This window comes from Glycine max, chromosome 4 (assembly GCF_000004515.6).
Source record: "Glycine max cultivar Williams 82 chromosome 4, Glycine_max_v4.0, whole genome shotgun sequence".
Lineage (NCBI taxonomy): Eukaryota > Viridiplantae > Streptophyta > Magnoliopsida > Fabales > Fabaceae > Glycine > Glycine max.
This window is the reverse complement of record NC_016091.4, coordinates 50,070,482-50,142,570: the sequence shown is the minus strand read 5'-3', so window position 1 is coordinate 50,142,570 and position 72,089 is coordinate 50,070,482. Positions and strand designations below refer to the sequence as shown.

General features: G+C 31.9%; 5 protein-coding genes and 1 pseudogene across 8 annotated transcripts in view; all 6 read left to right on the top strand.

Moving 5' to 3' along the window:
- The window catches only part of LOC100795861 (agamous-like MADS-box protein MADS9), a 3,199-nt gene extending 470 nt beyond the window's left edge, over positions 1 to 2,729 (top strand). The window contains exons 2-7 of the mRNA XM_003523374.5: positions 64 to 130; positions 689 to 750; positions 867 to 966; positions 1,073 to 1,102; positions 1,393 to 1,437; positions 2,444 to 2,729. Of these exons, the coding sequence (XP_003523422.2) occupies positions 64 to 130; positions 689 to 750; positions 867 to 966; positions 1,073 to 1,102; positions 1,393 to 1,437; positions 2,444 to 2,497 (358 nt within the window). The 3' untranslated portion in view covers positions 2,498 to 2,729. The remainder of the gene's footprint in view (positions 1 to 63; positions 131 to 688; positions 751 to 866; positions 967 to 1,072; positions 1,103 to 1,392; positions 1,438 to 2,443) is intronic.
- A 9,255-nt stretch (positions 2,730 to 11,984) lies between these two features.
- Positions 11,985 to 29,472, top strand: LOC100778307 (histone-lysine N-methyltransferase ASHH2). 4 transcript variants are annotated; one of them, XM_041015065.1, is made up of 20 exons: positions 11,985 to 12,339; positions 12,546 to 12,607; positions 12,742 to 13,271; positions 13,341 to 15,861; positions 16,028 to 16,250; positions 16,560 to 16,726; positions 16,860 to 16,939; positions 18,198 to 18,329; positions 18,425 to 18,541; positions 19,387 to 19,479; positions 20,683 to 20,760; positions 21,043 to 21,099; positions 21,633 to 22,410; positions 22,487 to 22,542; positions 22,925 to 23,004; positions 23,122 to 23,204; positions 23,319 to 23,398; positions 27,139 to 27,218; positions 28,071 to 28,116; positions 28,270 to 29,472. In XM_041015065.1, the coding sequence occupies exons 3-20, from the start codon at positions 12,801 to 12,803 to the stop codon at positions 29,311 to 29,313; spliced, it is 6,186 nt and encodes a 2,061-aa protein (XP_040870999.1). In that variant the 5' UTR covers positions 11,985 to 12,339; positions 12,546 to 12,607; positions 12,742 to 12,800; the 3' UTR covers positions 29,314 to 29,472. The 4 variants fall into 4 exon arrangements, with proteins under 4 accessions (XP_040870999.1, XP_014630462.1, XP_006578955.1 ...); XM_014774976.3 differs by having other exon boundaries at positions 12,742 to 14,265; positions 14,377 to 15,861; XM_006578892.4 differs by having other exon boundaries at positions 11,986 to 12,339; positions 12,750 to 15,861.
- A 16,009-nt stretch (positions 29,473 to 45,481) lies between these two features.
- Positions 45,482 to 49,617, top strand: LOC100777772 (probable receptor-like serine/threonine-protein kinase At5g57670; annotated as a pseudogene).
- Positions 49,618 to 51,465: 1,848 nt separating this feature from the next.
- LOC100794966 (NAD(P)H-quinone oxidoreductase subunit M, chloroplastic) lies at positions 51,466 to 53,219 on the top strand. Its single transcript, XM_003523372.5, has 2 exons — positions 51,466 to 52,087; positions 52,655 to 53,219. The coding sequence occupies exons 1-2, from the start codon at positions 51,623 to 51,625 to the stop codon at positions 52,841 to 52,843; spliced, it is 654 nt and encodes a 217-aa protein (XP_003523420.1). The 5' UTR covers positions 51,466 to 51,622; the 3' UTR covers positions 52,844 to 53,219.
- A 2,800-nt stretch (positions 53,220 to 56,019) lies between these two features.
- On the top strand, positions 56,020 to 63,773 carry USP1 (UDP-sugar pyrophosphorylase). The gene is made up of 17 exons (NM_001250505.1): positions 56,020 to 56,186; positions 56,295 to 56,399; positions 56,509 to 56,625; positions 56,791 to 56,931; positions 57,613 to 57,703; positions 58,164 to 58,291; positions 58,707 to 58,778; positions 58,936 to 59,000; positions 59,313 to 59,373; positions 59,471 to 59,588; positions 60,455 to 60,579; positions 60,876 to 60,952; positions 61,420 to 61,525; positions 61,714 to 61,773; positions 62,065 to 62,145; positions 62,616 to 62,855; positions 63,422 to 63,773. Exons 1-17 carry the CDS (start codon positions 56,040 to 56,042, stop codon positions 63,587 to 63,589), a joined length of 1,902 nt encoding a protein of 633 aa, NP_001237434.2. The 5' UTR covers positions 56,020 to 56,039; the 3' UTR covers positions 63,590 to 63,773.
- A 4,319-nt stretch (positions 63,774 to 68,092) lies between these two features.
- LOC100527117 (putative calcium-binding protein) lies at positions 68,093 to 68,803 on the top strand. The gene has a single exon (NM_001248228.2). The coding sequence runs from the start codon at positions 68,134 to 68,136 to the stop codon at positions 68,602 to 68,604; it is 471 nt and encodes a 156-aa protein (NP_001235157.2). The 5' UTR covers positions 68,093 to 68,133; the 3' UTR covers positions 68,605 to 68,803.
- Positions 68,804 to 72,089: the final 3,286 nt, after the last annotated feature.

Genomic DNA, 72,089 nt, shown 5'->3' with positions numbered 1-72,089 from the left:
TATCTATCTGCAAAAGTACTCATCACTTCTTTTAATTTTTCTTTGGATCTTTTGTTTGTTAAGGTTGATTGACGTCCTGGACAGATACCAAAGAGCCTCTGGGAAGACCCTGTGGGATGCTAAGCATGAGGTAGGGTTTTTTTTATCTTTGTAAAGAAAAAAAAATGAAAAACTAAAAGCATATCTAGTAGTTTTGCTTGATTTGCCTTGCTAAAAATATGTTCAGGCTCAAGAACCGATGTTTCTATGAGTAGATCTACATTTGAAACATGTACTCTACTCCCTCTCTATATATATCTGAGTGTTATGACTTACACATATTATATATGTATTATTATCATAACATCTTGTTGACAAAGAAAGGCAAGAGCAGCAGTATATGCCTATATATGAACGGATCTGACTATAAAACAATATCCACTTTTCTTTGCAAATGTTTCAAAAGCTGAATGGCGTAGGAATGAGCAACAAAGATGTGATAAATTTTCTCCCTTGACTACACTTTTCTTCCCTGACATTGGAACCAGCTTTAAGCTATAGACTATAGAGCCAGATCTAGTACAAATATAATGTTAATTTATATGAAAATTTTTGCTTTCTCGTCTATTTTTGTCTTTTTTTGGGGGGTGAGGACACAGAATGTATGTTCGGATTTACAACAATAATAATGTTGTTGAACTCGCTGCAGAACCTCAGCAATGAAATTGATAGAATCAAGAAAGAGAATGACAGCATGCAAATTGAGCTCAGGTATATATGTAAATATAAACATTGATGCACCTTGTTCTAGCTATATATATATATATATATATATCCAACAGCATGATCTCTTATTTTTCTGATCAAGTCAAGTGTATACGTTTCAGGCACTTGAAAGGAGAGGACATCACGTCACTGAATTACAAGGAACTGATGGCTCTAGAGGATGCCCTTGAAAATGGCCTCAGTGGAGTCCGTGAGAAAAAGGCAATTATTTTTAATATACTTATCATCATATATAGCTTTATTATTGGGTTAGCAAAACTTAAACAAGAGTTTAACCTCAGACCTTAATTTCTTGTTTGTGCCACAGATGGAAGTGCACAGGATGTTCAAGAGAAATGTACGTGGCTCTTTTTTCCACTGTGTGTGTATATATTATTAACGATAAAGATTAACAGTTAATTAGTGTTTAAATATAAAACATGATATGTATTTATAACCATAAAGTTATTGGTTGTTACTTATGATTCCTATTTTTTTTTACAATAATCAATTATAATTCTCATTTGATTATTCTATAATGTAAATAATAATGATGATGATGTCTTTTGGAGTAAAAGTTTTTGATATATATATGATAAAAAAAAAGAATACTGACTCTTGTTTAATTCCTTTGATAATACTGCTCAGGACAAGATTTTGGAGGAGCAAAATAAGGAACTCAATTTCCTTCTGGTACGTGGCAATCTATTTGTATATATATATACACATTAATGTGTGTCCCCAACTTCTACCATTCATGTTTCTAATTTGGATCGATATCCTTCTTGTTCCACACATAGTTGATACAACACATATACTTACAGTGATGCATTTGTTATCATAGTCACAAATGCCCAAGTGTGTGTTTGATATTTAGTTGACACACATTTCAAAACACGTTCAACTCAAACCATGAATCTAGTATCATTGGATTTAACATCTATTTCAAGCTTTCTAAAGGAAAATCAAACAAACATTCAATTCTTATTTGCTGCAGCGTATTCAGCTGTTCCATATACAATTGCAGGTTTTATTAATTGAGATAGCTGGGAACGAATATGGCTGAACTTTTTTATTTTAACAGAAAAATATGGTTGAACTTAATTAGTACGTACACACACACATATATATATGCAGCATATTATATTATATTAAGAATAATAATTCTCACGTGTACAAGCCAATGGGTTTAGTGACGGAGTTTTAAATAATTGCCATAAATTTTATTGTCGTCATGGGATATAAAAATAAGTCAAATCTCTCATCTACCTAGGTGAGCCATGACCATGAAACAAGTGTGATGATAATGAAAGAAATAAAACTAAAAGAATAGGAAAGTGAGAGATGTGATATATATATGATACTAGCTTGCTAGGGTTAAAGAAAACATAATTCTATTATTAAAGTTTTAGTCGCTTTTAACCTAAGTTTATCTATGTTATTAGGTTTAGGATATTTATTTATTATGAAACATTTATGAATACCAATTTAAACCAATTTTGGTATTGATAAATATTTGAAGGACACCCAAATCCAATTTACCATTCAGCAACTGGTTTTCATCCATTCAAAAAGGATTTTTCTTTTTTTTGCTTTAGTTAAAAAGAGAAATTTATACTATAATCCTCACGGGAAAATTTATGAACCATCTAATGTAACTAAGTGTATTTTAATTGTTCTCTTTCTCTTTCTCTTACAGCAACAACATTTGGCACTAGAAGGTGTGGGAAACATGCATGGACAATGGATTTAACGAGATTAAAAGGGTATTCAATTCGCATATGCAACGCGCAGCTAGCCTAAAACAGCCAAATCTAAAAGAAAGAATATAGATTAATGGCTGGTCTTGTCAAATTAGTTCTGCTCAAAGCCTTAAGTTATATGAACTTCTATCATTTCTGATTTCGGCCGTATTTGTTAAAGCTCGGTAGTGTATCTCTAAAACTTGTTATACGATTATTGAATTCTGATTACGAAACTATCAATTAATGTGCATGTATGCTGCCAATTTGAGTTATATATACATGCATGGAGAAATGCTAATTACTTGCATGAATTTAATTTTTATGTAGTATAAAAAAATTACATTCCTAAAATCAATTAGAAATTATTGTTAATATAACTTTTATGGTGATTATAATAAATCAACAAATTAACTTATTATAAAAATGATTTATAATTAAATGATATTATAAAAATATCTATTAGTATTAATAGTACATATACTATTTACTCTTAATTACTTGCACACCAATTCTTTATTTTTGGGTTAATAGGCACTCAATTAATAAAATTAGATGCAGAAAACTGATCCACCCCCACAAAGGTCAGCATTGCAAAAGTAAAATAGCACTAAATGCATCAAATTCTCATTCTTAATATATTAGGACCACAACGATATTATATACTTGGAGATTTTTTTAAAGTAAACTTGGCGATTCAAGTGAGTATCACTTTACTGATTATTTAACTATGTAACTTACTGATCAATGTTAAGAATAAACTACAGTTTACTTTCTTGTAGCTTGGCTCGAAATCCTTTACCCCCTCCAAATTGTTAATTCTACAAAAAACTGCTAGGTTAAATTGTGTAATAAGTTGTTAGTTTAGTTGAGAAGTTGAGAGGGCTTGTGCAAGACCTAGTTAGAAGACGTGAGTTGCCTTGTGAAGGTTGGGAGTTGGTCTTTCCTGGAGGCAAAAGTGAAGGTGCTTGTTCTAAATTTGCCTCTGCGCGCGATTAGGCTGAAGCTCAAAATTCTAGCTAGCACATGGGCTCTAATATTGTTTATGTTGGCTGTGTTGCGAGAGAAAATAAGTTTTGTTTCTTGAATGCTAACCTTCCTGCATTTGTTTTCTGCACTTCTAGCTACTATTATCTCCTGCACTTCTCCTTGCATTTCAGAAAGCTCGTTCTGAAATGCAATGAGAGGTTTAAGATACAATAATACTGAGAGTGCATGATGCAATATTAGCCTAACCTCCCACCAAGGCTTTGCAAAACAGGTGTGAAATGAGAGGCCCTCTTTGGGAGAGTTTAATGGACTTCTAATTGTTGTTAACTCAGGACCTCATGCATGGTGAATGAGTTGGCCCAATCTTTACATGGCAAACCCAAACAAGAATGAGGACAATGGATCTCTTGGCGAATGGCGCCTTTAGAAGGTATAAACGACTCTGTCTTTTGGCCATTGAATAAAATCAGCATGGAATATGATGAAATTAAGGTTGTGAAATATAATATTGCAAAAATAGATGGAAATGGCAATGTCCTTGATAGTGTTGAGGATGAAGCTCCACTCCAGGCTATCAAAAGCTTTCTTTAGTTGATAACCATGAATCCGTCTTTTTTTCCTTTGAGATGCCTTATGAAATGAAAGATTTCATGCGCTATAATGATGTGACTTTCCCTTTGTCTTCTAGGAATGAAGCTACATTGGTTCCGAGCGATTGGCTAGGATGGAAATGACTTGCTTGAGGTGGGTCACGATGATCTTGATAATAATCTTGTTGTTACATTGCACAAGCTTATGGATCAGTATTACTTCAGGATTTCTAGGTTGTCTATCTTAGGAATGAGCACTAGTGAGATTATAGAAGGAAGCATTGGATAATCATTGTCGAGGTTCCACTAATATAAGGAAGATCTTGTTGTTTAAATAGATTTGAAGAAATTCATGGTTAATATTTCAAGGTTAACTATGTCATTGATTAATTTCCTAGAGTCATCGAGCAAATCTTTGATAACATTACACTTCTTTCTAATGATAGTGGATATGTGAAAAAATATGGTATTTCTATTGCAAAACTTTCACCAATCTTTAAATGTGTGCCCTTTGATATCAAAAAATGTCTTCCTGGTATAGGAAGTGATTCATCTTGATTTTTTTGCGAAAATAATGTCAATATTAACAAAATGCTTGCTAGATAAATTACAAATAAGGTTAGGAAAGCAGCATGAGCCCACTCCTTTAATATTCCATGATAAAATGTTAAATATGAGAAATGATTAGAGGATGGACCACACACCAACCTTAGTTCAAGGGGATAACCTCCAACGTGCGTCAACGTAGTATAACGAGATCTCATACAATAATTGTCTTTCTTACCTTATTTGTCACCTTTTCTCCATTTAATGGACTCGTCACTTTGCTTGCAACCTACTTGTCACCTTCTATGTGTGTCCTTGACAAATTACTTAGTAGGAAGAATACAAGACTTGTACATACCATTTGGTGGCATAAAAAACATCAAATCTCACTTGAATGCCCACGAGTTTATTGAAGGCAACCATTCATCCCAAATCTTCTATATCTCATGAGCTTCACGGGTGTTCATGCGTCGGGGGTCGGGTTTAACTAAACTTATTATTCAACCTTATCAAAATTTTACGGGTTAGATTGGGTGAAATTTGTATAATTTTTTTTACAAACTCAATCTAACTCAACTCAATCATAAACGGATTGGATCGAGTTATGTTAATTGCATTTGAATATTTAAAAATATTTTTTATTTAAAAAATATTTGTTTAAAATAATAATTTATTTTTGTCTAAAACTTTATAAGTATATAATGACTAAATATATTTTAAAGAAACTAAATTATGAAAATATTTCACTAATGTAATTAGTGATTTTAATGCTAATATAATATTTTTATTTTAGATAGAAATAAAGTATGATTTAATTTAATAAATTGAGTTAAAAATTATTAATTTGTTTTATATTTAATAATTAATTTATATATGTTATAAATTAAATTATATGATATGAGTTGTGTTGATTAGGTTCAAGAAAATAAAACTAATTACCCAACTTGCTCATGATTGGATTTTGATTGGGTTAGGTTTGATTCGATCCAGACATTTAAAAAACCCAATCCAATATAATTGGATCAGGTTGTGTCACGGGTAGACCCAACCCCATGAATATCCATGAACACCCGTAAGGAGCCCTTCTTCATTCAAATAAGTATAGAGTATGAGAAATATATATATATATATATATATATATATATATATATATATATATATATATATATATATATATATTTGCAAATCATTTCTTTAATAAGACCAACAAAGCCTCAGCTCCCAAAACAACATGACAATTCCAAAGTAACATGTTTGGTCTCAGTCCTAATATCTTCTATATGAGTGACTAGTCCATTAAAAGTCTTCACATCAGTTGCTTTAGCTTGTTCAACTTGCATTACCTCTAAAGGCCTAGTGGATCAACCCTTATGGTTTGGATGAATGCTTTTTCATGGGAAACACTAGATCTTGTTTCTCCATAATCAATTTTTCCTCCAAACTTGAATTAAAGGCCTTACATTGTTTCTTCTTCAACACTTTCATTTGATAGAGAAATTGGAATTCCTCCTTGGTGCATATACTTCTCTTGTCATTATTAGTTCCAAAATCATGTATGTTTATTGTCCCCACTTGTACAACCATGCACGTGCCTTTTATGAATAACCCCCCGTAACCATCGGTGTTATTTTATTTATTATTCCTTTTTGGTTGGTTCTACCATCAACCAAATTCTTTATTGACCCATGCTTGACATTATTTGAAGTAGAATCCAATTGAGATTTCCCTCACGTTAATTATTTCCTACACAAACCTCTTTGTCGTTTCCATGAATTTGCAAATTTCTCTTTGAGCATTTTGTGCACAAATCACCATTTTATCTTGTCCATTAATAGTTATAGGACTTACCACTAGTACTATTCTCATCAACAAGACTACTTTTTTTATTCCATTTAATGATTGGGATTGTGATCCAGTCTTGGCTGTTATGGTGTTTTCCATCACATAAATAAATCCTATTTTTTTGTCATTTCCATATCAAATACAACATAATAAGTTGGTAAAAAGTAATATCTCTTGAATGGAGACAAATATTTGTATGATTTAGGAGTCCATGAGTGATTCCCTTTTCCATAACATTTTCATTATTGTATTGCTTTTCCTTAAATCCAATTTAAAAGCCTTGCGGTTGTTTATTCTTCAACACTTTAATTTGATAAAGGACTTGTAATTCCTCCTTTGTTCATCTAATTCTCTTATCATTGTTTGCTAAAGAATCATGTACTTTTGTTGTTCCTACTTGCAGAGTCATGCACGTGTTTGCCATAACCCCTTATCTCCATTGGTGTTATTCATTTTTGGTTGGTTCCCACCTTTAATGAGATTATTTCTTAATGCATGCTCGACATTATTTGAAGTAGAATTCAATAGATATTTTCCCACTTTATTGCCTGAATGAACCTTTTTGCCACATCCCTAAACGTATAGATTTCCCCTCTTAGCGTTTTGAACATGTATCACCATTTTATCTTGTCCATTAATAGTTGTAGGATTCATCCTTGATATTATTTCCATCAACAAGACCTTTATTTATTCCATTTAATGATTGGAATTAGGATTTTGTCTTGACTGTTATGGTATTTCCATCACATAAATCTTATTTTTTTGGCATTTCCACATCAAGTGAAAACACCAATGAGTTGGTAGAAAAATTGTATCTCTTCAATGGAGAAGCAAATATTTGTATGATTTAGGAGCCTAGAGGGCATCCCCTTTTCCACAACATTTTCATTACTATATCTCTTAGACTCCAACCTTGATTTACAAGTCTCATGTTGTTTCTTCTTCATAATTTTCACTTGACATAGGATTTGCAATCCCCTCCTTGGTGCATCTACTTCTCCTGTCATTATTTGCTCCAAAATCATGTACTTTCGTTGTTTTCACCTGTATAGTCATGCACGTGTTTGTCACAAATAACCCATTTATCACCATTGGTGCTATCCCTTTTTGGTTGGTCCCCACCTTTAATCAAATTCTTTCTTAACCCATGCTTGACATTATTTAAAGTAGAGATTTCTCCTTTTTTTTTACCATGTGAATCTCTTTGCCACATCCTTGGATTTGCAGATTTACTTGGCATTTTGCACACATATCACCATTTTTTATTTTATCCATTAATATATGTAGGACCCACTTTTAGTATTGTTTTCATTAACTAAGACCTTCCTTATTATTCCACTTTATAATTTGAATCGTGATCTAGTATCTTGGCCATTAAAATATTTCGACTAAAATATGTTTTTCATCCCTATAAATATCGAAAAGTTTAGAATCCGTCCCTGCAAAAATTTTGATACGTTTTTCGTCCTCTGAAATTGAAAATTGTTATATTTTGGTCTGGAGCCAGACTTGGATGAACTCGAGCCTAGGTGGCATTTTTAAAAAATGAAATTATAGTCTAAAATATGTTTTCGGTCCCCATAAATTTTGAAATGTTCAAAATTCGTCCTAGCAAAATTTTGAGTCTTTTTTTCATCCTCCAGACATTGAAATCTGTTACTTTTTGACCGAGACGTTGGTTTGTGTATCTGAACCTAGGTGTTACTCTTTCATTGGTTCCATTGATAACCATGGGAATGAGTGATTTTTGGGGGCTAGAAACCACCATAAAATGGTGGAAAAAAAACCCACAAATTTGTAAATCTCTCTTCCCTAACCTCCTTCTTCCCTACCTTTTTTCATCTTCTCCGTCCACCAGGCTAATCCGAGAGAGAGGTGAATTCAAAAGCCAAGTTGTTGAGTTTGTCGGCAATGTTTGATTCCGATAGAATATTGGAATTGATATTCATAACATTGAGTTTGAGAGGGATGTTGTTAGGTTTTTAGAAGAAAGGGAAATTCAAAGAAAAAGAAGATGACATGGTCAATAAGCTGGTGCTAACCATTGCAGTTGAACAAAACATTTAAAAAAGAAAAAATAAAAAAATTGTTTATTTAAATTCAAAGAAGATGAAGAAAGTTAGGAAAGAAGGAGGTTAGAAAATAGAGATTTACAAATTTATTGGTTTTTTTTTTCTGTATTTTGTGACAATTTTTAATCTCAGAAATCACCCACTCCATAGTCATTAATGAAATCAATGAAAGAGTGACACATAAGTTCAAATATCCGAACCCCGAACAAAAAAATAATAAATTTTAATTTTTTAGGACGAATAAAAGATTCAAAATTTTATAGAGATAAATTTTGAACATTTCAATATTTATAGAAACGAAAAACATATTTTAACTTATAATTTATTTTTTTAAAAAGCCAAGTAGGCTTAGATCCGTCTAAGGTTGATTCTGGATTAAAATACAATACATTTTAATTTTATGAAGACGAAAAATATACCAAAAATTAAAAAAAAAACAAATTCTAAATTTTTTTATATTGATATGAAAAAATATATTTTAATAAATTATTTCGATAGCATAAATCCTATTTTTGCGCATTTATACATCAAGTGGAACATCATAGATAAGTCTGTCAGAAACAATATCTCTTGAATGGAGTCAGGTATTTGTATGATTTCGGAGCTAACAGACGATCCACGGCCCCCTTCTACATCCACACTCATCATCATTACTTACACATTCTCCTCTCTCTTATTTTCACTTTCTTCGTGCTTTATTTCAGTAAATCATCACACTCTTGAGTGGTAGAGTCACCTCATAAACTCTAGTAGAGTTTTCCATCATCTTTTCCCAAAGACATGTCATTAATAAAAATAGTTTAGTAAGTTTATGAATATCCCTAAGCTAAATGGTTTGTCTATAAAAAAACCAAAATTAAAGGTGTGCCATATATGTATGAGTTAGTATACCTATTGGAAATATTAATGGTAAAATATATATAGTTATAAATAAAAATAAATAAAAGACAATGAATATAAAATAAAAATACGCACATTATCTCAATAAAAAAACAAAATTGTATGGTAATTACTTTTTAAATTTATTTTAATATTTCCCCCTTCAAATGAGAATAATTTTCAAAATAAATTTGTGTTTGAATTTTACTTATTATTATATTTTCAATGTTTTCATATTATTTTTTTAATATATTTATTTAATTTGTTTTTATATAATAAGATAATGTAACTTACTTTATTTGATATTAAATATTTTATAAATTGCACAACGTTTATGGTTTTTATTGTTAATTTAATTATATTTAGAAAACAAAATGTAACTTGCTATATTATATATACACATGAAATTAAACTACAATATATTAAATTTGATTAGTTGAAATTGATTATTAACCTAAAATAAAAATTCAAATAATTTTAACATTATATTAATATGTATCTTTTTAAATTTGCCAAAATAATATGTATTTTAATTGAGCCACTTTAAAACATGTTTTATAAAAAAAGTTATAACTAAAAACACGTACTTTTTAAATATATATTTTTGGAAACAATTCATCATAATTTACTTAAAATAATAATTAAGCATAGAAATTAAGAGATAAATTATTATTATATATATTTATCAATTTCTATATATTACATATATATATATATATATATATATATATATATATATATATATTAAAAATCACGATCAATTAACAAAATCGTGTCATTCTATATAAGAAAAATCAATTTATTCATATATTTAGATAAATATTACATTAATAGCATAAAATATTACATTAATACTTCTTCTCAAATTTAATTTACTTTTACATATATATTTATCAAAATTCTGTATATTATATACACATTTGAATTTTTTGAAAATCTCAATTGAATAACAAAACTATGTCATACTATATATAAAATTCTATTTATGTATACACTTTCTTAGATATTATATTAATGAAATTAAATGTTATATTCATATTTACTTTCAAATACAATCTACCTATATATATATATCAATTTTTTTTATATATTACATTAATGTACATTTAAATTTTTTTTTAAAAAAAAAATTCATAAATTGATTTAGGTTTTCTAAAAAACAATTTATTTTAAAAAAAAAACCTAAATCAATAAGAAAAACTGTATCAGACTATATAAAAATTATTAGATAATTTAAGTGTGACCACTTGTACTTAGTTTAAGAATTTTATATTTATTTGACTCTCTTGTTTTTGAGCGAATATTTAGATTACTTGAGGCCTGTGTAAGGTAGCCATTGAACGGACTTAAAAGAAAAGTATTTTATAATTCCAACTGTGGGCAACCAGGCATATTGGAGAGATACAAATGTGAAGGCAATAAGAAAAAAAAAGTCCAACAACTATATAATTTTGATATTGGATAAAAGTTATATAATTAAGTACTTGATGAATTTCAATACTTTTTTTATGTAAACATTATTTTGAGGAATTATTTATGTAAACATTAATCCTGATAATACGCTGTAAAAAGCCCGTTCCTTTTTCTTTTTTTTGAAAAAAGCCTGTTCCTTAATCTTATCATCTTTCGCATACGTTTGGACTTCAAATTCAACCGTAATTTTAATAATTATTTTTCGTAGTATTTAATAGAAAGGTAAACAAGAGGATTTTTTTTTTAGTTTTTAAGTAAATAAATAAAAATCCTTTTACCTTTTGATACTGTAATGAACATTCCAAAATTTTTAAAAAATGTTATGTCAAGAATGTTTATTTGGAAGCATTTTTTTTGAGCTGGAACACAATTTTTTTTTCTTAAAATGCATTGATTTTTAAAGAAAAAATAATCTAGCTATTAAAATTATTCCAAAACTTAGAGGATTTATTTGTCAAAAACCAAAAGTCACTAGGTAGTCATTTATTAAAATTATTAATAATCATTAAGCTTTTCCCATTCCAAACAATGCAGTGAATGTTATCCTAGTTCCTCTTCACCGAGTGTATATTTGATTTGGTGGAGAATTAATTATTTGTTTTGTGATAGGAAGAAACTAATAATAAGTAGTAGCCAATAATCCCTCTGCCAATAATAATAATAATAATAAGTAGCCAATAACATTAAAAAAATTACAAAAAAAGTTATCAACAAGAAGATATGCACAGACTACAAACAAACCGATAAAAAACATATTAATACGAAAATGAACAAAGCGAGGATTCAGGTATCCCAAATCTGAAATCTCCTTCAAAAGGATGCTTTCTTTTTCTTTTTTCTTTTTACCATATTTAATTACATAATTTTCACTATTTTTTTTTTCTATAATCTAATCCCCTCCAAAACATAAACGGAAAAATTTGATGGAAAAAAAAAACTATGGGTGGCAAGGTTTTAGGGACGTGTCATAGGAGGGACAAAAAGAGAGAAAAACATTGATGAATGATTTGAGAGGCGCGTGGGGCAAAACGGTCTAATCAACATCGAATTTAGGTCCTCGCAGAGTATTACTAATTACTATAAATAATAATTAATAAAAAAGAAAACAAATAGTTGAAAAAAAATAAAAAAATCTTGCTTGGGTCGGAAAGAAACGAAGGAAGCAGTGTCTCTCGTTCGCTTTGGTTTTGTTTTTCTTTTGTTTGTGCTGTTTTTCTCAAACCGTTTTGGTTTTGGTTTTTATTTTTGTTTTCGTTGACAATTTCACCAACCATCTCTTTCTTTCTCTCTTTCCTCTGCGCGCGACGCAGACCCAACTCTCTCTCTCTCTTCAACCCAGTGGGAAAAGAAGAAAAGAATATTTCTCATTTTATTATCTTTTATTTTCTGGAAAACAACCATTCTTGAAAAAGGCCTAAGCCTAACCTCCTTATCCTCAATCTCGCACATCCTGAGAACAAGGTAATATCTTCTTTTCTCAATTTCTTCTTTTTTCTTTTGTTTTTTTTTTTTTTTAATTTTTCGTTTTTGGTTTTATATTATTATTATTATTATTATTATTATTATTATTATCGTAGCGTATTTGCACCTAGGAACTCGTGACAGCGTCTGCATTTTTCTGCAAGTAGGGTTTTCTTTAGCTAATTTTTCCCTCACTTTCCGTGCAGAGGGTATCAGGATAATGCCGCTTTCTAGGGTTTTCTTTGCAGGCAATGGTTTTCACGTGGAGGTAGTGTTCTTCTCTACTTTGCTTTAATTCGAGTTGCCGTTTCGTTTGGTTGTTGTGTGGTTAGGTATTTGGTGATGCATTGTGGTGATTCATTTACCTTTCTTCGTTTTCTCGTTTTGTTTTTTTTGTTGAAGTTAATCAGAGAGTGACGGCGGGTTAGTGGTTGTGTGTTTCTATCGTTGATGGTTTTTGAATGATTGAAATGGGGTCGTGTGGGAGATCTGCTGCCATTGATGATCCCTCAGAAAAGTTTGTAATTGAGCAGCAGCATTTGTGCTCAGAGGTTCAAGAGCAGGTTGTTTCTGTGCAGGAGTCTTGTTTAGAAGAAGAGGCTTACAATGTGGTGGACTCTAATGTTGAGCTCTCCACTGTGACTGATGGTTGTCTGCGAGGGGACCGTGTCAGTTCTGAAGGACGTGTTGATGTTACCGAGGGGTCCGGAGAGGGTTTGGGTTTGGCGAGTGAATGCAAAAATGCTGATTTGTTGCCACTGGAGAAATCTACTCAGGATGATTGTCAGAATTGTTTGGGTGTTTCTTGTGGGAGCATTGAAGTTCTCTGTGTAAACAGTGGCTCAGAGGGAAATTTTCAGGATGAGGGTATCTTTGATCAGCTGTCGGGGTCCTTAACTGCAGATGATTCACAGAGGCGTTGTGCTCAACAGGATGAGCAGAAGGATGATGAGTCAGGGTCCTTAATTACAGAGGATTCACAGAGGCATTGTGCTCAACAGGATGAGCAGAAGGATAATAAGAGTGACGTATTGCCTGCTGCAGGAGATGATTTGGATGTCGTGGAAGGCAAAAATGATGAGACTGGTGTTCTTGCTGATGCTTTCAGTCATGCACTTGATTTCAGGGATTGCGAAGTGTCTTTGGAGTCAGAATCCATGGCTGACTTGCTAGTTGATTGCAACCAGCAAAGTGAGCAGGAGAAAATTATGAGAAATCCAGATCCCTTGTTGAATGTAGTTGAAAAATGTGACGCTCTAATTGGGGAGGAAACTGATGCTTGCAGGAAGATATCTCCTACTCCGGCTATGGAAGTGCCATCAGGTGCATTATGTACAGATACAGAAGTAGAGAGCATAAATGATCACCCATGTGATCAGAAAGATGGTGAGGAAACTGATGCTTGCAGGCAGATATCTCCTACTCCGACTATGGAAGTGCCATCAGATGCATTATTTACAGATACAGAAGTAGAGAGCATAAGTGATCAGCCATGTGATCAGAAAGATGGTGAGGAAACTGATGCTTGCAGGAAGATATCTCCTACTCTGGCTATGGAAGTGCCATCAGGGCCACCATCAGGTGCATTATGTACAGATGCAAAAGTAGAGAGCACAAATGATCAGCCATGTGATCAGAAAGATATTGAGGATCAGAATAGTACTTGTGAAGAAAAGTTTAAAGCTTTTGTTGATGAAGAAGTCATCAACATTAATTCATGTATAAAAATATCATCCTCTCTAGATTGCCAGGAGACTGTTGCGAGCTCACCTGTAGTTGGTTTTCCTTGTGAGCCTGCCCTGTTGGATCCAGGGTGTGAAATGAAGAATGACATGCTGCAAATAGATGATTTCTGTAAATTGAAGGACTGTTCCTCAGAGGAAACTACCAACTCTACCTTTAGAAAACCATTTTCTCCTGAATCAGGTCTGCCCTCTGTTGCTTTAATTACCAACTGCTCTGCAAAGGATGTTCTTGATCTCCATTCTAAGGGTGATGATGTTTCCATTAATAATAATAATGCTGTTAACAATCCAGGGCAGATGGATAATGATGGAACAAAAGCTGTTGAAGTTGATTGTATCACTGAAAGCATACCGTTACCTTCTCTAAGGGATAGTCGAAGAACTAAATTTGGCCGTAAGACACAAACCAAAAAGGCTTCAAGAAATTGCAAGAACAAAACCAAGGTGACACATTCAAATGGGGGTATGAAGCTAAACTTAGAGGCTGCTAGAAAGAAAAGAAGTTGTTTCTCCAAACCAGCTCGTTCTTCTGTCTGGGGATTGATTGGGAATATTGAACAGTTTTTTGAGCAAGATAATGAGCTTGGAGTTGGTGAAGCTGTGTGCCAAGAATTGGGGAAGGCTAGAAGCAAGCGTCAAAGTGGGAAAGCGGTTAAGAATGGTGCAAGTACTACCTCATTGAGTTCAGTACAGAAGTGTTCTGTTTCAACTACTCGTGTTCGTCTGAAGATTAAATTTGGGAAAGAAGTTGATTTAAGTTGCTCAAATGTCTTGATTCCAGAGTCAGTTGATGGTTTGGCTTCTGCTTCTTACTTGGTGTCTGATTCAGGTTCTCAGAAAGTAGCCGGCAATGCTGATGATAAAATTTCTGATGCGGTGGCTTTGGGAAATTCAGAATCTTTCAGTAATGACCTGGGCAAGGATGGTCTTGTTCTAAATGAACAAGTTGCAAATAACCCCTTAGAAACTACTGAAATAACAGAGAAGTCATATGGGGATGCAGAGGAACCTTGTCTTGCTGTTCCTCCTGAGAAGGTGGTTGAAGCATTGATTGAACCTATGAGTAATAAGGGTATGGATCCTGGAACCTCACCTGATTCTGAAGTTATCAATTCAATTCCCGAAGTCCAGATTGGAGAAAGACATCAAGAAGATGTACATCATGCTGTTTTAGGTTCTTCTAAAGAATTAAATTCTAAATTGAATGTTACCATCAGTAAGAGAGGGAAGAAGAAAGAGAAACTTATTTGTTCTGGTAATTGTATCACTGAAGATGGATCACAAGGTCCACGTGGGAATAGTAGAGCTAAGCATTCAAAGAATCACAGACGTAAGAAAAATTGCAGGGATGCATTTAGCTCTTTGGAGTTGCCCACTGAGATAAGCAAATCTGTGACCAGTAAAGAATTGTCCCCAGAATTATTGCCCCATTCTGGAGAGACCGAACTTGGAGGCTCCGTCGAGGCTTTGAAAGTTAAAAATCATATGGACGCTAAGACAAGTAATAAACCATCTGTTGACCATGGATTTTCAGATTCCCTGGTTTCTGAGAAAATGCTGTCATCTGCAAGACCTTTGGGGCGTAAACTACCTAAAAGTCTTAGACCTAGTAAAGTTAGCAAGACCAAATCTAAAGCTTCTGACTCATCTGGCAGGAAAAAGACTACTGCTGGTACATGCAAGGAGAAACAGAAAAATCCAATTAATAAGAGCAAAGTCAAGGGAAAAGGTGCCTCTCTTAAAGTTACATGTGAAGTGGAAGATTGCCCACATCCAGGTAGCTTTTTGTGTCAAATAAACAGCATCATATGTGATATTATTTTTTGCATTTTGGATTCATCTGAGAATGACCTTGTGTCCTTCATGAATATCTAAGTCTTTATTTTATCATTTCATTATCTTATGTGTTAGTTATATAAATAGGATGTTTTTTTGTCTCTTAGAAGCAAATGCTGGAAATCATAAGCTGGATGCTATTGGAAAAATTATTGCTGATGACAACAGAGTATCGGTCAATGTATCTAATTTGGACATGCTGTCTGGTGTTGGTTTTGGGGAGCAAATTCTATCACCCCGTAATGCATGGGTGCGTTGTGATGATTGTCACAAGTGGCGGCGAATTCCAGCTGTGCTTGCAGACCGAATTGATGAAACTAACTGCACCTGGTATACCATGTTTCATGCATATTATTCATTATTATTTTTCTATAATTTTTTATTAGAAGCTGAAGAGGCAGAATATGATATAATCATGTATTTGTTTGTAATATATTTTTTCACAATTGACTTCACTTGTAACTAATTGACCATGCACATCAGTCATTATCTGGGTTTTAGTTGTAAAACTAGTCATGATTTATATTTCTACAATCCTCTTATGTCTTTGCATACAGAGGTACATAAAGCAAATGCCTTATTCATAATATTCCCAGTTTAAATAACTTGCACCTTGTCATGGGTGATATTCTTTTGAAGGACATGTAAGGACAGCAGTGATAAAGCCTTTGCTGATTGTGCTATCCCTCAAGAAAAGTCTAATGCAGAGATTAATGCGGAGTTGGGATTATCAGATGCCTCGGGTGAAGAAGATGCATATGAAGGTTCCAAAAATTTTAAGGAATTAGAATATTGGCCACCTATAGGTATGTTACATTTGTTAGCAAGTTCCCCAGGAGTTTTTTATTTTTAAAATGAAATTTAAGCTTGAAGCTAGACTGTTTTAGGAATGTGATTTTATCGTATTGTCTGATGTTTAATTTCCTTTATGCATTGCAGTTTCCCAGGAGTCAACTTTTACCAATATTTTGACCAATGAATTTCTGCATCGTAGCCATAAAACTCAGACTATTGACGAGGTCCTGGATTGTTCTGGTTTTTAATTTATTACAAATGATTATTATCATATTACATAATTTGATAGTTATGTATATGTTTTAGTGTACTAGTGACCATGTTGGATTAGTGTGTACGTACTTAAATGTGAAACTGGTCATGATGGTTTCCTTCTATGACTTAGACCTTAATGTGCTGATATGCATATGTTCTTTCTTTCTTAAGTACATATGCGTTATTGTTTTCCCCCCTTAAATATTGTGAAATAGGTAACTGCTCCTTTTACAATACTCTCTCACAAGATCATGAAAGCCCATCTGAATCAGAGTTGATCGACATGTAGAGCATATACCTAAACACAATGGTGAAGCTAGACTGTTTTAGTTGGGGTGGCTATATACATAAAATATTAATTAGAAAGAAACTTTTATATCTTTTATTGTAAAATTTCATATGTTGGGCAATAATCACTTTATAAATTTAGAATTCCGATTATTACATAGGGTCACATATATAGTAATTTTATGTAAGATTACTTCAAAATTTCATAGATGCCTACACACAAGTTACATATAGCAAGTTTACTAAATTTGGAAGAATAATTATGATGGGACTTATATCAGCACAACTAGAAAATGTCTTCAAGTCACTGTATAATGCATGTATATGTACAAAAATAATTCCCTTATAAACCAAGAGATTTGAGTCATAAAATTACTATTTGAAGTAAAAAATTATGTATTGTAATAATATTGGTTAAGTTTTCCTATTGATATAAATTTATTTATATTATTATCATATTGTAAATTTTTGCATAACGAAGACATAATCTATATGCTGTGTGAGATTTTTCAAATTAAATTGTAAAATTGAGTGAATTTTGATAAAACTCTTTCATCCACCTTCAAAAATTTTGATTTTTTTTTCTTTATATAAAAAAATTCATATAAAAGACAGCGAATTAGAAAATTTGGTGGGGCCATGACCCCCTGCTAAATATTAATTGAACTTTTTTGTAGTTGCAGAGGATGGATGAATTGTTGACCTTATATTATTTTCTCATGTATGATGAGGAACTGTATACTTTGATGCCTTGCTTCCAATTGCTACATATAGGCCTTTCTTTTGCTTTTACATCAGTCACTAATAGTTTTATTTTGCATTTTGATTGAGATTTATATGGTGGATAGCGCTTAGGTTTCTATTAAGTTTGTTTGGAATTTGCAACTTTGTGCATCAGATTTATATTCCTGATTCATGGCTCCTCTGAACTTGTATCAGATAATGGTATGTCATTGCAAGCCATCTCAAGGAGGAAAGTTAGGCTGTGGGGATGAATGTCTAAATCGGATTCTTAATATCGAATGTGTGCAAGGAACCTGCCCATGTGGGGACCGTTGTTCCAACCAGCAGGTTTATAAACTTGATTTTTTTTATTTATTGAAAATATACTAGTATTTGGTCTTTTTGTCAAATGGCATGATTGCCGAACAAATGTTTGATTTCAGTTCCAAAAACACAAGTATGCTAGCCTGAAGTGGTTTAAATGTGGGAAAAAGGGTTACGGACTGAAGGCAATTGAGGATGTAGCTCAAGGCCAGTTTCTTATTGAATACGTTGGAGAGGTAACACATACAATGCTTCTCTTTTTTTTTTTATTATCCCTATACTAATTTAACAATTATTTTGTTATGATACATGAAATATTGACCGTTGAGACTGAATATCAAAATTGTGATCATATTATGCTTTGGTTCCATATTTTAGCTGAATTTTTTGGGAAAGGATGAACGAATATTACCTTCTATGGAGTTATAGGTGCAGTTATGTTAGATTTGTCTCACTCAACTCTATTCTTCTCATTTGTTTCTTTTCCCCCGATATATTGTTTGTGTCCTCATCCTCCTTTCTCTTCTTTTCGCTGCAGAAAAAAAATATTATATGATGTAATGCTGCTAATTGATGTATTGGCATTGCACTCAGTGGGGAGGGGGCTGATTTAGTTTTTAATAAATCACTACCATGTGTATCATCAAGATGGACATAGTTTGTCTCGCTTCTTTTTGTATGATTTGAATTGCTCTAATGCTCTTTAAATAGCGGTTAAGAGCCATGGAAAACTATTAACATTTTGCTTAGTAGTAAACAAAGAATGTTATATTAATCTAATGCAGTAGCAGTGTAGCACATGTGAAAAAGCCATTGGGCTTCATGGACAAAGGACATGGTTTTTCTTTATGGGTTTGATCCACTCAACCTGATAGCCTATGCATGTAGGCTGGGGCTAAATAATAGCTTATGTCTAACAATCTACTTTTCTTGTTAAGGGAGGAGAAGGATTATTCTAAGCAGATTGGATTCTGTAATTAATGGATTAATTTATATCTTATAGAGTTAGAATTTGCAATGCTATTCTATGTAGGGGCATTGATGTGATTTGTGTTGTATATCCAATTTATGGTCCAAACAGGTGCTTGATATGCAAACGTATGAGGCACGGCAAAGAGAGTACGCTTTGAAGGGCCATCGGCATTTCTATTTTATGACCTTGAATGGTAGTGAGGTATGAGTTTAACCTGTATCTGCATACTTGAGTGGAAACAACTTGTTTCTTTTTTGCCAAGTAAAAATTTAATTGGTTGGCTAAAAACATACAGATTTGTTCATGATAGCATGCTACGCAACATAATTATTTACAAAATTAGATAGCAGTTGTAGTTTAACTTTTCATATAATGCATTCCATATGCATATGCTGTGGAAATTCTCTTCTCTTCCCTTCCTTCAAAGAAAAACAAAAGTGGAGAAAGTTATATTCTGGGAATAGAATTCTTTTGCATTATATCTCCTGACTTCTAGGTGCTACAGTAATTTATAAGAACCCAACATGTAACCCATACTGCCTTCCCCCTAGAAATGTCCCTGTACAAATTAGGGAACCCAGAAACCACCTCAATATGAAAACCATGCCTTTGAAGCGTCACTTACTCTGCCATGCTATAATTGATTGTGAACTGTATCTTGTTAGCAATATAATTGTCTTGGTAATTTACTGTTAGTGGCAAGTTAAATGGAATGTTCTGGTTTACTTCTGCCAATAACTTGGTGGGAATCCACAATGGAAATAGAGAAAACAAATTAATAAAATAATGATTATATTGCTTGATTGAAAATGAAACAGAGCAAGGAGAAAGATCTCTCCTCAAAGGGTCTCCCCTTTCATTGCTCAGCACTTGCTCAATTCTCAAATGCCAACAAATGGCAATTTAGAATGATCCTCTTGCCCTTCCATCCCCCTATTTATTTATCTAAGTAATTCCTGCTAATTGTTCTTAACATGAACCGTTCTTTATTTTTCCAAGCAAATGTCCTTTTACCCGTCTGTCCTAACATAGCTTGTGTGAATGAATATGTTGGAATTGATGAAGTAATACCAAGAACCAACAAAATATAGTTTGTCTTGATGATAGCTTTTTTAGTTATTCATGCCTTCTAGTGTTGATTAATCCGGGATGTCTGTTTATTTTGAGCTCATTTCATGACATGCCTGTATCTGGATTCTGGACAACTTATCAACTCATCTGGATAGTTATCACATTAAATTTTCCACTTTTTTTGCTATTTGCATCATAATTATTCCGAGAATTCAGTTGAGACATGGGAATGGTGTCCTGTGGTTCTTTCAGCATGATTTGTTATTGTATCCCTATTATTATTAGGTTTTTCAGTTGTTTTCTACTTTGCCATTCACATTTCTTTATTTTCAGGTGATAGATGCAAGTGCAAAAGGAAACTTGGGGCGTTTCATTAATCATAGTTGTGATCCTAATTGTCGGACAGAAAAGGTGAGTATTATACTATTATTACCTGCTTTTTTTGTGGTTTACTAAAGAAAGGTTATGATACTAGAGAAGCTTTTTTTTGAAAATAATAATATTGGGAACTATATTTTTGCTAGCTTTACATTTTGCATTCTGCTTATCTTATACTAGGAAATGTGGATTTAGGCTTTTCCAGAACATTTTCTTAATGCCATTTTGCACTTATTAGTTCCCGGAGTATGAAATTCATAATTATTCTGTTGTTTTCTATCACTTGACCTTGTGTTTGATCCTTTTTTGCAACAGTGGATGGTGAATGGGGAAATCTGTATTGGACTGTTTGCATTGAGGAATGTTAAGAAGGTGTGCCTTCAGCCTTCACTTACTACTTTCATGTGTGTGTGTGTGTGTATTGTTAATTCCACTAGATCTTGCAGTTTTTGATGTGGATCATTGTTGCTTCTACTTTTCAAATTGTGACTTTGGAAGTTTGAAATAGTTACTTCAATTTATTTTCTTGAGTCCATGTCTGTTGTGTATTATGATTTGTGATTATCAAATATGTGAGAAAATGTGAATCTACTTAATTTTGTACTTCAAGTATTAAAATTGTTAGTTATGCCACCTTTCCACTACTGATGAAATATAAAAATATTTGGCCATTTGAGTCAGAAATGCTTAATTGAACAGAAGGTTGGATGATTAATGGTTATAGCTCTTTTTTTCTGTTAGTAGATTTGTGTTGATAGTTTGGAGGACTTGGAGGTCCTATTTTCATACCTTTTAGTATTGAAATATGAAACTAATTGCTAACCTTAATTGTTTCCTTTAGGCTTTAAGCATGTTTAAGTATTATTCTGTGCTAAGCTGAATTTGTTTACCTCCACCTTCCCCAGGATGAAGAATTGACATTCGATTACAACTATGTAAGGGTTTTTGGTGCTGCTGCCAAAAAATGTTATTGTGGTTCGTCTAACTGTCGAGGTTATATAGGTGGTGGTGATCCACTTAATGCTGAATTGATAGTTCAAAGTGATTCAGAAGAAGAATTTCCAGAACCTGTTATGCTTACCAAAGATGGTGAAATTGAAGATGCTGTACCTACACCCAAGTATTTTAATAATGTTGATACAGAATCTGCTAAACATATGTTGAAAGACAGGGATATATTGGAAAATCCTACAACTGCTATAGATTCAGATGGTTCTCCAGAGAAAGAGAGTTCTATGAACCCTGCCTCTGCCGTTTCTCTGTTGCACAGCTCAGCAGAAATGGAGGATTCAAAGGGCAAATTACCATCTTCTGTTAGAGATGAAGAAATTTCTCAACAAATGGAGGATGTAACAAGCAAACCCATGCCTTCTGTACACCAAGGATATGAAAAGGAATCAGAGTTTGCAGACAAAACTTCTTCCATTCAAAGATTAGAGACTACTTCTCCCCCTACAACTGTCAGCAAAATGTTACCGAATTCTGCTGGTAGTAATAGGGAGTCCAAGTCTGAAATAATTGGAGGCAAGAAGACTCCTAAGTTAAATGGTTCTGTTAAAAAGGGGAAGGTTCATGCTAATCCTCCAAATGGCCTTAAAACTGAGGTGACAGCCAATCGATTACAGGTGTCATCTATAAAACACAAAAAAGTAGAAGGTTCTTCCAATGGACGGTTTGAAGCAGGTTGGTCATCCTCATTTGTTTGGTAACATTATTACTAAAATAAATTATAATGGATAAAGCTTTTTGTTACCTGCAGTTCAGGAGAAACTTAATGAGTTGCTGGATGGAGATGGTGGAATAAGCAAAAGAAAAGTACGTACTTTCCCACATTTATAGTAGCTTAGTGAACATAATATTTTAAATAGGCACATTTATAGTAGCTAGTGCATGCATGTGTGCTACAGTGTGCTTTCCCACAGTTAATATTGGTTATGCAACAAAGCAAGGGACATCAGCCTCTACTGCTGTAATATCTTAAATTTATGTTACAGACAAAAAAAAATCTTAAATTTATGTTTGTCTTGTAATCGGTTATGAGAAATAGTTTGTGTCTCCTGTTATCTTTTCTTTTTTCAATTTTATTACTTGCTCTTGAATGCCTTTATATTGGAGGTATTACAGGGATAGCTACCTGGGTAGTTTTATGTTTGAATTTTCACCATTTGACTGCCCTCACCCTTTTTTTTTGTAACAGGATGCCACCAAAGGGTACTTGAAGCTTTTGTTTCTCACTGTGGCATCAGGTGATAGAATTAATGGTGAAGCTATTCAAAGGTCCTCTCTTCTCTGCCTTTTCTGTTTCTCCATCAAGCACACATTATACACTCATATTTTATCATGGTTCATGGTCATGAAATACTTTCTAAAGTAAATTTTAAACTTTGGTTACAGCAATCGAGATCTTTCCATGATCCTTGATGCCCTTCTGAAAACAAAATCTAGAGCAGTGCTGAATGATATAATTAACAAAAATGGTAATACATATTTTCTTTCTATGTAATGTAGTTTCCCCCCCTATATATCTGAAATGTGTAAAACTCATCGCACATTTGGTTGTGTTGAAAAGTAATTATAGTGTTGCCTTCCAGGTTTACAGATGTTACATAACATTATGAAGCAGTACAGGCATGACTTCAAAAAAATTCCAATACTACGAAAGCTTCTTAAGGTGCTTGGGAAATTACTCATAATTTAGTTGTTTGTTATATTCCTTTTGTCTGGAGAGGTTATATATATATATATATATATATATATATATATATATATATATATATATATATTTTAAATTACTGCATATCATTGAATCATAAGATGTGTATTTTTACATCTAAAGGAGTATGTGTGCTTTCCTTATGATACTAAAATGGGGAAGGTTTGTTGAGCACAATGTTGTTAATGGCGGATGGCGGTTCATGGCGGAAAGTAAAAAATCCGCCATAAAAATATGGCGGATGGCGTAGCGGAAAATGGCGGATGTCATGGCGGACCAAAAAAAAAAAAAACATATATATAAACTCATTGAAATTGAAAAAAACAAAGGATTGCATTCAAATAAACTAAAAAAGTTTCATGAGTTCATACAATAATCAAGTACCAACACCAAATAAACTCATTAAAGAGTTCAAATAAACTCAGCCATTTAAAAGAGGACTGAACAGAAAAAAAAAATTGTGGTGTCAAATACGAAAAAAAAATGGGACTGTTAAAAGTAAAAAGGGGTGTCAAATAGCAAAAGGAAAAAAAAAGCTGCAGACAGAAAACAGGGGGTGTCAAACAGCAAAAATAAAACTAAGAAAACCTACGTCTTCTTCTTCTTCGCGACAGCTTCGTCTTCTCCGCGAGAACCTCTCGCTGCAGGCCGCCGTTCGTGACAGGTGCGTCGCTGTCGAAGCTCGTCGCAGCCGGAGCTCGTCGCCGCCGTTTGTGCCGGTGCGTCGCTACCGGAGCTCGTCGCGGCTGCGTGCGCGTGCGGCTGCGGGTGTCGCGGCTGGGTGCGTGTGTGGGGTGCGGGAGGGACGCGGCTGGGTGCGTGTGTGGGGTGCGGGAGGGACGCCATTTTCCGCCACGACCGCCATGGCTATGGCGGCCGCCATGGCGCCGCCATCCCAAACCCGTCACGCCACCGCTATTCGGTGGCGTTTTTTTGAAAAACCGCCATGAAAATCCGCCATGGCGCCGCCATGGCCGCCATTTAACAACACTGGTTGAGCAGTTGGAAACTTATTTATCATGACATGCTATTATTGTTCTTGCTGAACAATAGAAATCCTTAGGTAGTGTTTGGATAGAGAATTTCAGTTCAGAATTCTTAAGGAATTTAAATAAAATGCATGCAAAAGAAAGGGAGAGGAAGAGATAGAGGCGCAGAAGGGAGAGAGGGGCTGCAAAGATATAGCACACACCGAAGTTTCTGAGTGAGACTGTGGAAGCATGAAGGAATTTTTAAATTCTTTTTTTAGGTGTTATTTGAATTCTTTCCATTTTACTTGAAAAATACCCTGTAAAATTTCAATCATTTTAAAATTTCTTTGGTTTTGATATCCAAAATGTCATTTTGATATATGGTATTTTAAATACAACAACAACAACAATAACGCCTTATCCCACTAGGTGGGGTCGGCTACATGGATCAACTTCCGCCATAATGTTCTATCAAGTACCATACTTCTATCCAAACCATTAATTTCGAGATCCTTTTTTATAACCTCTCTTATAGTCTTTTTGGGTCTTCCTCTGCCTCGAATTGTTTGTCTTCTCTCCATCTGGTCTACTCTCCTCACTACAGAGTCTACCGGTCTTCTCTCTACATGCCCAAACCACCTAAGTCTATTTTCCACCATCTTCTCTACAATAGGCGCTACTCCAACCATCTCTCTAATAGCTTCGTTTCTAATTTTATCCTGTCGAGTCTTACCACACATCCACCGCAACATCCTCATCTCCGCTACACCTACTTTATTCTCATGTTGGCTCTTGACCGCCCAACATTCTGTTCCGTACAAAATTGCCGGTCTTACCCGCAGTCCGATAAAACTTTCCCTTTAGCTTGATCGGTACCTTTGCATCACATAACACCCCCGATGCTTTTCTCCATTTCATCCATCCTGCTTGAATGCGATGATTCACATCCCCTTCAATTTCCCCATCATCCTGTATTACAGACCCAAGATATTTAAACCGTGTGACTTGAGGGATAATATGGTCTCCTATTTTCACCTCTGAGTTAAAAACCCTCCTTCTTTTGTTGAACTTACATTCCATATACTCCGATTTGCTTCTGCTTAGGCGAAAGCCATGTGTTTCTAGAGCTCGTCTCCAAGTTTCCAACCTCTCATTCAACTCCTCCCTCGACTCTCCAAGGAGGACTATGTCATCTGCAAAAAGCATGCATCTCGGCGCTATCTCTTGGATTTGTTCCGTGAGGACATCCAGAATTAAGGTAAAAAGGTAGGGGCTAAGGGTTGACCCTTGATGTAAACCAATTGTGATGGGAAAATCGTCTGACTCTCCACCCTGTGTCCTAACACTAGTCGATACCCTATCATACATATCTTGGATAGCTCGAATATATGCAACCCTAACCCCTTTCTTCTCTAGAGCTTTCCACAAAATCTCTCTAGGCACTCTATCATACGCTTTCTCCAAGTCAATAAAAATCAAGTGCAAGTCTTGTTGGGCCATGCGATATTGCTCCATCACCCGCCGTAATAAATAAATCGCTTCCATGGTCGACCTTCCCGGCATGAAACCAAATTGATTCTCAGTAACTTGAGTCTCCTTTCTTAATCTCCGTTCGATCACTCTTTCCCATAATTTCATGGTATGACTCATGAGCTTGATTCCCCTATAATTTGCACAATTTTGTATATCCCCCTTGTTCTTATAGATTGGCACTAACGTGCTTCTCCTCCATTCCTCCGGCATGCATTTTGACCTCATAATTTCGTTAAAGAGTTCGGTGAGCCACTCAAGACCTCTATCTCCAAGAGTTTTCCACACTTCAATAGGTATGTTGTCTGGCCCCACCGCCTTACCATTACTCATTCTTTTCAACGCTTCCTTTACTTCTTGTTTCTGAATCCGACGATAGTACTTATAGTTCCGGTCCTCTTCTCTTGTGTTTAGACTGCTAGAGTCATATCCATATCCATCATTAAATAAGTTGTGGAAATACACCTTCCACCTTTCCTTGATATCTTTTTCATGCACTAAGACTTTGCCTTCTTCATCCTTAACACACTTTACTTGATCCAAATCTCTAGTCTTCCTCTCTCTACCCTTAGCAAGCCTATATATAGATCTTTCTCCGTCCCTGGTTCCTAGAGCTTGGTATAGTCCGTCAAAAGCTTGGGCTCTTGCCTCACTCACCGCCTTTTTGGTTTCATTTCTAGCTATCTTATACTTATCCCAAGTTTCAGAATTTCTACACCTAGACCACTCCTTGAAACACTCCTTTTTTACTCTAACTTTGCTCTGAACATTTTCATTCCACCAGATATATGGTATTTTAAATCCACTTCAAAATTGAATTCCTCTTAAAAATTCCCATCAAAAGACTTAAATTTGTGTTGAATTCTGTATGTTATATGATTGTTATGATGCTATTTGTTCTATTCACCTGAAACGTAAAAATATATTTTGCAACTTTTGTTCAATGACCATATTTTGACATTTGCATGATGATAAAATATTTTATTCCCCCTTCTTGATTTTGGTCATTTTCTCTAATCATTGAGTTTCAATATTAGAATGTAGGGAAGGTTCAATCCTGTAATTATTGATCATATTATTCAATAAGTTGATGGATGGTAGATCCCAATCTTTTCTTTGTTGTCCTCCTTTCTGCATTCTCTCATTCTGAGTATCAAGAAAATATCTGGCCCTTGCCTGATCAACTTTCTTTTGCAGGTCTTGGAGTTCCTAGAAGCAAGCAAGATTTTGACATCTGAACATATTAATGGTGGTCCTCCTTGTCATGGAATGGAGAGGTCAGAAAATTTCAAATTATATCATTCTCCCCAAATTAACTGAAGCAATTGTAATATTTGTTAAATTTTGTTTGTTTGTTGTATGCTGACACTAAATTTAGTAGCAGTTTTCATTTGACTTTTTCTTCATCACCCTTTTTTGTGTGGCTTGTATGAATATGATTGACATAAGCTACAAAAAACGTTATTGTTGAGTGCTTGGAAGCATGAAATATGTTAACATCAACATTTCCTATTCCATATTTTGGGAGGGAATTGAATCAATTAATGATTTATAATATTCCTGATTCCGAAATGATTAAAATGGTTGGGCTTTTACTTACCCTTAATATCTTAGTATCTCAAGCTTATTTTAAGTATAATGACAAAAAAATATTGTAGGGATTACAAGGAGATGTATAATCTTAGATTTTATTTATTTTTTATTTTTGCATTTATTCATAAGCATTACATTAACATGACATATTTTTAGTAGTCATCAATAAGTATTGATATTCCTGTTGTGCTTGAAATATTAAAGAATGTCAGTCTTGTAGATATATTCTTCCGATTAGGATGGAATTGATTGTTAATTCATTGGTACTCATGTCTCATTTACATAGGCTTTTGTTTCATTCTAATTCTATTGATACCATCTTCACTTGTTTATTGTTGGAAACAACTTGAAATTTTCTGCCCTTCTTTAGTTTGTTAGTTGTTGTTACTTGCAATTTTGTTTTGACTTGAAGAGATGTTGTAATTATTTATCCTTGCAAATGAATTACCTTATTTTCTTCCTTATAACTTAGATGAAATTGTTCTGCTGCTCTCTAAGCTTCTATTCTTTTACTAATAATTTGTTTTTGTTTTCAGCTTTAGAGAGTCAATGCTTTCTCTGACAGAGCATGAAGACAAACAGGTATCTGTTATGTTAACTTGTTCATTTCTATAGTGTACATGAGTGCCAAGAAATATACTTTGAGGATTTTTCTTATAACCATGTGCATAAATCTGTTTTGGGAGGAAGGAATTGAATCTTTGAGTCTTCTCATTGTTTTGTTTGCACATGTAGGTCCATCAAATTGCTCGAAACTTCCGAGACAGATGGTTTCCCAGACACGCCAGAAAACATGGCTATATGGACAGGGATGATAACAGAGTGGAATCTCACAGAAGTTTCAAGTGCAACAGATTTTCAGCATCACACAGTCAGAGGCATGAACAGGATTTAAGGACTACAGAAGCAATTGATTGTAGTCAGCAGGCGATGCTTATGACAACTCCAGTAGATGCTGAAACCTGGGAAGGCTGTCCTGTGCAGTCTCTAGATGGGGTTGAAATCAAAAGAGCTAAAAAACGCAAGCGCAAAAGCCGATGGGATCAACCAGCCGATACAAACTCGCATTCTGATGCTGTTATGAGCTCTATCGGTGAAAGCCAGAACATTCCCGAGGATGGTCCACCAGGGTTTTCATGTCCAGTAGGTTCATTAAATGCTTCCCTAAACTCTGGTAATCTTGCCTTGCAAAATGCAAGCCGTTCTGGATGCCCCTCTGATATAGTTATTGGTCATCCAAAAGAGAAATTTAACTCTCACTTGCCTGTCTCATATGGAATGCCATGGTCTGCCCAGCAATATGGAACACCTCATGCTGAATTTCCTGAGTGTTGGGTCACTGCACCTGGCATGCCTTTCAACCCATTTCCTCCACTACCCCCGTATCCACGGGACAACAAAGACTGTCAACCTTCTAATACAACTAATGCTATGATAATTGATCAGCCTGCTGAAGTTAAGCAGGGGGATACCAGTGGTATGGTTAATTGTTGCTCAGATGATATGATTCCCAGCACAACTGGTGTTAACTCTGAAGACTCCAACCTACTGTTTGAGGACGATAAACACATAAGTAAACGATTGAAGGGTGATTCCAATGATTTGGGAACGAGGTACTTTAGACAGCAGAAAATACACCGACCATGGTTCAAGAGGAATGCATGGAAATGTGATGAGAACAACTCTTGTGGTGATATGTGCAGTATAGATGTAGGAGATGTACCAAAAGAGTCAAAAGTTACTTGTGACGCGGAGGATGCAATCTGTAGAGAGGAGTAAGGTGGCGATATTATTTATTAGCATGCACAGCAGCAATATCAATATTGTTCACAGGAAAAAGAAATATTTTTGTTTTCTTTTTTCTTCCTTATACATTAATGTACTGTCAATTCATTTGTTCCTGAATCTATTATTCAATGAAAATATCATTCAATTTCAGCATTCTTCTCCTTCACTTTCTACACTACCTGGGGCAATTCCGCCGTTCTTAATACTAATCCGCCCAAACCTTCAAGAGGTAGGTGTTTCTCTTGACTTATAATCCTCTACAAAAATGGAAAACCTCATATGGTAATGCACAGCATTGATGAGACAAGTATTGTTTGTTTCAACATTTTCTTAACATTTAATGAGTGGGCTGAAGTCTGAAGCTAATGGCTGTTATCTTTATTTACAAATAAGTAAAAAAATGATTAGTTCCCTTTCTATCATGACTTCTGTATGGTTTATTGTTTGAACCGGAAAGATCATGTGTGTGTGTCATTGATTTTAGATTCGTTTTTAAAGTTGGTTCTTTTTGTGGTTCAAAAGCTTCAAAGTTATACCTGTGAATGTCTGGAGAATTCGGGAAGAAATGTTTCTAGTTTTTGATAGGGCCCATTTTCTTCTAGATTAGAAATTGTTAATGGTTGCCAATGTTATTTTTGGTATAGAGCAGGGTATTCTGTTTTTATTCTTCCACAGCAAACATACGCAGAGTTTATTGATTTTCCAGAAGTATAAGAGAAAGAATTGTCTCGAAGTAGATCTAAAGAGTTTTGACTATCAACAAGGTAACACCCTAGGTATGTCTTTTAAAATAATAATCATACAAGTTGATGATTTTCGATCGTATGCAATCAAGGTTCTAGGGTTTGTTGACAGTACAATATATTCTAAATGCTTGGATTCTAATATATATGTTTAAGCAAAAGCGATTGGCGTTGAAACATAGGCAATGTGCGTATGCACTTAACTCTAATTTTTTTTTTCTTTTTATGTTAAAGTTGAGAGTGGTAAGGATTGAACTTCAGATTACTAAGGCATAAAGATTCTGATTTTATATCAAAATTAATCTGCTAAAGTTTTATGCTTTTAGGTTAATGTTAATGATTTTATATCTAACAAATTGGAAGAGAATATATTTAATATTTTTTCATGTTGGTTATTTCCATATCTTTCCATCATAGTTGATGCGTGCACTTTTTGTTATTAAACTAAAGAAGAAAAGACAACTTGGTAAAGTTGAATGTGCCATAATCAAGCTGCTTTTTGACATGCTTAAGAAATTTTTTGCTGTCCTTTTCTGCTCGTTAAACCTGACCCCACCGTGACATTCCCGTTGTTTGAAACTGAGAGTGAGATCTCTTTCACTTGGTTTGATGGCGAGAAAAGTAATCGAATGAATGAAAATGGGAAATAAAGTGAGTTTTTTGTGTTTGGTCTGAGAGAAATTGACAGTGAAATTGAAAGGAAATAATATTGAGGTTGTTTGGTTTGGATAGGAGAGGAGAGTAGAAAAATTAGATTAGAAATAAAACTGCTATTTACTTGCATACAACTGTTGATCCAACAATGTTATACAATTGATTATGAAATAAAAACAACAACGTTACAAACTAATGATCCATATATATGAAATGACTGGCCCATTGTATAATGAATCACTTATTTTTTCTATAAAAAAAATGAAATGGAACAACCCTAGTTCTGTCTTAATCCTTAATTGAGTAAGCTAGTAACAGGGTTACGATTGCGGAAAATAAAGAACTGAACCATGTCATTAATGCAAAGTTCGTACCAAAGAGGAGAACAAAAGAGAGGTTGTAATGAAATTGAAATGAAATGGTGCTAGTTCTAGGTTGGGCTTATTCATTCGCATGCCAAATATCTATGCCCGACAATGTGCCCCAGTTTTCTCTATAGTCTAATCTTATGTCCTCTTATCCAAAGATTCATATACCATAAAAACCATAAAATTTGTGTGCTTCAAGGGAATTGGTTTGGAGAGTAATGGTACATAGAGAATAGATCCTCTCATGAACTTCCACGCGACCACTTCATGTGAAAATTGTGTCTATCTTTCTTTCAGGAAAATTAAATAGGTGCATATTAAAATTTGCGTACTTTTAAGAAGATAGACACAATTTTCACATGTGATCATGTGAAAATTCAACATGAGAGGATTCCTTCCCTGATAAATATGTAGAGAGCAGCTTTGCCAGCAATCATTTGGGTGGGGGAGGGAGGCTAATTTATAGTGCCATGTCAATCTTCAAAGTGAAATTTCTTTTATACACATGTATTTGAGGCAATAATAACAGGATGGTGAATGAATACGTTGTGAAGAGAGCATACTGGATTATATCAATAGTCTTGCAAAGGATGTGAGAGCCATTTTGAAAAACTGGGAGTCTTCCACCGGGTTTCATGTTAAAGAATGAAGAATCCAAGTTCTTGCCAGTTATGGGATTGGCATGGTGAGATGTATAATCAATGCCTTTCTCTTCCACCGCAAGTCTCACCTTCTGGGAGTCCAAGATGATGGTACAATTGCATTTTCTTATGCTCTTGGAAGTATCAGGTTGTGCTAGAAGTGAACTATAGTTTGTTCCAATCAACACCAGAAATCATTCAGATCACTGACGTCTGCAAAAGAATGATATCCAAATTGTCACTAACCAACATCTATTATTATTAAAATTCTTGTATAAAAAGCTTATAAATTACAAAAACCAAATATATTATGTGAAAGGCTAGCAATCAATATGAGACAATGTGAGATAGGGTCAAGAAAAGGATAAAGCATCTTTTACTAGCCACTCTAACTAAATAGCCAACCTGTGACAGAAGCCTCCAAATAAGAACTAATGCCACATGTCACAATTCAAAATTGATGGATAATACAGAAAAATCAAAGCCACAGATTAAAATATGTATTGCTATCATTCCAAATACCAGAAAATTGACATGCAACCTTGATTGGCAGTTGTTACATCTGATTTACAGCTATGATTTATTATTACTCAGTAAAATTTCAGTATATATATGACCCCATTAAAAGAGTAAAGTGTAACAAGAGGTCTACATTCAGAAGTATACGAAAAATATGGGAACATCCAAGAAGAAACCATGACCAACCCCAGAAAATGGATAACTAAGAGTTGATCAAATGAAATGTATCACCCCAATTCACATAACTTCAATAATCAGACAATAAAACAAATATTAGATGGGGGTTCAGAAGATTCACAAAGAAAACAAAAACAATCAATTCAATTATTACGATGAGTGTAGAAAAGAAAACTCTATAAAATAGTTGGACAAACCCAGATAAAAGAAGTGAAATATACCCAGAAGCAGAAGAAGAGTCAGGAGACTGGAGTGAAGAAGAAAAGAAGTCAGCGTTGGGGATCGTGTGAAGAGTGAAATAAGCACAAACAAAAAACGAGTCTTTTTGGTTTTGCAGAAATCAATGACAGCTAAAAAAGTGGAAACCACAAACGGATTTGAGATCAGAATTTTACAGCAAATAATAATAAAGTTACACTTTAAGGTTGATGTTGAAACACAAAGGCATGAATGCCTACTCGGTCAACTGAATGGCTACATGTCACGTAATAATTTTTCACTTTTTCTATATATGGACCATCTTACATCATCCTTTGACTCCCAAAACCTTTCTTTTCTTAAGAATCATAAATATTAAGAAAAAAAATACCAGCTCCTCTAAACTGTATCTATTTAATAAATAAATGTTTTTAATTTTAATTTTATGTAATTGATCTTAAATATTCCTAGCATTTGATGTCGTATTATTTCCTGAATTTGACATTAATTGTCATATTTATCTCTTAAATTTGATTAAATTTAATTTTTAAAAATATTAATATATATTAAATAAATTTAATCTAATGTACGTTATATTTATTAAATATAATTATTTAACTTTGAGTTACTTTAAAAAAAATTGAGTTAACCGGGTTTTCATGAACTATATTAGATTATTTATTTTGAAGAGAAAATCCATATTACCTCATCCATACGACCATACCTCATCTCCTAGGCTAAATACTATTAAATTTCATTTTAAATATTGATTATTGAAAAAGAAATTCCACAGTTTTAGAATCTTACTTATTCCAAAATTCTCATTAATTTTACCTAACATTCAACAGTTATTTATGTTTACTCAAATAGATTAAATAAATTTTCTTCACTCAAATAGTCAAATGTACTTTCCACAAATAAATATATAAGCTGTTTGATAATTTTATAAATATACAAGAAAGTAAATGTTGTAACAGTATCTTGTATATTGCATATATGTTTTTTTATAAAATTTATTCAAACGTAAAAGAAAAATATAAATTAAAAAATAAAACATGAAAAAATATACATAATTAAATTTAATAAAATAATCAGAAAATATAAATAGTTTATGTTTAGGAGAGGAAAAAAAGAAATTTTAGAAAATTCAAAAAGGAATCAACTTAAATAAGTAACTGGAATTTAAGAAAAAAGAAAAGTTGAATATAAAATCAAAATAATTAATTAAAGAAACCTAGGATTTGAGAAACAACGAAAATTACATGTTAATTAAGAATATGGAAATTTGTTTCCACTGTGTAAGAAAAAATTAACAAAACGGGAGCTTTTTTTTGTTGCAGGAGTGTGAATTCAAAATACACAATGGAAATAAGTTTTTAATATGTTAATTTTTTTCCACTTTTTTTTGGAAAAAATAAACACTAGAAACTTTTTTTTATTGTATTAATTTTTATATATAAAAATAACACAACGGTAACAAGCGTTAGTTGTGTTAAATTTTTTCAAAAACATTAACAAAATGAAAACTTATTTATTTATTTTTAATCAACAGAAATATGTTTCTGTCGGGGAATTTTTTGACTAAATATCGAAAGGATATTTTTATCTTTCCACTTTGGTTGGGTAGTTTAAATAGCTATGAGTGGTGCTAATAGCAATGCTCATCCTCTAATGAGAAAAGATCTACAGAAGTTTTAAAGCACATTTGGCCCATAACAAACGGCTAACCTCTCATCGAGACCCCATACATGAAATTTTTAGTTTCTTTTTTTAAAAGGAGAAAACAAAGTAATAACAAAAGCGATAATTTATTAATTTAAGTCAAAAGGGTCATATTGATTTTCTTCAGGCCTTTCAGGTTGTTTGGGATTTTAGAAAAACATTATATACTAAACGCCATTAGTTCATTTTTCAAATTTTAATTTAAATCTAAGTATAAAATAACTAGAATTTATATTATTAGTGTATTTTAACTGATTCAAGGAATTCTACTTCTTTTTATATCCAAATACATTCTGCAATATATTTCACATCAGGGAAACTAGTTTTTATGGTATAAAAAATTATATTGCAAAACTTAATTTCCTAAAAAATTATAAAATAAAATCCAATCTTTCGTGGGCCCTCGTCTCAATAAGAAAAACCCAATCGTTAAACTCAAATCAACGTAGCAGCAGCTCAATAGAAATATGGATTCTTCTTGCTGAAGCACTGTGGCTAAGCAAAATAACTCTTATACAATAGCAATATCTGGTAGTTCCCATTCTCAAGCATCAAAGTTCAAAAAACGCCTACCAGTCATATCTGCACATGGAATGAAAGTTGTACAAACTTATGGCATAGATACTTAAATATGACCTTTTATATATATATATATATATATATATATATATATATATATATATATATATATATATATATATAATACTTAAATGTGACCTCTAAGTAGGCATAACAAGTGATATTAATTGTGACCTCTAAGTAGGCATAACAAGTGATATTAATTAGACATATTAATTCACTATGCCCTCTCTTTCATCTTGAAAACATTTGCGCTCTCACTGCAATTAATCACGTCGGATGCATGCATGTCATTTGGTAGGCCCAATGGAGGCTCCAACCATTCATTTCAAAACTGTCTTCGAATTCAATTTGGGGAAATCAAGAATCTGTTTGATGCTGCAGATATGGTTCCAATTTTTTAACTTAATTCTACTCAAAATAAATTAATGCTAAGGACATTAACCAAGAAGTGGGAGCTACAAATAATTTGTAGAATTTGCATTTTCATTTTTATTTTAATTTGGAAAAGAAAACACAAATAAGTTTACTTTTGTGGTTTTTTTTTTCGGAAGAACACATAATTCTTATGATTTTTCTATATGTATAAGGTATATAGACTAATAGGACAACAATACAAGAATTATAATATAATAAATATTTGTTTGAGTAATAGATTGATTAGATTCTTTACTTTCAAATATAAACTTTTTATTTTTATTCTCTTAACATATGCATTAATTGTAATTAATATAATGCTTAAAAATATTAATATAATGTTGAAGTGATTTTGGTAGTTTTCACTTGAAGGAAAAGATTTCCTTTCACGCCAATAATCAAATTAACAATTGAAATTTATTTATTTTTAACATCAATTACTCCATCTTTACATTTGTTATTTAGGAAAAAACAAAAGATAAAGAAAATGTGTTTATTATGTGTATATTTTTCTTATTCAAAATTGAAGTATATTTTCTTATGAATTATTAAACCTTTTAGTCCATTTTTCCTTAAAAAAAGTATTCTTAACTTTATTTGTTATTCATTAATTCGATTTTTAATTAATTATATAAATATTTGTTTAATTTTTAACATTTTTAATTTGATTTTTATATTATGGATTAATTTTTTATAAATAATATTGTTGATAAATATTTTGATCATGTGGTAGATATAAAATTTTTATAATAGCATGATGCAAACATATGTTTTTAATTGAGTACCAAATAGTTATTAAAAAAACATTTTTAAATTATAATAATTTGAATCAAGCTATTTAGGTAACTAAATTTAAATGTGAATTTACGTGTCTACTTAATAAGAATAAAATATAATCGAAAAAAGGAATTGAAGCTACTAACAAACAATCATATAAAGAAGATCAATAGTAAATTATATATTCCGTTCTTGTCTTTAGATATATTCGAGATTCCTCTCTCTCTATATATAATATCAGTTGACTAAAACTTTTGTATCAGGCATGAATAGTACTATATATATGATATGTGATGAAGTTGGTTAAGAAACAGGATAATTTATTCTAATTGGAACAAAAATCGGTAGCTTATATTAGTGTCTTATCATGGAAAGTAAGCTCACCAGCAGACAAGCTAAGTTTCACTGTCATAAGAAAAAATAAAAATTCAATAGTTAGTTTAAGAAAAAAGAGTGAGGTTTTGATGGGTTTGTGGTTTGCCATTGCCGCTATCCCCGTTTTTCCCTTTTGGTTAATATGTCGTTTTGGTTTTCCAAACTCCATCTTAACGGCCATTTATTGCCAGGAAACAACTCTTACTGTACCAAAATAAATCATTGCATGTAACTGCCATCACAAATACTATGGTTCTAATAAGACTATCTTGCTTTCATTCTAGGGAGCATCATTAATTGTTCTATATTGCGGTTGGGATGAGTCAAAAGACCTTACGTTGTGGGTAATTAATTATGAGAAAAAAAAATTGATGTGATTACAGTTGTGATCGCGATGTGATTGTAATAACTCAATTTTTTTTTTATATTGCGATTGCAATTACAATTTAAAACCATACTGAGCATCATTAAAGTGTTTATTTGTTTCATAAGTTACCTAGGCCTATAACTTGGTTCCTTTATTTGGGTAAATGGTGAGAAGCTAGCTATGTCCAAGAGCAATGTTTTAAAGCCTTAATTAAGCTCCAAGAAACGGCGCCCCCTTGATGTTTTATTAGTAAATGAATGAAAGATGGATAGAGCCTGTCATTTTTATGTTGTTATGTCTGAATGAATGGAATGATGTTTTAGTAAGCAATGCTAGATATGTTCTCTAATCCTCCTCACCTTGTTGCTTGTAATTGCCGATGAGTACCAATTACATCTTCATAATTAATTAGGCCCTCATGGATGGTCAATACTGTAGTGTAACTAAAGTGAGAGGCGCAGATAGAACTCTTCTTATTTAACACTTCATCGCTTCTTTTTTTCTTTCAAATTTGGGTTTTATGATATTTCACGCAACATATAACAATTACTTTCAAACAAAATATATGTTAGGAGATCAAACAAGTAAACAACTAATGAGTTCAAATTTCTCAAACATAAGAAATCCACTAAGATATGTAAACTACGTATAAGGTTATAAGTTCTAACCTCAGTACAATTGTAGTATAAAAATATTCTCCAACAGAATCCAACTTGAGATCATGTCCATCCACATAGCCCTGCTGAAAATGAAATACACAAAAAAATGGCATTCAAGTTAGTGGGATTGCTTGTCTTGGTATCCATGATAGGGCACATATGGAGCTTTGTTTCAACTAACCCCACAAATTCGCCTCCAATTGGGTTTCATCTTGGCTTGGTATCCCAAATATCTCTACTATCATTATTACGTTGTAGCCTAGCCTGCATGAGTTATATTTATCTGTTTTGCAATTTATTGTGCACATGCCTTTATCGGTTGTTCCCTAATATAAAAATAATACTCCAAACAATATTACCAAGTTTAACGAATTTGTTAAATAACTAAACAATTAGTTTGAAAATATTTTTGTGATACCACGACGTCATTTTTCTTATTCAACTTGTCATGGTAGAAATGTGAAAAATAGATTAATCTGATATTAATTTGTGTTGCATGCTCAACTATATATTTTAATTAAGTACAGACTCAACTACACCAAAATTAAAAAAAAAAATAAAAATTGGCCTTCTCCTTTTGTGATCAAAAGATAATAATTGTAAATCATGATAGCATAAAAAAACAGTAATAATCTTTTTAATTTCAATGTATGTTACTATTTAACAACCTAAAATGTCGCGAACTAAAATGACTATAATGTATTCAATTGTAAATTAAATGACTATAATGAACAAAAATATCGCGAACTAAAATGTATTCAAAATAAAAAAATATATAACTAATACTGAAACATTTCATGATAAATATAGAATATATTCTGTACTATGAATTATTATACTCAAACTATCAGATCTAACTCCCTGCATACCTACTTGAAACACTAGGCTCCTAATTTGATCTGTCATTAAGAAAATACGTTTTATATGGATTAATTTGTCTCTACATCCAATGATTCAAACAGAAGGTGAAAACCTTAAATATATCGTTAATTCTTAAATATAATATTGGTGAATATTTTAAAGTGGTACTATTTGATATGACTTCTGAATATGTATTAGGCTATTTGAATGTTGATAAAAAAATTATTTTAAAAATTTTAAAATTTATAAAAATTAAAGTTAATAATTTTTTGAAAATTTAAAAATTAAAATTAACTATATTTATAAAAAAAATGAAACATATTTTTACCGAAAGAAAAAGCAAAAAAGAGAAGTTGTGTTGCATTCTAAATTCCGAAGTCAGGCCCACCAACATTAGTATAGAAAACCACTATCCGCAAGTTTTAACCGCTCCAACTTCTATTTTGACGTTGTCAATTTCAAATGAACGAAAAGGAGAACATCCAAGATTTTAAAAAATTAAGGGTGTGTTTGGTTTGCATTTTTATTTTCTGTTTTTATTTCTTATTTCTATTTTTTGAAAATTGTTTTTATTTTCAAAAGATTTAAATTCTAAAAACATGTTTAGTTTGATTTCTTGTTTTCTGTTTTCATGAAATAAAAATACTGAAAATTTATGATATATTGACTTATTGTCTTTTTGTATTTTTAGATTTGCTTAGAACTACATTTATTGTCACCGCAATTTCATTTTAATCAAAATGAGGTTTCTGTTCTCAACTGAAAACGAAAATTTATTGTTTTCATTTTCTAGTTGTTTCATGTTTTCATTTTCACTGAAAATGTTTTCAGAAATCAAACCAAACACATTTTCATCACCGTTTTCTGTTTTCAGTGAAAATGAAAACAGAAAACAACCAAACCAAACATCCCCTAAAGGATCCAATTGAATTTTTCAAAAATTGAGATATTTAATCGAGCATTTAAAAATAATTAAGAGACCATTTTAATAATTAAGTCCAAAAGAAAGGATGAAGATAAAATTGCTACTTTTCCCAATAGCGATTTGAATTAAAGTTACGTTAATTTTGATTAAGGTGTGTTTGTGAAGTTGTTTGCATCAACACAAATGAAAATTTTCACTTTTCAAAGCACAAAGATAGGAAATAATAATTTATTGGTTTTCTATTGAATGTAAGTTTGAAGGTTTGAAAGTATAAACCAAACACACACTAAATAGTGAGAGGAAATAAATACTTTGGATAAAAATTAGAATAGATGTAATTATGTAAATAAAAAGTAGGGAAATACATAACAAAAAAACTAAAGTAGATCAAATTTTGGAATTTTTATTTGAGAGAAATAAAAACATTGAAAAATAATATTATAAGATTGTTTGACTTGGATAAAAGAAAAGGAGAGGAAATAGATTAAAAATAAAAATACCATTTTATTCTTTTATATATATATATATATATATATATATATATATATATATATATATATATATATATATATATATAAGATTTATCATGTCTCATAAAAATGACCATGTATTCTTTATCAACATCTACATAATTTATTATGATCCTACCACAACTAATTATGCATAATGCATAACTAATTATCAATCACTCATTTGTAAGAGTTATTTTGGACACACACTTTATTATACAATTTGTTTCACTATTTCACGCCACTCAAATGAAGAACTTTTTCATGTGAATCTACTTTTTTTATTTCTCTCTCATAATTTCATATTAACCAAAGAACATTCTTTTTTAGTATCTCTTCTATTTTTATTCAATTCTCTTATCTCAACCTCTCACTTAAATCAACTCTTTCAAATATATTAGAAAGGAATAAATAATATATGTATGAAGAGTGTAAGCATTTTTCAATTAAAAATTGTTTCGACCTCAAATTCTCAAACATTTGAGATATTATCTGTTTTGGTGCTCAATATGATCTATTGTAGTTTTGTCCTTAAAAGACACATCAATTGCTTAAAGAAGAAGATCATTTATAAACTCTCGTTGACCTCTACTCCTAAGTGATGAGACTTTTTGGCATACTAGAGCAAGTCCCCCAACTAAGGCTATGGGACAAAAATGGTAGACACCATGTTTCGAGTTCAAATCCTCAAATATTGTTAGGGTCACCTCATCTCATATAAGATGTTGTCCATTTTGGTATTTAATGATCCATCATGATTTTATCCTTAAAAGGTTTTTAAGCCCATCGTGGGACCCAAGGCCATTCCACTCTTGTCCCTTAGTCTCCATTGAGGGACTTGTTCTAGTATGCCAAAAAAAAAATTGTATCACTTAGGAGTTGAAGCCAAAGAGTGTTTATAAACAATCTCCTTCCCATAACCTACTGAGATGTCTTTTAAGGACAAAATCATGGCAGACTATTGAACATTAAAATGAAAAATACCTCCGATAAGGTGATCTAATGATGTCTATGAATTTGAGTTCGAAACAAAAATTATTATGAATAGTAAATTAATTTTTATAAAAATTATTTTTAATTAATTAATATTATAAAAATTTTACACTAATAATATAGAATTACGAAATTCAATAAAAATAGTCCTTTTTTTTCGATGAAACATTCAATAAAAATAATCAAATATCATGTAATTATGAGTTTCATACGTGAGACCAAACGGCCCATAATCATCAATGCCCTTGTATGTTGGGCAAAGTAGGAGATATTTAGGACAATGCAATTGGCACGTGGTCTCAAGAAATTACGGTGCAATTGACTATTGTTAACATCTTTCTACTAGGCAAAAAAAAAAAACATTTTATTAGTCAAAGATTTCATTTTAATAAAAAAAACTTATTTAATAAAAAAACTTATCTTAATTATTTATAATATTTTTTAAAATATTACTTAAAATAGTATTTCAACCTTTTAACTCTTAGTTAAAAGTATTTTTATATTTGTGTAATTTTATAGTCTTTCATTTATTTAGAAACTTTAACTTAAGACTCTTTTTACTCTTTCTCATACGACATATTCCGTACTTTCTTCATTTTTTTTCCATTCACGGTTATATTTTACTATCCAATCACTTTATTTTTATTTCCCTCTTTCTTTCTTATTATATAGTAATCCAACAGATCTCTTATTCATTATATTCTTCCTTTTATCATTATTCAACTTAATTTCAATGGCTCTATAAGATTAAGAAGCATAAGAAAAGAAGTACTCCTCCTCCGTGAAACAGGTCAGAGCCACCGACAGTGGGACATATATAACAACAGTAGTGTCCATAGTTGCGGTGACTAATTCTTAATTAATCATTTTCACTTGAATGCTAGTGGAGGATCACGCACAAACAAATGAAATAGGGGTTCTGTGTTCTGCATTTTGATACAATAAGTGGTGCTAGACCCACACACACGATTTGACGTGAGAGACCACTTTAATTTGTTACAAAAGCCCATCCATCACGTGCATTAAAGCACCACAATATTAAAGCCTTCCTCCTGAATCCTCATATGGTCGGTTTCAGTACACACATTACACAACCTACGTTCATCATCAAATGCATTTAATTTACTCTTTTTTTCTACTAAATACTACACAGAAATTAAAGGGGTGCTATCGCAGCGAGCAATCTGTGGGTTGTATCTACACTTAAATAAATGAACAGTCTTACTTACCACTATTTCATTGATATTGGTTAAAAATTAAATGAAAAAAATATTTATTACGTAAATTATAAGAAAATGTCAAAAAAATAAACCATAAATAACATGATTTTTTATGTATCAATAAAAATATTTTTACTTTAAATTTTTTAACTAATGTGACTAGGACACTGATGATCATTTTCTCATAGATGAAGATGAATATGCTGGACTAAACTTGATGAGATTATAGCATAAAGAGTACAACGGTGCAATTATCATATCACTGTAAAATGCTAAAAAGAAAACAATTAAGGTTCTCCTAGAGTCATCAGATTGTCCAACTAAACGTTAATTATTACTCTGTTCCCATACCAGCTTGTTTCAAATTAAAACTCTTGATATTTTACAAATCTAAGATTAAATTTATAACTTTTGTCCCATTATATACTCTTGTTTGCATACGAGAGTTTAAAGCTTAATGAAGTTTTCTTTTAACCTTCAACTATTTCCTTGCATTTGATATTTTAAATATAAATAAATAAAATTAATTATAGTTAATATTTGTTTTGGGCAAAATGAGGCTAACACACCTCAAAAGAAAAGACTTCATTAAAATCCACGAGCAAAACGAGTTTCCAAAGCATCAGCCATAATAGGACAGTAAATGAAGGAAGGAGGAAATTCAAAAAAATTTACATTTCCATTTATGGCTAAACCATGTTTAGCCAACATCCGCAACTTGATTCGCTTCTCTGATAATATGATTCCAAGTGAATTTGCACCAATGTTGTTGAAGCATAGTTAATATACTAAATCATAAAAACATTTAATATATTTTACATTTAGTATATCAGAAAAAAAATTAAATTCAAAAGATTAATCGAGTAAAGTAAAATAAAGTTCCAAATTTGACGACTTATAGGTTAATTTCTTAAAAAAAGTTATAAATGTTTTTTCAATTTGAAAACTTTTTCTATCTTAAATTTAACACTATTCTCTTGCTCTAAACTTGCATTAAAAACAGCAAAGGAAAATATTGAAATTATTTATTAAGCATACTGAAAAAAGATAATTGTCTTAGTATTTTGTCTTTTTCCTTCTTGAGATTTTTTTCTTCAGAATAATCTCTAATTAATAGAATTAATAATTGATGTCATGTACCAACAAAACAAAAAGATTAGTGTCAAATTATAGTTGGTTATGTATCTTTGATAAGATCATACACAATTGTACATTTCAAATCTCTTATTTAGAGAGTCTGTTTAAAAGAATTTATTTATGATTTATTTGAACTTATTTTTTACATAAACACTTGTGTAAATATTTGAAAGATTTTATGAAAATAGATTATATATAATATGTTCATAATTTATAATGTTAAATTGATTTCAATAAATTCTATAGAATAACTTTTGAAAAGAACTTACAGCTTGTATGAAACAATTATTTAACTTATTTTAACAAGTACTCATTCAACAAGTCTTTAATTAAGTTGTTTATTCAAATGGATCATAATTATGTTAATTTGAAAATTTAAGTGTCAAGATAAATTCATTAACTACCACTAACTACTTACGGTTTACTATCACCTACCTACAGTTCAAACCTACTAGTACATGGTTACAAACAAAAACAACTAGTAAATATCTCATACCATGAGTATTTTTTTAATATAAATGAAACATTGAAGAATATTTTAAAAAACAATTTATTAACAATATATATATAGTATACTATTAAAAAAGCACGGGAATTTGAAATTTTACGTTCACAAAATATTAACATTAATCTAATTAACAAATTATCGATTTACCAGTAATTTAAAAACACTTTATTGTATTTAATGTTGATTAAAAATAAGTATTAATTAAAAATTTTAAAAAAATATTTCAACAAATCAATAATTAAGAGAAAAAATAATTTGATATAATATAAAAATTCAAAATGAAAAAGATACATGACTATGTAAAATGAAAAAAAATACATTTATAGGCTATCTAAATTTTTTTTGGTAAGGGTAGGCTATCTAATTTAAAATAATTATTCAAATTTATTATATGGAAATAAATTAAATGAAATTTTCTATTACTTTATGAATGATTCTAAATCATGTGAATGAAAAATATAATATGATAATTAGACATGGTTTAAACGTTTCTCGGACTAGCGATGACATATTAACTTGGTGGATTTGATTACTTTTGCTTTTACAAGTGAAAATGAAATGAAAGAAAAGTGAAGGAAAATTAAACGATCTGAATGGTTGTTGAATGGAATAACGAGAACGTGAAAAATGGCGTAATTAAAACCTAAAAAGACAATCAAACCACTATCTAATAATCTTACTTTCGGATTGAGACCTGAATTGAAGCAACATAAAATAGAAAATGCATATTGTGCATATGTATTCGTCGAAGCATACGGAGATGGATGTTAACACAATGATTGAAAACAAAGCAAATTAAAACATGATGTTATTGAAATGAGAATGACGTAAAAATATCAATTCCTACACAAATGCAGTTTGCAATTTCTTATTGACGCACACGGAACCTTCATCCTCGTCATAATATTTCCTTATATCACGCTTAACATAACTTAGCGCAGCCTCTCGTTAAGTTTGCTATCCTGATTTCATTTTTATTTTCTTTTTTAACAGTAAGAATCAAAAGATCTATAACAATTCACAAATCTTTTTTAACCATTTGAACTAAAATATTTACAGTGAGATAATCCGGTCAAATATCATCATTACAAACTAATATTTTACTATATATAAATGTTTATTTTATATAATTAAAATTTATTAAACACATAAATTATATTTTAGATTTATAATAAAAAAATTGTATCATAATATAATGTTATTTTAATTATTAATATATTTTTTAATATATATATATATATATATATTAAAATTTAAATTAAAACTAAAGATATTCAAAATGATAGACAGAAAAAGATGAACAATTAATTTTTTTCTTAAAACACTCTAGATGGGAAAAAAAAAAAACTAAAAATGATCCCGTTGAAAAATAATAATAGCTAAAAACGTATTGATTCAAGATAATTATATATATGTAAAGATAATATTTTAAAAAATATTTAATGCAGTTATATGACTGAAATTCTAAATTATAATAACTAGATTTAAATGTTATCTTCATTTGGAATCTCTTTTTAAAAAGCTGGATAAAAACAACCAATAATTTTTTTATGGATTAGATTACAGATTCTAATTCAAGAAAAATTGGATTCCCCTTCAATAATTTATTAGAATAAATTATACTGCCATTTTATAATATTTTTTTAGATTACAAAAAAAATTATTGTGAATGTTAAAAAAAATTGTATAATTTCACGAAGTAAAAATATTTGTATAATTTAATCAATTTCTAATAAGGTAGTTGAAAGTAAAGGCAACAGACTTTATAAGAGGACATAAGAATATAACATCATAAATTTTAGTTTCAATGTGTTCTTGCACCCGGAGAAGAAGGTCGGGTCCGGTGGTCAAAATTGTAGGACATTCAACTTGGTAAGCTATTATCTTTAAAAAGTCACATTAATACTTAATAATAGTTTTAACTGAAAAGTTATTATTGTTGAAGTGAGATCCTTCATAGTTTGGCGTGGGTGTGGGTGGGAGCTTCAAAAGCAAACCGAACGAACCAACCTCTAGTAGTTCCAAACCAAACCAAAGTTGTGGCTGCATAGTATATCATCATATTCATATCACAAATTCAAAACACAACAACAACAGAACACACTCACTTAATTCTTATTTAGTATTACTCACTCACTCGCGGTCTCTGTCTGCGACAACACAAAACGACATCACTCTGATTGTCTCATTAACGTAAAAAATGCTGCAAACGGATCCCGCCGGAGAACCCGCCCGAGGCGGCGGCTCTGGTGGCCGCACGGTGGTGGTGGGGGTGAAGATGGACTCCCCCTGCAAAGAATTGCTCACGTGGGCTTTGGTCAAAGTTGCACACCCTCGTGATACCGTGGTTGCTCTGCATGTTCTTGGAAGCCATGGTAGGAGAAGAAATTCTACTTTTTTTTTTTCTTTTGGGCTTTTGTTTTTCTAATGTGGAGATTGATTGGTGAAATGGGGTTGCATAGAAACTGTGAATGGAGTCGGGAAATCGTCGCTGCTTTCGCTTGTCAAGGCATTTGACTCTGTTCTTGCTGTTTATAAAGGATTCTGCAATTTGAAACAGGTTTGATTTCTCACCGTCCTTCTTTGTGGATTTTTTTTTTCAATTTCTATAACGGGATATGCAAATTCACTTGGTGTCTTCAAATTGGTTGGGAAATGCAGGACCTAAATTGTCGTCCTTTTGCTTCCTATAGGAAACCAAAGAGGAAAAAAAACATAATTTCAAGTTTATGGAATTGGTTCTTCTTTGAATTCTATGAATAGAACGTATTGAATTCTAAATTTTGTTTTTTTGTTTGTTAGGTAGATCTCAAGCTCAAAATTTGCCGTGGTTCATCAGTGAAGAAAAGTTTGGTTCGAGAAGCGAATGGTTATTCTGCAACTCACATTGTGGTTGGAACTACTCATGGCCTGCATAAAATCCGGTCATCTACCGTTGTAGCTAAGTACTGTGCTAAAAAGTTATCCAAGGATTGTTGTGTTCTTGCGGTCAACAATGGGAAAGTTGTGTTCAAGCGTGACAGCTCACCGCCGAGTGTTACAGAGTTACAAGGTTTCTGATTGTTCTTAGTTTTGATTGTTGTGAATCTCATGGACCTAGTAGGATTCTCAGTCATTGAGTTTGTTTTGCAGGGATTGATCGTCATAACAGAAATGGTTTGATCGGTTCAATTCAGTGGACACTCGGTAAGAGCACAAAAGTTCTGAGTGATGACAATTCAGGGATGGAAGCCGATGAGAAGAAAACTGGCCAGGTTTCGGATCACAGTTTGGCTAAGTTATTTCTGGAATCTAAAGAAACTGTTCGAAATCCGAGCTGTTCAATCTGTGGTACAACCCTGGCATTGCCAGACTCTTCTTGCTACCAATCTGCAGATGGGGTTTCTGGTGATGATGGTAGAGAGAATTCTTTGGCTATAGTGCCAGTGCAACCCTCCGTTGCAGCCATAACGGAAATGAAACCAGGTTGGCCACTACTACACCGCGGAATTTTATTGGACAGGCAATCTGCTGATAGATTATTGATGCATCCCCAGATCTCCGTGGTCCAGTGGGCAATGAGGTTGCCTTCTAGAAACCTCTCATATGCTGTAGATTGTAATGAAAAACCTAACATTTGTGATCAAGGTCAAGATCAGCATGCCGCTTTAGATAGTGAAAGCGGCGCTCTTGTTCCAGTAGATGCTGAATTAGGGACCGCTTCTTTGCCAGAACACAATTCAGGAAACATTCCCAAAGAATTGGAGGGTCTTCATGAGAAATACTCATCAACTTGCCGATTGTTTGAGTACCAAGAACTTGTATTGGCAACATCGAATTTCTTGCCTGGTTTGTTTCCTAGTGTTAGTTTGACTGAGTTCAATTTAACAAACTGGTTTATTTCTATCTTTTAATGTGGTTACCAATGTGATTTCAGGAAACTTGATCGGGAAGGGAGGAAGCAGTCAGGTTTATAGAGGCTGCCTTCCTGATGGCAAGGAACTTGCCGTCAAGATTCTAAAGCCTTCTGATAATGTGTTGTCAGAATTTCTTCTGGAAATAGAAATTATCACTACCTTGCATCACAAAAACATTATTTCCCTCCTGGGGTTCTGCTTTGAGAATGGCAAACTTCTTCTGGTTTATGATTTCTTATCAAGAGGAAGCCTTGAAGAGAACCTTCATGGTAGACAAATACATTACTATTTTTGTTTTTCCATGCGGTGTGGTAACTGTTTATTTACTTCCTTTTATTCCATGCCAAAACAGGTAATAAGAAAATTTCACTTGTGTTTGGTTGGTCCGAGAGATATAAGGTAGCAGTGGGCATTGCCGAGGCTTTGGATTATCTGCATTCTAAAGACGATCAACCTGTGATCCATCGGGATGTAAAGTCATCAAATGTATTATTATCTGAGGATTTTGAACCCCAGGTATTTATCTTTTGATTGAATGACTTAATTTTGCATAATTTGTATTTATCATGCTCATGTTCTGCTTGATTTTCTTTAGCTCTGTGATTTTGGACTGGCAAAATGGGCATCAACTTTGTCATCACATATAACCTGCACAGATGTTGCTGGAACCTTCGGGTTTGTACTTTTAAACCCTGCATAATTATACCATCTCCCTTATGCGTACATGCTGCACTGAGAAAGTGTATTAGAATTTAGAAATGGTCCTAAATTATGTATTACATTCATTTATGCAGTTACTTGGCTCCTGAATACTTCATGTACGGCAAAGTAAATGATAAGATCGATGTCTATGCATTCGGTGTCGTGCTCCTTGAGCTTCTTTCAGGGAGAAAGCCCATAAGCCCTGATTATCCAAAAGGCCAAGAGAGCCTTGTTATGTGGGTGTGTTTCTGTAGTCCTATGCTCTGGCATCTCCTCGCTTACTTATTTCCTAATCATATGTATTGTGAAAATTACAATAGAAACACACTTTTGCAGGCAACTCCAATTCTAAATAGTGGAAAGGTGTTACAATTGTTAGATCCTAGTTTGGGTGAAAATTATGATCATGGGGAGATGGAAAAGATGGTATTGGCAGCCACTCTCTGTATAAAACGTGCTCCAAGGGCTAGGCCTCAAATGAGCCTTGTAAGTGGTCCACTTTTGACTTTATTGCAAATTGTGTGCACTATGTCATCAAATAATGGACTCCTTTGTTGCATATTGAGTGTAATTTCCTGGACAATGGACGGACTTTTTGCGTTTTGCTTATCCTAAATCATGTGGTATCTGACCTCTATAGTGCAGCCCTTAACTTTATCTTCTTGTTTGATCCCCATAGAAATATTCTCATTCAGTACATTAGTCCTTTTTATTGAAAATCTCATGGATATTCTCTCGGACATTTGGACCACAGATCTCAAAGCTCCTTCAGGGTGACGCCGAGGCAATCAAGCGGGCTAGGTTACAAGTTAATGCTTTGGACGCACCAGAAATGCTTGACGATGAAGCGTGTCCACCTAGTAATCTACAGTCGCATATAAATCTTGCACTGCTTGATGTGGAGGATGACTCACTCTCCATGTGCAGTGTTGAGCAGGGTCTCACTTTGGAGGATTACTTGAGAGGCCGGTGGAGCCGTGCATCAAGCTTTGACTGAGCAAACTACTAGCAAATTGCTATAACAAGCTCAACTCTTTGATCTTAATCTTTTTGTAGATACAGTTTTCTTGTGCCTCTTCAATTAACATTGGCATCTTCTATGGGTTTTAAATGGATTTAGGATGAGAGGTTGTTTGTGTGTACCCTCCTCCTTTCCTTAATAATGAGGAAACTAGGCCTTGTAAGTTGTTAGGCGAGTTCCCCCTTTTCATTCTATACATGAATTGGTGTTTTTTTTTTTTTGTTCATGATCTCAATTGGATCGAGTTTTGTAATATGTATTGGTAAAAAGATGAAGAAGTTGTATTTAGAGCATAAGGATCATAGTTCTGCATTTTAACAAGGCTAAGCAAATCAGTTTCTTTTATTTCATTGAATGTCTGTTGCCTTTTAAGTTCTCCACACATAATCTGTTTCTTTCTGCAGCTGTATTTGTATCGAGTTATACAAACATGAATACCTGTCATAAATTGGATGCTAAGTTAACCTCTTAATTTGAGAAATATCCTTTATAGACAAAGTTTACAGAATTGGGGTTGACTAGATCAAATAAATAAAATTCGATATAACCTCTTAATCTGTTTTTTTATTTTTTATAATTACATTCTAATTGAAAAGAAAGGATAAATTTTTCACTGTCATACATATTTTCTGTAAAGCTAATAGAAGTAGTACAATTTTTTGTTATAACCCACTAAGATTGGCCTAGTAGCAAAAAGTTTTGGTAGTTTGCATAAAATCTTTGGTTTAAACTTTAAAAAAAAAAAAGTACAGATTGTTTGTTTATATATAGTTTGGATGTGGACCATAAACATATGATTATTTCTTTATAATTGGTTTCCATTTTCTTTTGTGCTATAATTGAAAAAATGGTTTTCTTTTGGCCTGATTTTATCAATCATGTGCATAATTTTGCTACGGAATGCAGCAGATGATGAAACGCAGACGAATCCGACCGTGACGAGGGAATAATAGGAGCTATTAAAAGTAGCAGTTGACGCATTGGGAAAGAGGGGCAGCGGCTATGAATAATTGAATGTGACATTGGAGGATTTATAATTTTATATCATTATTCATTACAGTTATCAGAAATTTGCTTTGTACAAATGGGACCCTCTTCAGAATTGTTTATCAACACATAAATCCAAATCACGAAATGTCTCCTTACCGTGCAATGAGCTTTCTAAGTTTTTTTTTTTTTATCGTGATAAAGTCACTACCGCTACAACTTTGGGAATTGGAGATAATCATTCAACAATGGATTAAGAACAAAATATACCTTCTTTATTGTCAACAGCTTAGTGGGCGTTTGAAAAAGAATTATAAAGAATTTATACGAGTTTATAAAAATTTTATAACTTTTCCTATTTTTTAAACTTATTTTAATAAAAAAGTTAAACATTCAATTGATGTAACAATTCTTATATAAGAACAATTATTTATATAAGCGATGGTTTTTTACTGTTCTCAAGAACTTTAAGATAGTTATGACCCATTTTAAATTCTGAAAAATTACTATACAAGTAGATAAAAAAATATTGAATTTCTTGTGATATTGTAGGGTCACCAAACACGAATTAAGCAACTCCGCTAAAATTAAATTTATAAAAAATAAGTTAGGCGTTTCTTCCAGTTGTAATATCTTGTGTATCAGGGTGCGCCACTGAATCATGTATATATTCAAAGACTTTGATGAAGATGCTCGAGTTATATTTAAGTTAAACTTGCACCGGTATGTCCGGGAGTAAAATGCTGGTAAAGTCGGTAGCAAATTTAATTAGGGGAAATGTAAGCATATAAAGATTAATTTTACAGTAGCTTTTAAGTAGTGGCGAATCAAAAACCCTTATTTAAAAAATAAGTCTAATAAATCAATATGTAAATAAATTAATAAGAAAAGTGAGAAAATAAATAATGGGTTTAAACACATAAAATTAAGATAGAATATTAAAACATGTATTTATTTATCTTCATGTGAAAGTAAATAATGAGATGTAAATATATAAAATTAGGGATATAGATAACTTTATTAAGATGAGGAGGTATATTTGTTCACACTCAAATATATTTCTTAAATGTATGTTTAGGTAAAAGAAAAAAAAAAAGAAAAGAAACGCATTAGATAGAATGCACTCACCCTATGTAACAAAAAATGGTTATAAACAAAGAATGTACATGGTAAAATAGGAAGTGCCGTATCCATTTAAGAAATTAAACCTTATCCATAGTAGAAGGTCCGAAGCTACTGGCAAACTAACAATAACACCCTCTCATGTATGTCTTGGCTATTCTGTTTTATTTAAAGCAACCACCAAAAAAACAAACCTTAGCTACTACGACCACATCCTTTAGTCATGGCCACAAGTTGCTCCTACATGGTTTCCACCAAATTATCCATGCTAGGTTGGAGTGGAGGAAGAAGAAGAGAAGCCAGAAGCCGGAGAGCATTCTTGGTCTCAGCTCAACAACAAAGCGATGTTAAGGAAGCAGAGAGCTTGAAGGTAGAAGAGGAGCAAGAGCAGGAACAAATGCAAACTCAAACACCGAAGCCAAAAGGAACAACACCAAGGCCAGTGGAACCTCAGTTGAATGTGAAGAGCAAAAACATGCTGAGGGAATATGGAGGGCAGTGGCTGAGCTGCGCCACACGCCATGTGAGGATCTATGCTGCGTATATCGACCCGGTGACTTGTGAGTTTGATCAAACCCAGATGGATAAGCTCACCCTTATTCTTGATCCCACTGATGAGTTTGTGTGGAATACTGAGACTTGCAACATGGTTTATTCTTACTTCCAGGAGCTTGTTGATCACTACGAGGTACTTTCCTTAGACACAATCTAATTTATTTTCTTTTGATATGTCTTAGATTAGTGTTACTTACAAACAAGGTTTTAAAATCGTGCCTGATTGTGATTTTGGCTGCAACATTAAGGATTTTAAGATTTTTGTGTTAGCAATGCGACCACAATTATGATCATATTTATCAAAAAACATGACGAAACAAAAACTATGATCACAATTTAAAATCTTGCTTAGCAAAATTAGATATATACCTGAAATTCTGAAAAGAGATAAATAAAGAATTTTACTAAAATCTCTAGATCATGTAATTTTTTTTTATATGGTCATCTAATCATAATTTGTTGTGTATATTAAAATTGTTGACTCATGGTCTTATCTAGATTGATGTCTAATGAGTTGGCAATGTGTAAATCTTAAGTTAGCATGCACAAAAATTAAACTCTAGAAAATATATAAAATAAAATTGATGTTCTTAAGCTATGGTAATCCAACATGCTATGGTAAACAAGAACACATTAGATTTTTGATGTTCTTAAGCTAGTTTTGTGTGTTGAAATACTAACCTGTGATGATGCAAAGCAGGGCGCTCCATTGACAGAATACACACTTCGCCTGATTGGTTCAGACATAGAGCACTATATAAGAAAGATGTTATACGATGGGGCAATCAAGTATAACATGAATGCAAGGGTTCTGAATTTCAGCATGGGCAAGCCACGGATCATGTTCAACAACAATGATATCCAACCTGAAGATGCAACTGAGAAATGATTTGTGAAATACACCAAGAAAAAGTGAGTAATCATTGGTGGTTTGCATGTGATTGTTTTGTAAATTATAAAAAAATTCTAGACCAAAATTAGACATTTTTTGGAGTCGAGTAAAACTAATGCAAACCAAAAGATAGTTACAGATACAGAGTATTCTTACAGTCCGTAATATAGCTTCTGTTCCTCCTCATGTTACTAAACTAGTATAACCACCCCTGCTACACAAATGGGTGTTATATTAAATATTTAGTAATTTAATTTTTATGCATTTTACTTTTGGTACAAAGTTATAAGATATGTATGACATTAGTAAACATACACAACTATTTTAGAGTTTAAATATGTTTTTAATATTTGAAAATATGATTATTTTGCAATTAGTTTCTCTTTAGATTTGTTTCACTTTTATTCCTTAACATTTAAATTAAAATGGTGGGTTTTTAGTCTCTTATCAGGGTATTTATAGAGAATAGAGATAAATGATTTTATATTTGTCCACAAATACAAATGAAAAAACTTTAATGGTAGATTAATTGCAAGAATAATATATGGTTGCGTAAAATAGAGACTAGAGAGGTACAGGTACAGCAAAAGAAAATGTAAATCATTTGATAGTCTTCCCCTTTGATAAGAGATTGTACAAATGTTAATTAAGTCACTTGAATGATTCTACATGGCCACTGGGAATATAAAAATATTCTAAAACAAAGGATATATATATATATATATATATATATATATATATATATATATATATATATATATATATATATATATATATATATATATATATATGATTTCCTTTATAAAAGAGTGCAATTTAATAATGCCAAATTCATGGATAAAATTAACTGTAAATAAACATAAACTTAGTTGCCCTCCAAATTTGCAGGACTCTTTTTGCTTCTAAATATATAGCAAAATTCCAGTAATTGATCATGCTACATAACGATTTATATGAATATTTATTGGCCCAAAACTCATAATAATATCCACAAAGTGGATCATTTTATTGAAATTGAAACGAATGTTTTGTTAAAAGCTGTAGCTTGTAGCATTGTCAATTCCAAAAATTCCGATTTTTCTCTTCTGTTAATTGCACAAGGTCCCGGTTATAGCAAATAAGTTAGGTGTTAGCCTTTTGAAGTGGAATGTTCAGCAAATGAAAGAACAATGTTTGCCTAGAAACTATTTCCATATGCATCTAGTAAACAGTAGAGAGCAAGTAAACTTAAAATAAAAAAAAAAAATAGACCTCTAGCTTGCTACCAAGCTTTAATTCACATAATTGTAAGGCTCAATTGTTGTACGCTCCTTCCTAGGGTATATTTGGATTTCAAGTAAAAGAGTCCAAAAATATGTTTAAGAGTAAAATTTTATCTCCAAACTTAATTTTGAAAAAGTAAGACTTAAGATAAACTTGCAAACTTTAATTCAAACATTCACGTAATGATTGATTACTATCACCTCCATTTTTCCTGCTTCTAATTAGTTAGAATATCTCCAATAAAAGATGTTTGTTAGATTTCTTAAGAAAATAAATCATTTATTCAAGAAATTCCATCGTTAAAAAAAGTCTACGTGTCTTTATAATAAAAATAGTTTTTTATATAAGAAATCATTTTTTAGTATTAAAAAATTATTTTCTTTGCATCAACCAACATTAATCCAGTAAAAAAAATATAAAAATATGAATTTTTAAAAGTTTTTTATCATTGAAATAAATATATGTATGAATATCTTAGCTGAAAATCATAAAAATAAGTCTCCATATATTAAGAAACTCACTCAAGACGCTTAGATTAAAGATGTCTAATGTGTTGTTTCCCCTCATTAAAAATATATGAACTATACTATCTCGTACCATTAAATCAACACAAATATGAGGAGTGAGAGTATGATGAAAAGTGGGGTGGAGAATAAATATGATTAAAAAGGTTGTGCGTATCTGCAGAAAAAAAGGCATTAGAAAATCTTTGCTCTTTTCAGTTGGTCCACTTCACTAAAGTGTTTTTCTGTCACACACACTCAAAAACCTTTGCATGGAGTATTTGGTTTATACTTTTAGACTTATCAATTTTTTTTTTTTGCAGATATTATATTTTGTTTTTCTGTCACTAATTAAAGTGTTTTTCTGTCACACACACGCAAGAATAGTTTTTTAGATTAATATTTTCATTCCAAATGGAAGAGTAACTCTTAAAAAAAAAGTCCAATTTATATATACAGAAGATTTGTTTTAAATTGAATTAAATCAGTTTTTAAAATCAGTTATTAATTATATCGTGAGTAGACCGTTTTAACCCTTTGGATTCACACTCCAAAGAACTTTTGTCGCCAACAAGTGCTTATTACTCTTCACTGGTCATTACGCTCTAAACTCACCCTTTTGGTATGCTATGATAAAGGAAAATCAGATTCATAGAATATTAAACATAGACACAAACATGGTAGAGATTCAACTGGAAATTGGGAAGGGTTCTAAGTAAAACAAAATCGCTCTTACAACCAAACTTCAATACCTCAACTGGGTAAAAATATGAAACCATCTCAATAGATTTTAATCACACAAAAATACAAACAATAGAAACTTCAATACCACAGCCACCACAGATTTTAATCACAGCATATCAATTATCAATTTTGAAAAAAAAAATCCAATCTTTATTGTGCAACCATTATCATTGTGGATCTGCGAGGACTCTGTCATCTTGTGGGTTGTCCTTCTCGTGGTGGAGCTTCTTCCAGGTGCTGTGGGGCACGGCGATCTCCGATAGAGACAGGTTCTCCCAGGTGGTAGAGCTTCTCCTGGAGGCTACAATGGAGATTCGAGGCGAGGGATAAGGGTGTGGGTGTAGCAGAAAAAGTGAGTGTGTGAGAAAGAGAAACCGAAAGAATAAACGAGCTACACGTGTCTAATTTTTAGTAGACAAGCATTTAACACGTAATCTCGGATGAAGCTTTTAAACTAATGGAAAAATGAAAAATCAATAATTCAATAATCTTAATAACATTATGAGAAAAAAACAGCTGTGCTGTGCTGGTATCACGTGACGTAGTGTGTGGGTCCCATTAACTAACTGAGCGCGACCCGTGCCTTCCGGTCAGAAGTGAAGTTGACGGTTGTTGGATCAGACCCAGATCCACATACTCACCGGCACCCCCGGTTCACCAGTTAATAATCATAATCCTAACAAATGACAAACAAAAGAATTTGCATTTATTTTCATGTTAGTTCTTCCGTCTTCTCACCACCACCTTCCACTTCCACTCTCTTCTCCATCGATCCCATTTCCATGGCTTCCTCCCTCGGCGACAACTTCAACCTTCTCTCGCCTCAACAGGTTTCGCTCCTCTCTCTCTCTCTCTCTCTCTCTCTCTCTCTGTTTCGTTCCTATTTTTTCGAATTTCAACGAACGCTTTTTCTGATTCTGATTCGGTGACTCTCTCAGCAAGAGCTGGTGAAGATGCTATTGGATAACGGCCAAGAGCACCTGTTTCGCGATTGGCCTGCTCCCGGCGTTGACGACGACCACAAAAATGCGTTCTTCGACCAGGTTTTGTTTCATTCATTCGCTCAATTCAATCACATACATAGTAACATAGATAGATCTGTTTCTTCCTTCATTCCTTCTATATTCCTAAACGACACTGCGTTTTCATTAGCTGACTCGACTAGATTCGAGTTACCCTGGCGGTCTGGAAGCATACATCACAAATGCTAAACGGCTCTTGGCTGATTCTAAGGCTGGCAGAAACCCTTTCGATGGCTTCACACCTTCCGTAAGTCTTTTAAATAAACGTTTTTTTTTTCTTTTCTATATGCTTATATTTTCAACATTGCACATCTTATGTATAACTATATGCTACTGTAATAAAAATCAAATTCTCGGTTTAGCCATTGAGTAATGCATGAGATTGTGTTGTGTGGTGGTGGTGGATTTCCAGGTTCCAACGGGTGAGACTTTGGCGTTTGGTGATGAGAACTACATCAAATTTGAGGAAGCAGGTGTACTTGAAGCTCGGAAAGCTGCGTTTGTTCTTGTTGCCGGTGGTCTTGGCGAGCGTTTAGGATACAGTGGGATTAAGGTATGCGTTGTCGATTTGTGTCATCCTTATTTTGTTCCTCTGCTATTTGTGTGTAATGTAGATTTATACTCAGGTTAGAGGAATGTTTATTCTAGTGGTTTTTATCTTACTCCTATAACAGAATAATCGTGGTAGATTGAGGAGGCACCCCTAATACTAGGGCCGAGTGGCATGTTGGAATTGCACAGCCTACCCAAAGGATTGCTTTACATACCTAAACCGCAAGCAGTCTTACTTTTACCTAGTCACAGTTACTCAATTAGCCCTTAGGCTCCAAGGGATTTTCCTAAAGAGGGTTGTCCACCAAATTAGATTTTTGTGGCTTTGGAGAAAATTGAACTGTATTCATGGTGAGAATGAGAGTTAACTCTAGATCCTTGGTCACTTGTGCCAAGAGGCGCTACACCCATTGTCAATTGGCAGAAACTCTTAAAAGTCTAATACTATGATATGAGGACTGATGGAGTCTTTGCTGCATTTTTTCTTATTACAGTTGGGTATGATTTTCATTGTCTGCCTCTGTGGTTATGAAAACTTCTTAGCAATGGGTGTGTTTCATGCCTTTTAACAGTCTTGGTTCTGATGCATTGTAAAGGGTTTGTTGTGTTTGTGTGTGTGGACAGTTCCAGTATGTCAAGGGATTAATTCCTGATTCTTAATTGTAGCTTCTGCCTCTTGCAGCTTGCGCTTCCTGCAGAAACCACTACCAGAACATGTTTCGTACAGAATTACATTGAATCTATATTGGCTCTTCAAGAAGCCAGCTCGCAAGGTTAGTATCAGTTGCAATTTTGTTGTATAAAAATAAGAGTCATGCTCATCCTCCTGATTTGGTTACTTATGTGGTAAAACAAAAATGAAACATTGATAAACTTGTTCATATAAATATTTAATACAGGAAACAGATAGCATGTTTAAATTATACCCAATGTATAAGACCCAGAGTCCATTTGTTTTGATGAAAATAACTTTTTTTGTGCTTAAAACTATAAAAAATGACTTCTTTTTTTTTTAAAATGTTCCCAGTAGAAAATACTTTCCTGGAAAACATTTTGTGGTAAATTTTTCCTAAATTTTTTTTTCTGCTGTAAGCATTTTGTGGTAAATTAATCTCAGACTTTCATTTTCTTCTGCCTCTCTTTCAAGCAATAGCCCACTCTCTTGTAGTTATTAATGTTGACTATTATATTTGAAAGTCCTTTGAAGCAATGGTTGTGTTTTTCAACTTTTAGGTGAATCCCAGACACAGATTCCTCTTGTTATTATGACTTCTGATGATACCCATGGACGTACTTTAGAGCTATTAGAATCAAATTCTTATTTTGGTATGCAACCCACGCAAGTAACACTTTTAAAGCAGGTATGTCTTTTGACATCTCTTGGAAAATTCAATTTTGATTTAATATTTAAATGGTGAAATTGTAAATTTAGTCCCTATATAAAACACTGTTTCCTGGTCTAGTCCCTACATGAAAAAACTCTACATTGTTAACAAATTAGTCCCTATCATTTATTAAAGTTGTAATGGTATTAGAATTTTTTCCTATAAGAACCAAAATGAAAAACAAAAAATGGTGTCAAGTATAGGGACTAATCTAATACTATTATAACTTTGACAAAGGGCAGAGATCAATCTGTAAATGTTTTTTAATGTTGTAACTAAAATGTAGAGTTTTTTTCATATAGGGACTAATAGTCTTAGCCTGTTAGGTGTAGGGACCAAAATTTCAATTTAACCATTTTTTAAATAATTCTATACTTTGCATGTTATTCAGGAAAAAGTTGCATGCTTAGAAGATAATGATGCCAGGCTTGCATTGGAACCACAAAACAAGTACAAAATTCAGGTATTGATGGCTTCTTGTTCAGTCCTGCAGGGTAACAGTATGATTGTGTGATTGAGAAGTTTATTTAGCAAAAATCAATGAATGAGATGCATTCTATTAACTTCACAATTAGATTTTCAAACTAATTGCAATCTATTGACCATTTCGCTTTGGGTAGACAAAACCTCATGGACATGGTGATGTGCATGCGCTTCTTTATTCAAGTGGCATTCTGAAAGTATGGTATGTCTCAAACAGTTTACTTATCTTTTAGGATCAGTTTGTGTGGTCAATTTCATTTTTCTAAGTTGTAGACATTTGATAAATCTTTTCATTACATGTTTCCAAGTAATTTAAAGAATATTTGGAATATATTTGTGCACAACAAAAAACTTTTATGTAAAAGTATAACTATTGATTTTTAATTCTGTAAATTGACGGGATTGTATTCTAGAAATCCAAGAAATTAGAAGTGCATAGGGTTTGTCTTTCACTTATATACTTTGATCATAAAATTTATATATTTATAGTTTTATAACGGTTTACATTTGTTAGGTATGAAGCTGGGTTGAAATGGGTTCTATTTTTTCAAGATACAAATGGGCTTCTCTTCAAGGTTAGTTATTTTGACATTTCATACTTTCAAACACACTTTTCTGGTTTGCCGATTAATATATTTTAAGTATTCATTGCCTAGTAATTTGAGGATGCAGGCAATTCCATCAGCACTGGGCGTCAGTGCTGCCAAACAGTACCATGTTAACTCTCTTGCAGTACCTCGAAAAGCAAAAGAAGCTATTGGTGGAATTACCAGACTCACTCACTCTGATGGTAAGCTAATTGTTTCATCCCTCACAGACAGAGAAAATAATGCTGATTTGATTCTGGACTATATGTTAATGTGGGTGAGGATAATATACTTGTTTTTGGTGTATTTCACAGTGGAGTATAACTTCTTTCTTCTGTAAAGTAATTTGAAACTGTAAATTTTATGAATGTTATTATTTATCATAGTTAATGGGTAGATGGTAGACAATGATAGTTTATGAGGGCAAGATGGTTTATATGATTGAAATCCATCCACTGGTATTGATGTAGGGCTGGTCAGGTAAAGTGCTTGTATTTTTTAATGAATGATAAAAAAAAAAATTGTAAATATTGTGCATTATTAGGAAATCTTGTCTTAAACCAACTGTTATACAAACAAAAGTTATAAGTTAATATGGGTATTAGTAAGTACCTACTTTGATTACATAGGTATTCATAATGTTCAAACAATTTGATGCTGATCTTCCAGGTATTCACTTGATCTAATACAATTTACATTGTTGATCTGTTAGTGGAAGCCAAATGTCTTTTTTACAGCTTTTTCATCCCTCTTGTTCTCTCTTTGTATGTTTGTGTGTGCACCTCTTTTTATTTTTCCTCTGAGAATGGAAAATGCTACCAAATTCAATTCAGTGGTTACTGACAGAGATCTTTTTGTTTGAGAAAAAGTATTTGGAGTGAGATCAAACTTAAAATAATAAGTTGCTATTTAACGAGACTTTTAAAGTGATATTTCTTATACTTTTCCATGCTAGGTAGTTTTATTCGAATGTATCTCTATCTTGACTTCATTATGTCACTGCCACTTTTTATGAATTTCCTGGATTCATATTTTTAGCATTTGATGATTAATTCAAAAACATAATCAGGGAGGTCTATGGTGATAAATGTGGAATACAATCAGCTAGATCCTCTTCTTAGAGCAAGTGGATACCCTGACGGCGACGTAAATTGTGAGACTGGCTACTCCCCATTTCCAGGAAATATTAACCAAGTAACCCTCTTTTTCATACTTCAACATCCTCCTCCCACCCCTCCCTCTCATGGAACTTACCTTTTTCAATTATCTATAGTTGGGATGATATATTATTCTTATTTGCGTTGCTCTCACCACACGGTGTGTGATTTTAATTCATAATTCATTATGTTTGGAATACTAGAAATATCAGGCTGTTATAACCATGGTTTAGTTATAATTGTAACTGACAATTATTATTATTATTATTATTTAGTTGAATTGTCATGATTGCATAGAGACAATATCTTAGTGACAATGTCTTATTCTAACAGTTGATTTTAGAACTTGGTCATTACATTGAAGAGCTCTCAAAAACAGGAGGTGCCATTCAGGAGTTTGTTAACCCAAAGTAATTCTTCTTTCTAATACTCACTATACTATTTATTTGGGAAATCTCTAAAAACCTCCCTGTATTTTGACCTATGTATGCTTTGGTCTTTGTTACATTCAAAATGTGTAAAATGGTACATAAATGTTGAGTTGTGCACTTTACTTCAATTCCGTCACAACTGTTAAAAAAGTGGATGGAGAAGGACACGTGTCACTATCTGGTTATTCTAGAACTATTCTGGAATCAGGATGCTTGGCATTTTCAGTCCATTTTTTTAGCAGTTGTGGTGGATTAGGAGTAAAGTACACAACTTGAAAAGTTTTGATTTGAGGACCATTTTGCACATTTTGAAAGTAATTGGACCTAAGTGCTCATGGGTCAAAATATCGTGTGTATTTTTTTAGAGTTTTCCCTTATTGTTTGAAACACTTTGCTGTAGCATGCTTCAATTTTCAATGCTATATTAATATATTTCCATACTGCAGATATAAAGATGCCAGCAAAACTTCATTTAAGTCCTCAACTCGACTTGAATGTATGATGCAAGACTATCCAAAAACATTGCCCCCATCTGCCAGGGTTGGATTCACGGTAAATTATCTATTTGAGAACAGTGCATAAATCTTAGCAAATCAATGCTTATCGAGCTCAACTTTTCCATCCTTGGACCTAACCTTTTAGGTTATAGATGTAGTCCATCCATGCTGATGCCACTTAAGTTAATGGATGGTCGGTTGTTATACTTGGTACTACCTCACTGGTTCTATGTAATTGTGTAGGTGATGGAAACGTGGCTTGCTTATGCACCTGTGAAGAATAATGCCGAGGATGCTGCCAAGGTACAACATAAATTCTAATGTACTAATTTACACATTGAGAAACAAAGTTGATAAAAAGAAATAGAGGGAGTATGACTTTTGAGCCCTTGATTTCATATTGAAGTGTAAGCACTATGCAGTACTTAATTGAAGTAGATTGGTAAGGTCTGACAAAAGTTTGGATGCAATTGGGAAGTTTGGATTTGAAATTCTATTTTGATGGTAGAGGTTTTGAATAATGGTATTTTAATTCACTAAAAAGTTTTTCAAGAGAGAAATTATCTCTTATACATTTTGTTAATATTACTGAAGGTGCCGAAAGGAAATCCATACCATAGTGCAACTTCTGGAGAAATGGCCATCTATCGTGCAAATAGCATTATTCTCAGAAAGGTAATGTAGTGCTTTTACCCTCAAGTCTTGAATGCCATGACGCATAGGTTTATTTTGTTATTTGTAATGTCTTGATTTTTGTTTATGATTTATTGCAATTTCTATAGGAATTAGTTTTGAAAATATTTGCTTGTTATTTTTAGCTAATGTTAAAGTATTTATCATAGAATTAAATTCCCTTTAGAACACTGTGGAATGTGGATTAGGAAAGTTCTATAAGATTGTTTACTTGCCAATGAAGCTCTAATATGCCTATAAAAGGGCCTGCAAGATACAATTTATATTTTTGCTTAGGAATGTAATTCCAAGTCCAAGTATCTTCCTTGTGTCCAGGTTGATTTAGAATTCCAATGTATGTATATCCTTCTTGTGCTTTTGTCTAACTCCTGAGATGCCAATTGTTACAATTACAAGTTTACAACCTACATCAGACAACTGAGTAATTGTCTCTGCATTTTTTCTCCTGCCAGGCTGGTGTCCAAGTAGCAGATCCAGTAGTGCAGGTCTTCAATGGGCAAGAGGTTGAAGTTTGGCCTCGTATCACATGGAAGCCAAAATGGGGTCTGACTTTTAATCGAATCAAGAGCAAAGTCAGTGGAAATTGCTCCATTTCCCTAAGGTCAACTCTGGCCATTAAGGGTCCAAATATTTTTATTGAAAATCTGTCCGTAGATGGGGCTCTAATCATTGATGCTGTGGATGATGCAGAGGTATGGCTAGATAAATTTATCAATATTTTATTTTTTTATTTCCTGAGTTTCATATTAACTGTTTGCTCATAGATGCCCATACCGGGGTTGGACAATAACTAGTTATGTTGAATAGTCAAAAAATAGATTTAGTAATAGTTGATAACACTGAGATGTAGAAATGAGGTGTACTAACATTACTCAAAGGATAATTAGGGTAGATTTAGTTTCAATTTTCAACACCATAACATAGATTGAGAACCCAAATTACACAGCAAGCCATAAAACTACTGGAGGCTAGTTTTTCTTAAGAAATACCCAACTAAATAGCCAAGTTATCCAAATTTAAATACAAGACCTTTTTTTTTAATTGACTCTCTGGAATACTAAATTCCCAACTGATAATTTCATAATCCTGATAATTTCACATGGTCTAGTGATTTCTATTCTTTTATTACTCTACTCCTCCACCACTATTTCTTTAAAAAATTAATTAAGGCTTGAAACTATATATTTACCATGAATGCTCATGTTTGTGTTTATTGAATATTTTAAACTGATTTGGGATTTTTTTGAAAAAAAAAAAGGTAAATGTGAGTGGTTCAGTTCAAAACAATGGTTGGGTCCTTGAGACCGTTGACTACAAAGATGCCTCGGAGCCTGAGGTATTGAGAATCCGGGGTTTTAAATTTAACAAAATTGAGCAGCTGGAAACGAAATACTCTGAGCCTGGCAAATTTCACTTGAAGGCTTGAACATGCATCCGTGTAAAAGAAGTTATAGTCCTCATGCTACATTCATTATTATTCTTTGTCTCTTTTGTAACCTGTCTTTCTACTCTTTGGCTCAAATGTTCTAAGCAGTGGGATCAGAAGTTTTGCAGAGTTTCTCTCCGCTCCCCTCCCAATCTTAATTAAGGTGTTTGATGAGGATAAGTGCTAATGTACTATTTTGTTCATAAGTTTTGCCCCCACTTCGATTAGAGAAACTGTTTTTGCATTCCTAGCTCAATGTGTAAAGAATCTGAGTCCATTTGTATTGCTGTGTGCATATGGAAGACGGTTGACGTGCATTTAATAATGTGCCAACAAGTTGGACTAAAATAAAGATCATATTGATTGTTTTACCCATCATATACACTGGATCTCAATCTATGTTCCCTTTTTTCTTTCCCTATTTTTTGTTGCACCCAAGGGGCAAAAAATACTAAGGACAGTTAATACATGATTGTTATTTTATGTCGATTATACTTTAAATTCAAAAATACATAATAGTTTTGAAGCGAGACGCATCAGGTGCTTCCCTGGACAGCAAACCAATCTGCGTTTGAATCGAAAAAAAGAAAGAAAAAAACTAATATCCGAATGCTGCCATTTATCGAGATATAGCTGAAGATTTCACTCTTTTTTCTTTGGTCCTAATGTAATAAAATGAATTATTCTTAAACCTACAGAAAAATTGTTCTTATGAGATATTGAAGATTGTGTGTTTGTTTATAACAGTTTTTTCAAGAATTATTTTTTTAAAAAAATAACCACTTTTTATTAGTTTTTCATGTGTTTGCTTCAGTTTTTCAAAATTAATTAGAAGCTGAAAAAATCTAAATTTTGATTACAACTATAAGTTATTTCGAATTACTTTCATAAAATCAGTTGTTACTTTTTTAAAAAATTGTTTTTATGATTGTAAACAAATATAAATTAATCGTAAGAAAAACATAAATTAACCTTTGTCTTTTATTTTACATTGGAATTATTGTTTTTTTTAATCTCTAACAAATTAGTCATATAATTTAAAACTAAAAGTTTATTTATTAACAAAATTTCAATTCAAATTAAACATGGTCATTGAGTAACCAGAATGTCTCATTTATAACGTTTACCCTTTATATTTAAATATGTGTAAAACACTAATAAATATCTTTGTTTGTTTATCCTCTATATTTAAATATGTGTAAAATACTTTTAATATCTTTGTTTGAAACCAGTAATATCAATTAAAAATTTAAGAATATATTCAAAGTATTCTTTATAAAAAAAAAATCTCTTCTCTCAAATTAGTCATTAGTATTTAGCGGTTAAGCCAAGCATCGAATCAATTTCAATATTTAGATCTTCAATCTAGTAATTTGGATTCTTTAACATGAGGAAAGTATATTAAGAATACGATCAACAAGTTTCTTATAAGATGGGTAAATCTAAAAAGTCAAAGAATTTTAAACACAACCTTTAATGCTTTCTTGTGGTTAGCATATAGGTCTCCAATATATGATCATATTACAGTGCTTTTGGTACTAGAAAATTTGTAAGAATTTACCATAAGTAAATCGTATAAATTGACTTAAATGAAAATTAAACCCATTACTATTTTCAATATAAAATTAATTATCTCGTACAGACTTTATAAAACAGAAATTTATAAAATATTTCATATATTCAATATAAAATAATAACATTTTATTTTTTTATTAACTTAAGCTACACTAAATTAAATTAATACGAAAAAAATCTTCCTGTTTAATACGAGCATAACCCCACAATTTTAAATAAAATCGTTAAAATAATTGAGTATAGATATCATATATGGAAATCCGACATCCGTAAAATGAACTATGTCTATGCTTCTTATAAAAACTGATTCCAATAAGGCAAGGCAAGTCCTAAAAGCAAAGTTAAACTCATCGTGTTTGTTTGTTTGTTTAATTGCTAAAATTAAATGGATTAGGTTAAAAATATTGAATTTATTTTAATGTTTATATTTTCAATATTAGCTCATTAATTTAGGTCATGAATTAAATAATTTACTTCATTTAATTTATAGCTGGTGAGTAATTATTAGTGTTGTTTTTAAGTCATAACATAGTAATTGACTAATTGTTAAACTTAAAAAACATATAAATTATTACAAAGTTTTAAAAACATTGAAATTCTTAACCTAGTCTTATATCATTAATAAAATAAAAATAAGTGTGCGGATGAATTAGCAGATCATGCACAAGGAATGGAGGAAAATTTCATGATGTTTGAGCAACCACTTTTTATTAGTTTTTCATGTGTTTACACGGAAAATTGATAAGCAGTGAAAAGTGAAAACGTCTTAGGTGCGAAGAAAATGCTTAATAGAAGCGGGGAAAAAAATCTATCTTTGGGTAAATGTTTTTGGTTTCCACTTTTAATCATAAAATCATTATGTTATTTTAAAGTTTGCGCAGAAAAAATAGTAAAAATATTTTTTTTATTAATTTTACTTTTCTATATAAATTTTCAAAATAAAAATACCAATTTGAAAACAGAACATTTTTCAAATAAAATAACCCCTCTTTTATTTCATTCAATACACTTCTTAGCGAACAACAGGGAAGATTCAATTTTTTTCTACCACACACTTTTTCTAAACAAATTGAATAAACTAGATAGTTCAAACTAAATTAATTAATTTGATGCGGAATAATTTAAATAATTATTTTATTTCACTTCAAACTTAGATTAAGCTAATTATAATTAGTTTGTTTTTAATTTAATTTTTTCAATCAAAACTTACTTCTTGAACATGTCGTATTTTTTCTCCGTCAAAGACCATAATTAATAAATTAAAAATTAATTTTGTTCGTAAAATATAATTATCACCCATAAAATAGTTGAATTGGTCATGATCTCTCAGAAAGATTCTCTTATTGATTTTTAGTAACTCTAATTAACTCAACAATTAAATAAAATAATGATGTGATACATTTTTCTCCCAAATAAACTTGTCACTTTTTTCTCCTTCAAATTAATTACTTCCACACACAAATATATATTTTTCTTTATTTTCTTTGCCTTTATCCATCCTTTCTTAGTACTTTGTTTATGTCTGGCAAACCGTTGTGTTAACAATTCCACACGTTATTGTGTGTTTGATCGCCAAAAAATTGGAGAGAAATAATGAATTAGGTGTGAATCTTACTTTTCTTTTTTATTTTAATTTTCTTTATTTTTTTTCTTATCCAACGAAAATTAGACACGGGATCCTCATGAATGATAAAGGGTCCAAACGACCCTTAACACGTGCTCTTCTTTAAAAGATACCAGGGTAGGCATGACACGCGCATCACATTTCTTTTTTGATATTTTGTTTAATTCTCTTTTAATCCCGTTGAAAAATGATTTTTTTGTTTTTATATTTTATATTTTAAATTTTTTTTATTTTTATATTTTGAAAGTGATTTTTTTAGTCTATATATTTTATATTTTAATTTTTTTTAGTCTTTATCATCAAAATATGAAAAATATTATCAATTACAATTAATTATAAAAATATTAACAAATAATTCGTAACTAATTTATCACAAAATGATTTGTAATAAAAAATAGTTGATAACTAATTTATAATTAATTATTTTATTTTTATTTTTATAATAAAGATTAAAAAGTAATTAAAATATAAATTATAAAGAATAAAAAAATGATTTTCAAACTACAAAAACTATAAGAAAATTAAACTTCATTCTTGATTCTACTTCTTAAACATATTATAAAGACTAATATGAATCATGAAACTATGCTTAATTTAAGCTTATTTTATACCCGTATGACGTTGAGGATATCACGTCACACTTAGTCTTAATGAATACAATTAAGTTTATTCACCCCGAACACCGGTTTACTTCTTGAAATGTCGATTTGATCCATTTGGTTTGGATTTTATTGTTTTTATAGTTGACTTAACCGAAAAACCAGCTCAACTCACATGTCGCTGTAGCTCAATCAATGAAGAAAAAAAAAATCATCTTACACTCTAATAAAGTATACGCAACTCTTGAAAAAAGAAAGAGGCGAGAAGGTAAAAGATGTGCACAAATAGTTTGATAGAAAAGAAAAGAAAAAATTAATATATCAAGAACGTAAAATGAGTATATATAGAAAATAGCGTGTGAAAAAATGGATTCACACATGACAAATCCCAACAAAATTTTTCCACGGAGATTAATTGTAGAACATAATATATTTTGATAAAAAAAAAAAAGTATGACATATCCAATTGGTAGAACCTTGATGAGTCGCTTTCAAAGAAAAAGCTACGAAACTTCGCACAAATTGCCATGGCGTAGACCAAATGTGTTATTCCCGTACACAAAGGACAACTTTTAGAAATAGAAACCACAACATCCACGCATGTTTCCTATGTTATTTAATTACACATTTTGAAAACCAACATAAAATAGCATATATATATATATATATATATATATATACATACAAGTGTTAAGAGTTATGGTGAGTAATAATAAGAGCAGAAATTCATACAGGCTTTTAAATTGATGTTATTTGCAAATATGTGTCTCCTAACAGCAACTGACTTGAAGCGTATTTTTGAGAAAGTGGACGTGAATGGCGACGGATTGGTGAGCCTTGAGGAACTGAATCGATTGCTTCAGATGACGGGCAATTCCCAATATAGCATAGAAGAGTTGGAATCACTTGTGGAAAAGAAAAGTCTTGGTTTCAGTGATTTCTTGTTCTTTTACAACTCAATATCGGAGCAGAACAAGGGAGAGAGCAAAGGAAGTGAGTTGGAGAGCGACCTGGCCAAGACGTTTGAGGTGTTTGACTTGGACGGAGATGGTTTCATCACAAGCCAAGACCTTGAGTCTGTCTTGAAGAGGCTTGGCTTCTGGGATCAAACACATGCCAAGGATTGCAGAACCATGATTCGTTTCTATGACACCAATTTCGATGGTCGCCTTGATTTTCAGGAATTCAAGACCATGATGTTGCTCACCAAAGCTTGAATATATTCATCATTCAATTCATTTTCCATCTCAATCAATAATACTATGGGTGCTTTTCTGTTCTACAATATCATTTTTATGGCCTCAACTTCTTCACTCTGAACCAATCATGTTATGTGTGTTTTTAAGGTTATGTCCTCTGCTCGATGTATGCCTAGTGTTGTTTATATTAGTTAATTAAGCCCATGCTACTATCAAGATACTTCTCCTTTGTTTCTTTAACTTTGAGGAAAGAAAAAGAAAATTTTTTAAATTTAGATTAAAAAGAAAATAAATGAAAAGAAAAGTTCAGGAATCATTTGATTTCTATTTTCAAAAAAAATATTTTTTTAGCAATGTTATTGACTAGTCTCTTATGTTAATTATTGATTGGTCTCTTCTGATAGGATGTTTTCTCTTAAATTTTTTTTTATTTATAAGATCTCAACATCAAATATTATTTAAGGAATTCAAATCCAATTTTATATATATTTTTTTATAAATTGTGAATAAATCTTAGAAAAAACCAACACAGTCACAACGGGATGAAGTTCCATCGATACTAAGTCTACTTCATGATGATTTGTGCTCTTGATGAGCTAGAAAAGGAGGTTTAAGAAAATATTTGTCGGGTGTTTTTTATTTTTTATTTTCAAAATACCTGTTTTGGAAATAGTTTTCAAAATGTAGTAGATTTTAGGTGGAAAATTAATTGTTGAGTTGTATGGAAATATTTTTGGTAATAGATTTTAAAACTAAAAAAGTGAAAGGAAATTAAATTAATTTTTTTTCTTTTATTTGTTCTTTAACCAAATAAAAATATATATAATTATTATGTCTTTCCTCTAATTCATTTTCTTTATTCTCATTCCATTAGTTCTTTGGATGAAAATTAACAAAGAAGTAAAACAATTAGTTGAAGCAGTTCTACATTGCTGAAGAGTTCTAAAAATACAAGTAAAGATGCATAATCAGCATATGTTTAAGAGTTCCGTTTACACAACTGAGAGTATGTACGACTTATAAATGGCTGTGTGTGTGTGGTGGGGGGGCTTACGTTAACCTTTTTAATTTATTCACATTTACAAAAAATAAGAAAAAAAAAATTTCTGTGTTAACTTTAAGTCTTTAATTGTAGTTTTTCTCGTGTTCATCTCATCTTTAAAAAAAAAATATACCAAAGACGACTTATTATAAAATGACCTGGCAGCTGGCAAATTCGGCCATCTTCTAGAGGCAAAATTTATTATTGCATTTAATTTAACTAGCTATATCAATGAAAGGATCACTTCTTATATATTTACATATAAAAGTCTAAGCTAGCACTTATTAAAACCAATAACATTGACATTGCTAGATCTTTTATTAATCTTTATTTCCCAAATATTAGAAATAACCCGCATATCAATTATTGGATTTTTATAAACCATGGGCAGTGTATAGATGGCAAATACACCATATTATTCGAAAAATTAATTATGAACAAATAGTATTTATATTGACAACATAAAGGTTTTTATACTGTTAAATAAATAAAAATTATCATGATTATTTTATTGAATTTTATATTAATAATTACATTAAAAATCATTCCTAATATTATTGTTTACTAATTAAACTGCCCAAGGTTTTTACCAATTTACTGTGTAATTTTTTTTACATTATTCTTACATAAAAGTTGAAGTCATTTATTATTGTGTACTAAACTATGAATTTAACTCCTTTGATGTGAAGACCGCATTTCAGAGAACAAAGTGCAATGATAACCAATTAACCATTAATTAAGAAATTAAGGTTGAGATTGTAATTAATTTTAGATTTTGTTACACATGTACAGTATTTGATTTTAACCATTAATTTTCTAATCAATGATTATGAGTGTACTTTATCCTTTAAAGTGCACTCCTCACTTTAGAGGTGCCAAATCCCTAAATTATATATTTTTACTCTCATAAAATTTGAAAATTGATTTAGCATGTGTTTGAATTGTTATTTGAAATTCAAAAATAGATATTCATATTTTCATAGACAAGAAACATAGAAGAAAGAGTGTCTATTCGTTGAATTAAAGTCCGTTTATGTTAGGAAAAGTTTATTTTCAAACACAATCTTAGTGTTAGCCTGTTAGGTATTTACATAGTAAAAAAAATCATTAAACAAGATTGAATATACATAAACTAAACTAAAATAACATACAGTAGTGTCAGGAGACTCTTTGCTCTGCAAGATATATACGAAGGAAGGACAATCGATCTATATAAATTTGATTTAAGATTTTACACATAATTATGTAACTATAATAACTTCATAAATAATTTTAGACTGACATCTAATTATAAATTATTATAATATAACTTTTATTATAAAAATTAATAAATTATAAATTATAATTGAATTGAATGATAATATAAAATTATTTTATATTCGTGATATATAATTTATTTTCTTGAATATAAATCATCATCTAAATATATATTCTTTTATTTAAGGATTTAAACATGGCTAGTGATGACTACATAAATGCGTAAACATGATAACTGCATAAATCCGCATGCCATTGAATATGATCTACATCTACGTCGGCCATGAGAGTTCAGTTTACGACAAATTTCATTCTCTAGGTGACATTATTTACTTTGGACAACCTCAACGTCATCGGGGCCATATATATAACATATTATTCCATGTACAATGTTGAATCAACTTTGTATAGTTGTACCCTCAATAACTTTCTTTAGTTGTATTTTTCTTGAACCACTTGCCAAATTTTTTAAAATCTTTTCATTTTCTTTCTGTGATCTATCTGTTAGCTTTAAAATGGCTCAAATTTTATAACCCATTCATTTCCTTCCACGGTTTATCTTTTTTTTTAGCATTAATAAATGGCTCGGGTGCCACGAACATATATAAAATGAGAATTTAAATTTGATCAATTATCAGTTGAATTGCACTATTATTTAATAATGAATTGACTTATGATTAAAAAAGTTTCATCCTGAAAAAGTTTAAATTTCTTATGTAATAATTGCAATATATTCAAACACACTTTTTGAATAATTTAATATATATATATATATATAAAATTATTAAATCAAGTCTAGTAGTCAATTTTCCATTGACATACCTATATATATAATTCAGGGTATGCAAATGCATCCCTAAGTTTAATTAGTTGCATTTAAATGTCTTGAATTTTTGTGTTTTTTCCCTTTAGCAAGTTTATTATATTTGAACCCATTAATTTTTTATTTCTCACTCTTTAAATTTAATTTTTTTTTATCGATAAATATTATAATTTGTTAGTCTTATTAAAAATATTGATCGGAAGGATTTGAACTTGTCAATAGTTCTAGCTGCAAGTAAGTTTCTTTGCCTCCACTAACCTTTGGGGTCCTGGACCCGCCACCACAGCAATTCCCTTTAGTAGGACTACTTAATATGCACCAAATAATGTTGAAGTCTTGAAGGAGGGGCAAGAACAGGCTAAAGGTCGTTTAAAGTAATTC

Bases quoted from the DNA above. Each gene is read 5' to 3' on its own strand.
- LOC100794966 (XM_003523372.5), top strand. From the start codon at position 51,623: ATGGCCACAAGTTGCTCCTACATGGTTTCCACCAAATTATCCATGCTA. The intron at 52,088-52,654 runs GTACTTTCCTTA...GATGCAAAGCAG, and splicing joins AGCTTGTTGATCACTACGAG to GGCGCTCCATTGACAGAATA.
- USP1 (NM_001250505.1), top strand. From the start codon at position 56,040: ATGACAAACAAAAGAATTTGCATTTATTTTCATGTTAGTTCTTCCGTC. The intron at 57,704-58,163 runs GTTAGTATCAGT...TTCAACTTTTAG, and splicing joins TCAAGAAGCCAGCTCGCAAG to GTGAATCCCAGACACAGATT. The intron at 59,001-59,312 runs GTATGTCTCAAA...TACATTTGTTAG, and splicing joins AGTGGCATTCTGAAAGTATG to GTATGAAGCTGGGTTGAAAT.
- LOC100778307 (XM_006578892.4), top strand. From the start codon at position 12,801: ATGATTGAAATGGGGTCGTGTGGGAGATCTGCTGCCATTGATGATCCC. The intron at 23,399-27,138 runs GTGCTTGGGAAA...TTTCTTTTGCAG, and splicing joins TACTACGAAAGCTTCTTAAG to GTCTTGGAGTTCCTAGAAGC. The intron at 27,219-28,070 runs GTCAGAAAATTT...TTTTGTTTTCAG, and splicing joins CCTTGTCATGGAATGGAGAG to CTTTAGAGAGTCAATGCTTT.
- LOC100527117 (NM_001248228.2), top strand. From the start codon at position 68,134: ATGTTATTTGCAAATATGTGTCTCCTAACAGCAACTGACTTGAAGCGT.